The 62412-nt window shown below is 29.7% G+C and overlaps 6 protein-coding genes, 1 long non-coding RNA gene and 1 pseudogene across 12 annotated transcripts; 5 read left to right on the forward strand and 3 right to left on the reverse strand.

Moving 5' to 3' along the window:
• Positions 1 to 2832: 2832 nt before the first annotated feature.
• LOC114402363 (ethylene-responsive transcription factor ERF110-like) lies at positions 2833 to 5106 on the forward strand. 5 transcript variants are annotated; one of them, XM_028364899.1, is made up of 3 exons: positions 2833 to 2922; positions 3017 to 3190; positions 3504 to 5106. In XM_028364899.1, exon 3 carries the CDS (start codon positions 3716 to 3718, stop codon positions 4553 to 4555), a length of 840 nt encoding a protein of 279 aa, XP_028220700.1. In that variant the 5' UTR covers positions 2833 to 2922; positions 3017 to 3190; positions 3504 to 3715; the 3' UTR covers positions 4556 to 5106. The 5 variants fall into 5 exon arrangements, with proteins under 5 accessions (XP_028220700.1, XP_028220701.1, XP_028220703.1 ...); XM_028364900.1 differs by having other exon boundaries at positions 2855 to 3190; positions 3492 to 5106; XM_028364902.1 differs by lacking the exons at positions 2833 to 2922; positions 3017 to 3190 and adding an exon at positions 3227 to 3309.
• Positions 5107 to 14577: 9471 nt separating this feature from the next.
• On the reverse strand, positions 14578 to 15364 carry LOC114401540. Its single transcript, XR_003664294.1, has 2 exons — positions 15020 to 15364; positions 14578 to 14926 (listed from the first exon to the last, which is right to left on the reverse strand). It is a non-coding gene; the product is annotated as an uncharacterized LOC114401540 (long non-coding RNA).
• Positions 15365 to 20003: 4639 nt separating this feature from the next.
• Positions 20004 to 20727, reverse strand: LOC114402228. Its single transcript, XM_028364723.1, has one exon. The coding sequence runs from the start codon at positions 20705 to 20707 to the stop codon at positions 20141 to 20143; it is 567 nt and encodes a 188-aa protein (XP_028220524.1). The 5' UTR covers positions 20708 to 20727; the 3' UTR covers positions 20004 to 20140.
• Positions 20728 to 22050: 1323 nt separating this feature from the next.
• On the reverse strand, positions 22051 to 27404 carry LOC114401592 (protein S-acyltransferase 8-like). Its single transcript, XM_028364143.1, has 5 exons — positions 27069 to 27404; positions 24857 to 25042; positions 24119 to 24430; positions 23763 to 23996; positions 22051 to 22871 (listed from the first exon to the last, which is right to left on the reverse strand). The coding sequence occupies exons 1-5, from the start codon at positions 27108 to 27110 to the stop codon at positions 22368 to 22370; spliced, it is 1278 nt and encodes a 425-aa protein (XP_028219944.1). The 5' UTR covers positions 27111 to 27404; the 3' UTR covers positions 22051 to 22367.
• An 8344-nt stretch (positions 27405 to 35748) lies between these two features.
• On the forward strand, positions 35749 to 43811 carry LOC114403467 (histone-lysine N-methyltransferase ASHH1-like). Its single transcript, XM_028366467.1, has 11 exons — positions 35749 to 35989; positions 36806 to 36833; positions 36981 to 37045; positions 37935 to 38091; positions 38414 to 38500; positions 38667 to 38751; positions 38834 to 38927; positions 39066 to 39264; positions 41330 to 41364; positions 42519 to 42966; positions 43254 to 43811. The coding sequence occupies exons 2-11, from the start codon at positions 36831 to 36833 to the stop codon at positions 43521 to 43523; spliced, it is 1443 nt and encodes a 480-aa protein (XP_028222268.1). The 5' UTR covers positions 35749 to 35989; positions 36806 to 36830; the 3' UTR covers positions 43524 to 43811.
• A 700-nt stretch (positions 43812 to 44511) lies between these two features.
• Positions 44512 to 46812, forward strand: LOC114403372 (putative serine/threonine-protein kinase). Of its 2 annotated transcripts, XM_028366298.1 has the most exons (3): positions 44512 to 44726; positions 44859 to 44942; positions 45262 to 46812. In XM_028366298.1, the coding sequence occupies exon 3, from the start codon at positions 45503 to 45505 to the stop codon at positions 46616 to 46618; it is 1116 nt and encodes a 371-aa protein (XP_028222099.1). In that variant the 5' UTR covers positions 44512 to 44726; positions 44859 to 44942; positions 45262 to 45502; the 3' UTR covers positions 46619 to 46812. The 2 variants fall into 2 exon arrangements, with proteins under 2 accessions (XP_028222099.1, XP_028222098.1); XM_028366297.1 differs by having other exon boundaries at positions 44512 to 44942.
• A 4549-nt stretch (positions 46813 to 51361) lies between these two features.
• LOC114402140 lies at positions 51362 to 54652 on the forward strand (annotated as a pseudogene).
• Positions 54653 to 57483: 2831 nt separating this feature from the next.
• LOC114403659 (peroxidase 12-like) lies at positions 57484 to 59903 on the forward strand. The gene is made up of 3 exons (XM_028366760.1): positions 57484 to 57804; positions 58536 to 58730; positions 59073 to 59903. Exons 1-3 carry the CDS (start codon positions 57550 to 57552, stop codon positions 59691 to 59693), a joined length of 1071 nt encoding a protein of 356 aa, XP_028222561.1. The 5' UTR covers positions 57484 to 57549; the 3' UTR covers positions 59694 to 59903.
• Positions 59904 to 62412: the final 2509 nt, after the last annotated feature.

A 62412-nucleotide genomic window follows, 5' to 3' on the forward strand; every position in this document is an offset into this window, starting at 1 on the left:
GAAATATTTATCACTCATAATTTACATGAATAGCATTATTGTTGGTGAAAAATATATGTGTTCTGGTATAAAAAAAATACTTAATTATAAAAGTTATATTAATTATAATATGAGTGAATGTATAAAAAATTAAATTAGAAAGATTATTTAATATATTGCTTTATTTTTATAAATTATTAAACGTATGGTTGAGACTTGAGATGTGAGTTTTATATTTTTCCTTTTACGTTAACTTCTTATTTAGTTACAACTATCCATAAAAATCATACACTAAAATGAATACCCACCACGAAAATAAAGGTAGAGAAGCTTACTCATGCCTGCTCCCCTGCCATTGTTTTTCATGACCCCTCATATCAATTAGGTAATGGTATTTATCACCTAAATTATTATTGATGCATGCACTTGAGCATAGTTAGTTAAAATAATGTATGTACTAGCTAGGTCTAGCTTAATCAGCCAACCTCCCCTCCCCCCCTTTCAATTTCTATTTTAGTTAACACTTATTATCACTCCTCTTGGTTCTTAATGTAACTCAGAACCTCACTAATAAATTCTAGTTACAGCAACAAAAGAATATTTGATCTCATAATTAAATGAAATGATGTTTAATTAGATATTAGAAAATTTTGGATACATGAATTTGAATACGGTAACATATATAATATTTATCTTTATATACACAATATGAAAAAGAAATACTCGTTTTTATATTCACACATAGTATTACTTTCTGTCCTTTTTATAAGAAACAAAATTTAGTATAATTTTGTTTCTTATAAAAAGGATGGGGGAGTATTATTCTTATATATTATGAATATATCTAGCTAGTAATCTAGATATTCATAACTAAAGTTATTAGTAGCACTTTAATTATAAAAAAAACTTTTTACTATTGTAATTATAAAACATGATAAAGTTAACAAGATATTTAACTGTATTCCAGAATAATATATAAAGTAATTAATTATAAAACGTAGTATATTTTTAGTGTACTTGAAAAGAAAAAAAACAGAATGATTTAATTGCATATTCAACATAATAAACTATTAAAATAACAAAATCATAAATAAACTCGCAAATATAAATTTTGAAAACTTCAAGTGTAACGTTAATTATCTTATTATTATAAATTCAATATATTAAATAGAATATTTTTTATATAAAGACTCTAAGTCAATTTATTTCAATAATATTGTCAAATTGTTTAACTTTAAGATTTGACTAACATAAAATAACGACTGCACTAAAATTACTCATTCAATACCTCCATAAACATTCTTTTACCTGTAAAATCTCATCTAACTCCAGTAAAAGTTCAAAACCCTACTTACGTAAACTTTTTTTTTTCAAAAAAAAAAAAAAACTTGGGAGAAGAATAGGGTGGGGACGGGGAATTGTCTTTTTTTCTTTTTGAGTGATGGGTTCATTATAAGGACAAACCCACCGATCTACATAACTCCAAACAAACACTCTAAAACAATATAATCTACACAATATTTAGTACATCTCATATTTTATATCTGTATAATCTTTATTATCTAATTATAATTAATTTCATTTTATTTTTACACATGCACTTCCCCTGTAATTTCACTATCTTATTATTGTATTTGGATGATGCGCAACATACATTACGTACCTCTCAAAAACCCTTCTGTTAAAGTTCAACAATCTGGTCGTTGAATTCATGCCTAACTTAGATGTTCAGATTTAACCCTCACCCTCCCTTCCTCTTTTATATTCCTAGCTAGCACCTATAATAATATACAGTATTCTACAGTCATGCATGGAATTGCTGTCTAATTAAGTTCCCACAGAGCCGTGTTTTGACCATACAATCAGATTCCTTCAACAAGTTTTATCCTTTGCAAGAACAACTAATCTTAATTATAATTGGACAAAATCAATTTCAAACAATTCATTCGTGAGATTATTATGCACCAGACGTGTGTGTATATATAAAAGATGTATTAAATTATAGATATATTTTATACCAGAGTGGTTAAAATAAATATCAAATCTTATCATAAATAATTAAAATTAAAATACACGAGTTCTATGAGATTTTTTTTAAAAATATACAACTTTAAAAATTTTCTAATCTTGATAATCATTTATATATATATATATATATATATATATATATATATATATAAAGAAATTAAATTGATTAATTATATAAGTGTAACTTATACCAACTATTACATTAATAATAATTTCATGTAAAATGTGAATTTTACCAATTCAACTATTAAATTTTAACTTTATTTAGCTTTGATTATTTGTGTCAATTTTTTTTAAAAATTGAATAATAATATAAAAGGTAATCAAATAATTTATATTTTAGTTTATTTTAAAAATAATATATGAATGAAATATTTAATAATTTTAGTTTTTCTTAAAATTTTGTATATATAACTTATTAAAAAGAACTTTTAGTTTAATGATAAATTTTAAAATAATATTATCCAATTAAAAATTATTGAATAATATAATAGTCGGGGAAAATTATTATATAAAAAACCTATCTGCTATCTAGAAAGGGATTTTTTGAATATGAAAGAAAAATATTAAATATTGATATTAGATCTTTCTATAAATGATTAAGACTAAAATGTATAAGTCCTATGAGTTTTTTAAAAAATGATATGACTATTCACGTATAGTTATAAGTTTCAGATTTACTTTTCTTATACTTATATAAAATATTTTTCTCACTAAATAATTCTTTTTTGTATATATAAACTTCAGCAGTGATTCCCAACCTAATCCACAGTAGTTCGGAGCTTAAGCCTTGTCTGATATTTAAGCAAATCATTAGTGAGTTGTGACTTAATCCTGAATTTAGTTTTCAACCAGACCGTCCTTCGTCAGTTAACTATGGGCTAATCACAATTCAGGAAGCCCAAAACTATTAAAGTATGTATATCTGCTCTCTCTTTTTTGTTTGACTGAGCATAGTATTCAACTCAAAGATGATCACTGTTTCTTTCTTTCTCTATATCTCAAAAAGGAAACCGACAACACAAAGGATTTGCAGAAAGTGCAGCTACTTAGTTCCATTTTCATCCTCTCTCCATTAACTTTCAGTCAAAACAAAACAAAACCTCTTTAGGTGTGAAATTCCACGTGCCAAAATCATCTCCGAGGCACCAACATCGGCAGCCACATATTTCTTTATTTATTGGTACAGTATTGTTTTTTTCTTCTTCTTCTTCTTCATTTTTCATTAACATATATTTCTTTTTCGAAGAATCAAAGGTAGAATCTACAATATTATAAAAAAAACTGTATAAGAAATTAAAGGTAGTGGTAGTGGAGTGTGTGTGTGTGTGTTAATTATGTGTATGCATGGTGGAAGCTAGAGTAATAGAGGCGCAACATGGTCACTGTTTCTGTGGGGGCTATAGCCAGCTTCTCATCATGTTCGATTTCTCTTATTCTTACCCATCTTCTTATATATATATATTTATAATAACGTGTTTCAGTTTCTTTCTCAGAAGGAATCAGTATATAAAACACCTGCTTTCTAACGGTGGCGCACCAGAGGGGTTTAGGTTCAGGTTCGGGGAAGTTCTTCGCGGCGGAGCAAGGCGGCGATGAGGAAGCGGAAGAGAGTACTGAGGTAGGTTCTGTTCCGAGCCATGTGGTGTCAGCCTCTGCAGCTTCGGCCCAAACCAATCAGTGGGTGCCGCGGGGAAGTGGTTTTCCCATGATGTCACGTTTTATGCATGCGCCTTCTCCCGTTCTGTCTTCTTCGCATCCTCATTTGGGAGTTGGCCACAAGAGAGAGCGTGAAGATGACACTGGCGCTGGTGCGAGTGGAGGTGTTGCTATTGCAGCAGCTTCTTCACAAACGCAAACACAAGAGATTGAAAGTGCTGGCGGCGACAGGAGGAGGAGATACAGGGGAGTGAGGCAGAGGCCGTGGGGGAAATGGGCGGCAGAGATTCGCGATCCTCACAAAGCGGCGAGAGTGTGGCTTGGGACATTCGACACTGCCGAGGCTGCGGCCAGAGCCTACGATGAAGCCGCATTGAGGTTCAGAGGTAACAGAGCAAAACTTAATTTCCCCGAAAACGTTGTACCGGTTCCACCTCCTCCTCCGGTTCCCGATTTACCGGCAAGTGCGGTAGCCGGTTCCGATTCCATTTCCGGTTCCGGTTCAGTGGTGGCAGGTTTTTCGCCGACGCTGATGCAGGGAGCGCCGTTTCAGGGCTCCTCTGCTTTTCTGAGAGATTATTGGGGGTATTCTCAGCTGCTGAGGAGTACAGGGGACTTCCATGGACTCGACCAGTGGTTCTTTGATTCTCAAATGGCAGCGTTTCAATCTTCTTCATCGTCGTTGTTGCCATCGCCGCCGCCGCCGTCGTTTTCGCCTTCCTCTGATTCGTATCCTCTGTTTTCTTCCAGCCAGCAAATGGGGATTTTCCGGCCGCCGGGAGAGCAGGGTCATGGCGGAGAAGACGGTGGTAGTGGGTCAGAGTTTTCGGAGCTTCCACCTTCGACGTGGTCAGATACCAGTGGCTATCCTCCTCCACCACCTGGTTGACATGGAATACACATTTTTTTTCTTTATTCTATTTTTTCTCTTTCTTTGGTTAAAGAAAGAACAAGGCTTTCTTCTGTTTATTTATTTTAATTTATCCGTTTTTGCTTTTTTAGATTATTTGGAGTCCAGTTCACTGAATTTTTATGTGGTTTTGGGTTAAACTGTTACTATTTGCTGCTGTTATTTGAATAAATACTATTTGAAGAGTAGGGAGTAGGGAATGGGAGGTTGGAGGATGCATGATAAAGGCTTTAAGCCTTTGAGGTAGATACGAATGGAGTTTAAGTGGTACGAGGCAGCACTTTGAAGAATTGTTTAGAGATAAAGACAAAGCAGTACTTAGGTTGGAAGCTGAGTTTATTCCAGATTATCAACTCAATGGATTTGATGTTAACATTTTGTCAACAATCCACGCAAAGGTGAAGAAACCAATATCTTTTATAAAACCTGTTCCCAATAAACCAACTTTTTTATTATGGAATGAGGATTGAGGGATGTATTTAGAAGATATAATACTAATTTAGTGTGATATGCATAATTTTGGTTTTTAAGTTGGTGTTAATTGTTTGGTAAGTGTATTAAAATGTCTAAATAGTAATATTTGGAAGTTTGAGTATCGATTTTTACATAAATTTTCTTTTATATTTGCGTTGGATAATTTTTAATTTATAAAAAGAAAAAATGAGATGATGTAAAAGATATAATAGAGAATTTCATGAGATGAGAATGTTAGGATCTAGCATGTCTTATTTGTCTAAGATGTATTATTTTATATTTTTCTTTATCAATTAGGTTAATTTATCCTACTCACACCTATTAGAATACTTGTGCCCGATGACTTATGATGACAAGTCTATCTTACTTATTTATCTCCTAAATGTCTTTGTAGAGGCTCAATAGATGAAATGCATGAAGTTCTAATTTTAGATGTTTGCTTTGATGCTATGTCTAACAATGATTTTATTAAGATACCACTTCCTTTTAGTTCTATTAGAAATTATCCTCTATCGAGCGACTAATTCTTAAAATTGATGCATATAAGACCTTCCCTGTATTTCTATTAAGAATTACTCTCTCGAGCACCTAACTCCTAAAGATGATGCAAGGATGAATGATACATGAAATTAAAATAAGAAATGATAATATGAAAAAGAAAATACGTGTTTGCATTAATAGATATGAAACATACAATACATCTTTTGATTTTTTAAGCTTGTCATACCCTAACTAAGGGTTTAGGCTCTCATAATCATAAGGGGTCTTACATTTGAAGGAGGTATAGAGAACTGATGGAGGAGAAGGGATGAAAAAAAGAATAGAAAATAATGGAAGAGAAGAAGGAATTCCCTAAGGAAGAGTTCTTAAGCTTTAGGTGTGTATTAAAGTGCTCTAAGACTTAATGCCCTTTCTCCTTGGCTTGACCTTCTTTTTATAGTTGCTGAAGTGGACTTGGGCTTGCATACTCACGCTAAGTCTACGCTGCTCGCTTAGTGCAGGTGCCTGTATTTGTGCTTAGCGTGACTCTTCTCGCTTAGCGCCAATGCGTATTTTCGTGTTGCGCATTGAGCGCGTCTTGGGCTGGCACACTTAGTCTGTGCTTCTCGATGGAGCAGATTGTGTGTTAAGTGGATAGTTCTCGCTAAACCTAATGCCAAAATCTTCCTTTTTCATATTTTTTCTATCTTTTGCATCTTTTTGGCTTTTAATCCTTCTTTTTTATATTTTCAAGTCATAAATAAGAAAAACATCAATTCTTAACAATTAAACATAAATAACTACAAAATAAATATTTTTAAGGTTATTTTGATTATAAAAAATAGCTTATATTTAATAGTTACCCGTACATGCATAGGAATTTAATTTTTAATTTATGTATATGAAAAAATATTATTAGAATATGTTATTCTAATCTCTTAAATATATCTCATTTTAATTAAAATATACCTTGGATTCACCAAAAAAATTAAAAGATATAACTATTTAGTTATAAGTAATAAGCAAAATTTTCTCTTGTTTTTTCTTTATATGTCTTTAAAAATTTCTATATAAAAATTAAGAAATGTAGTATTTTTAATTATATAAAATAATTACAATTTGTTGATTTTATCTTTTTTTTTCATTTTTACTCCATAATAAATAAGGCCCACGTGTAAATTAATTAAAAATTAAATATAAAATAAGAATATAAGTGAAAAAAATATTAATATGATTTTCAATTTGCAAAGGATATATATGTACAAACTATTTAAAAAAATCAACGATTAAAAGGAACAGATGAAATAGGTAACAACAAGGCTCTTGGTCTAAATTAGTGTAAAATAAGAAATAAAATATTAAAAAAGTGTTAGTAACACATTTTTAATGTTGTAAAAAGGTAACATTTTAAATATATTTATTAATAATTGATTTATTATCAAATTAATTAAAATTAAAAATTTATTAAAAATTATAATATAATTCGTCAAAGCAACTAAATTAGATGTAACATCCATTAAATTTTGTGATCTTAAAAATTAATTAATGATAAAAAGAGTGGATTTAACATAATATATATTAGTAAACTATTAAAGAGGGACCTGGATTGCCTGCTGTCAAGTTTCATGCTATTGAACCAACAGTCATGATCTAAAGGATTTTTTTTAATTTTAAAAGTTTTGAGAAAAAGAAAATAAGACTGTTAATTTTTCTTCTCTAGTTGATTGCAGAGAATCCTCATCCATTAAGAAGTGTGTTAATAACACTTTTTAACAATTATTAAAATAATATCGTTTTAAAACATTTTATCAAAGTGTGATTGTTTTTGTTTTTCGATACTTTGTGATTGTTTTTGTTACGTGATATTAAAATCGTTAAGCCGCATGGCGATTTCTAATATTACATTTTTTTTATAAAAGAAACATAGATTGATTCTCACATCGCATGTCACTTGAGACGCAATTTAATTTTCCTTAAAAAAATATGTCATGTGGATGTTGTTGTTAGTTCACGCACAGAATTTTTTAAAAATTAAAATACATAAATTTAAGTAAAATATTAATTATATTATGTATGAAATATAAAACAAATAAATAAACTCATTTAAAATATTAATGACATAAATGTATTAATTATTTAATATATTGATTATATGTTACATAACTTATTATGGTCGACTCAGGGAAGAGTATGAGTAGATGCGCGACGACTTAGATTTGATTGTTTTTATCGTTATTGTACACACACAAATTATATAATACATTAATGATAAATAAATAAAAATTTAAATAAAAAAATAAACTCAAACAAAATATAAAATTAAAATAATGCCAGCATTCAAAAGACGTACATAATGCATAATAAATACTTACACAAAAAAGTCAATCTTTAAAAGATATAAATTACATTCTAAATAGTATTCTAAAACACCTTCTTAAGTTGCATTAACCCATGAGGCACTATATCCTTATTCAAATGCAATAAATAAATTAAGAATTGAGAATCTATTAGTTACTTGTAGGAAATGCATTAAGGATAGAAGTTGGTGTATAGTGTCAATACAAGATTAAACTCTTTATCATTGGCCCCATTCAATAGTTTTGTGAAAAAAATCTGATGATATGGACAATTATACTAACAATAGTTCTAAATCCTCATTAGTTTTAGATAGCTTCTCTTTAGTGAATGAAATCACAAAAAATAAAAGAGAACAATTTGAATAGAACAACCTTTTCATACCTATCCTGAATAAGTGGTTATTAATTAAAGCCAATAGTAGAGATTGAACATACAGGTATTCTCTGTCATCAAAAAACCTCACCTCCAAAGCCATAGAATTAAACTCATAAAAAAACCATTAAATTAATAGCTGGATAAATCAGCAGTGATTAGTTAACATGAGCGGCATGAATATGCAATTCCTTGTTCCTATTTTATAACTCGAGAACGGCATGAGTTGATGTGGATCAAGACATTCTTATATTTGGTAAGAACAAATAATTAAGGACAAAGATTTGTTGACATCATCAAGGAGTATATATTGTTGAGCGAGAAAAGTAATAATTAATTAATAATGATATATATATATATATATATATATATATATATATATATGAGATAAAAAAATATATTTGCAATTGTTAGTATGAAGATTTTTATTTTGTCAATTAAATAGAATAATTCTAAATAATTTTATAATATTTTATTAATCCTTTACTGTTTTGTATGATAAATATTAAATATTTTATATATTAAATATATTTTTTATTGATATGTTTTATAAAATATTAGGAAGAATTGTAAGACAAAAACAATAAGATATAACATTACTCTTATAAATATAGCTTTAAAACAACCATTACAAAAATATAGTATTTTTACCATACATGACAATAATCAGATAATATAGTAAAAAAATATTTACACACTATCAATACATTATAACTAATTAAATTCAATATAAAAATTAATTAAGCTATACAGAATATTAAGATTGATGGCAATCTGACATACGTATAATTTTTTTATTAGTATTATTTTATATTCATATAATTTAACTGATGTCATCTTACTTTTCTTATTGCTCTATTCAGTCAACTCATCTGATCATGTGGTATAAAAGAATATATTAGTTTCGGATATTTCCGACGATATAGCTACGCTACGCAGAACTTTATGACATGCATACTTTTTGTTTTACCATAATTATTTTATATTCAGAAAAAAAACCATAATTATTTTATATCATATAATTTTTACTGTTACATTCAACTAATCTTATCTTACTTTTCTCATACTATTGAGGTATAAAGGAATATTAGTCTGGAATTTCTGATAGTTGTACAGAATTTTACTAACTAATAATCAACCTGTGGCATAGTTCTGATTGGACTTTGGACTCAGTATAACGTATAGTAACTACATTTCAAGGCGTCCTGTTGAATAGATCAAATTTTGGACCAACTTCATAAGGAGATTATTGTTGGAAAAAATTGTTGAACTATTACGGCAATCAAATTTAAAAGTGGGAATTATTAATCCAATCCCTGCGCTTCTGACTTAATCTCTTCATACAATGAAGCCAACGTATGGCAACATGCATTGGCAAGCTATGGCTTTATGTATGTGTTTATTTTAAAAGATAAAGTGTAAGGTTACAATTTTGTTGTTGAAAATTAATAATTACAATTATAATAAAATTTATATCTATAAAAAAGTTAAAGTAAACTAGTCATATAATTAATTAGGTGAAGAAGTGCTTAAGTGGTCGGTGTCATGAGAAATCTACTCCTAAAAAAATTAAAATTAGACTTCATTAGAAGAGAAAGACAGAGAAAATAAATCTTCACGTAATGCCTTTTAAAAATTTGATGTGAAAATAAAGTATGTTAAAGTGTGTTTCAAAAAAAAAATTAGAAGCTTATAAACTATCAACATTTGATAGTTTGTAAGCGAAAAGTCAGAATTTGAAAAACTGAAAATTTCTTAATAATTGGTTGAAAATTACTAAATATTTAAATCTAAGATTATTTCAGCTTAATCATAATTTTAAATTCATTGAGTATATAACTTACATTAAATGCTTAGAGAAAGTATTTGAAATAGATGCAACTTGGAGGAGGAAACAACTAAGCATTTTCTGTTCACGTGTCCTGTTGCAGTTACCATTTGAAATAGATGTTATGCCTGGTTGGACATCAAGACTGTTCAACATTGCGATCCTTAGAAGCACTTCATTCAGCATGATGTTCTGTCTTTGGCAGTGGAGAAAATATCAAATGGAGGACTATTTGGTGTGCTGTTGTCTTGTTCAGAGGAACAACTTGTTGTTTAGGAATGACGAAATAGATATTGAACAAGTTTGGAAGATGGTCAGAGTTCGCTCATGGGCTTGGCTACATAGCAAAACAAGGATTTTCCACTTCTCTATGTTTGATTGGTGGAGACAACCGAGTTTGGGCTTGAAAGAGACATATGGGTCCTTCTTGTAATGCTTGTGTAGGTGATGAGGAAGAGGGATTGGCTCTCAATTTGGTCTTCCCTGATGTGCTGTTTATTGTTTTCTTTTGGATCTTTTCATACCTGATGGCCGATGGGTAGCAGAAAACATGAACCATGTAGCAGCTGGTGCTTTTGTTCTTCACGTTTTTGTTTAACTGTGTTTTTTCTTGTATCTTTCTCAGGGCCGGGTTACTTCTTATACCCCCCACATATATATATATATATATATATATATATATATATATATATATATATATATATTTATTGGTTGATAATAAAAAAATCTTGAAGAAAGTGTTTAGTTGTTTATAATGATTCTTATCATCTTAAATATGATTGGCTCTCATAAAAAATATTTACGGTTGTAAAAATAAAATAGGTTGAATTAAAAGTATTGATGATATTAATTAATAAATTAATTGATAAATATAAAATGACATAAAAGTAGGAAAAACATGTTTAGTGCTTATATTTTTAGCCAAATTTAGTTTTGTTCTTGTATTTTTAAATTGATCTGGATAGTCTTCTATTTTCATTTTAAAAATATGTAAATTTAGTCAATGATCATAAACCACACAAACAACGAAGTTGATAAGGCAAACTTTCACAATTTGCTGATTAAACTTAGCATTTAGTTTTCACTTCTCAGCCCACAAAAGTGATGCCTTCGGTAAATTCAACATCAGTTTTTCATACCACCAATTCTAGCCACCTTCTTCTTTCGGTTCCCCACCAACAACAAGCTTCATTTAATCGAAAACTCCTCAAGCAATTCTACAAAAGCTCCTCTTCTAATTTTACCAGTCATCAATTTGTCTTTTCTTCTCACCTCACTAGTTAGTTCCATCTACACTCTTGTGCTTAGGGAATGACAGCTAGTGTTCCCTTCCCACGTTGTGGAAAAGTTGCACATGAAGAGGGAGAGGATATGGTGGAGGGTGAAACAGAAGAAGGGTTTGGCTTCCCTTTCGACGATGATATGTAATACGACTTATATGAGAATATAACCATCAAATTTAAATTTAAGATTAAAATATTTAAAAATTTAAATTAAAATCTAATATAACCATCAATAATAAAAGTCATGGTGGTGACAGTGGGGTGGTCATCTATTATTTTTAATTTTGTTTGTTATTTGATTAATATTTTATAGATTTGATAATATATTAGTTTTTAATTTAAAATTTTAAATATTTTAATCTCAATTATCTATTTTTTTTAATCTTAATCCAATGATTATTATTAATTATTCACATGTTCTTACATAAGATAATATTTCACAGGAAAATCATACTCTCCTTATATATATAAATCAGTAGATCTTAAGAAAATGAATATTAATAACTTTGAAATTAATTAATTTTTCATTTTTCTCTTAACATAAAATTATTTATTGTTTTATAACAAAATAAGTTATAATTTTTTTTAAAAATAAAATGGTGACTCTAACATGACTTTCGGATCAAGGTTTAAAACACAATCCATATTAACATTAACATAATAATACATTATGAGGATGAAATTTTATGTAATATAAATATATTTTCATAGTAAAGGTTTGCATCGTCGTACTCTGCCACATGTACGATAACACCTTCGGATGTTTGCTGAAAGCCTGAAACCACGCAGCAGGTGATGTCACATGACACATGGTACCAAAGAGCAAAATTAAAATAGAATAATCAATGGAATATGGACAAAGAAGATGAATTTAAGATATTTTTATTCCCTCTCTCATTTTACGTTGTTGGAGATGGAAAAGCGAAAGTGATGTTTGCCGTTTGGGTTTGGTACTTCTGACGAGACGTAAACCTTAATCTCACGTAATCTCATTGTGATCAGTATTATAGCATTTTTTATAAGCATTTCTTTTGGCCAAGGCATTATAATAATTTCACAATCTTCGAAGAGATAAATATCATAAAGAGATGCACCTAGCAACTAGCTATAACAACATGACGCTTGGTTTTTAGTGTTTATTTTTTTATTTTTTAAAATAATTTTAAGATTTAAAAAATATATATATCTGAAAAGAAAATATTCTAATTTGTCCATCATGTTTTCACTTTTTTAAACAAGATTAAAAATATTAATGTATTATTTTTAGTTTTAAATCTGTTTTTGAAAATATTTTAAATTTTTTTAATGAATATATTTTTATTTTTATTTTCTATTTTTTTAAAAATAAAAATAGAAAACACTCAACACGTTCGCCACCTTAATTTTCAATAATTTTCATTCATTAATTTACTACAACACTATTTTTGTCGTTTCATGTTACATCGAAAGTGGGGTTGCTGTTTCGCAATTGATGCTAGTTGGTTAAATGTTTTTCATGCACTACTAACTACTTATTGCATATTCAGCCTTTAAAATGTGGAATCTGTTATGGAATAATTAAAGTTTAGGTAGGTTCAGTATAATTCCAGATTGAAATAGCTACAATATTGTCATAAATTGAGTTATTAATCTAGGTTAAAATTGATTAAACTTGTATTAGGCACATCTTGTACTTAGTTTAAATTTTTTTGAAATAATAGCCGTTGCTTTAACAAGTTAATGGGAAAATTTAATATGCATAACTAAATGTCTAAATGCTTATCTCTTTTTTTTTTTAATGAACTAAATACATATCTAAAGAATGACTATATACAAGTCCTACTGTACCACCATACATAATATAATAACGTGTGCACCCCTCATGATAATGGGCAAGTTGCCATCCAACAGACTAGGCGTGTATATCTTTTCATATTTAAATTTTTATATAGGTTAATAATTTAAATTAAATTTCAAATCCACTAAAAAAAATGTAATTGTATCTTTGTAGAAACATGAAGGTATTCGGCGACATATTGCAAGTGGTAAGGAAAATTCACCGACAAATCTAAGAGATTAAAATCACTCATTGGTGGAAAGTTATGAAATAGTAGTAATATTTTCTACCACCTAAATCAGTTCAATTTGTATTGTTAGCTAGGATTTTTATTTTATTTTTTATTTATCTAAAAAAAAGGATGATTATTTATTTTTTTTACCAAAAGATTTTTACTTCTATTCATTTAAAAAACACGTGTTTTTTTAAATATGACTTTTCATTTTTGTAAATGTAAATAAAGGCTAATGATGCACAAAATTTATACATTGTTTTGGTCTGAATGAGAGATTAAAACTCTTCATTAGAGCCTCAACAAGTGACATTGACCTTCTCAAACATAACTTATTGCCTTTACACATTTCATCTAAATTTGAGTGGATTACTTTTGGCGCTTTTGAGTTTGGGAGTGGTGATTGTATTGCTAGGTTGCCTACCATTTTGGGTAAACAACACGGCAGGGTTTGGATCTGCTAGTTCCATATGCCAAGTTGGGATATGGCATTTTTTTTTCCTTCTGCTTTCAGAAAAGATGTGGCATATATTTGTGTACTTTTTAATTTTGGATAAGTTACATTAATGAGAGGCCATCATAAAACTTGTGTAAGTTGGTAACTGTTTGACAATTGGCTTCAATGAAATAAAATATGCGTTCGAGTCATCATATAAGCTGCAAAAGGATAAGTATTGAATATGATGTGCATCCATTTTGATGTCACGTGAGAACAATGTTTGAACCTTATGATAATATAATTAGAAAATGATGTAAGATTTGCTATTTCTATCTGGCAATGATCTTTTTTTTTTTGGATAACACTTATCAACTGAGTGGAACTAGCTAGCAAGATAACAAATCTATACACTTTACAAGAAGTTCCAGACTCTTCTCAAAGTTTGCCGTGCCAATAACCCTAATTTTCTTATGTTTTCTTTTGCTTTATGGTATGTTTAGTTAGAAAAAAATATTAATAATGAAGTGTTTCCTTTGTTTGGTTGAAGAGAAAGTGGAAAAAAAGATTATAAAGAAAAAAAAATTAAAATATTAACTGTCTATGTTTTAGTGATTTGTTCCCACTTTTCATCAATTCTATTTTTACAATCATATGTTTTAATGCATTTCCATGCATAATTTAACAATCAATATTTGGCTATCTGAAGTACTCTCACAATATAAATCAACACTATCCCAATTTATTTCATTACAAAAATTCAACAACTGCTTGGCCAAATTCAACAATTCATTTGAAGGAACAGAAAAACTTCAGTACTTTAGATAACTTTCATTATACTTGTGCCGGGAAATCAATTATACAATTTAATAGAGTGGTAATCGTAATTAATTTCACCTTCAGAAAATGAAAAATTAGAACATTTCACCTAGCCAAGATAAATAATACAAGGGGATTGATTGTAACATTGTAATTAAAATGGAACCAAACTAGGGATTACCCTTACCCGGACCCTTTGTCTCAATGCAGGTGAAAACTCTCATTCTTGGCCTTTTTCTCAGTGTTACATTTCTGAAAGGCACAGAGACTCAGAGAAATGATATTTTAAGCAAATTTACATACAACAAATGGATACTGAGGTAAAAATGTTAGTTTGAGACAAACCTTAATTAATTAACAATCTCTTCTCATGATCTCATCCCAGTGCATGTGTGTTCTCTGTCACGTCAAGAATATTCTGCTGAGCCTCTTTGTCATGAAATTGCTTGTGCTCTACAGATCAGACAGTATTTGGCAGTGTTTCACTGTCTCTTGGCTCTTGAGCAAACACCACTTTTGGCAGCAAAGTATAGTAATTATAAGATCACAAGACACACTTAATTAGAGAGAGAACGTTTTGTAAGAATAAGTGAATAACTAATCTTGAGCAAACAACCATGAATAAATGAGAAAGAAAGATTAATTCCTCTCATTACACGTCTGTCATTTTGATATTGACATTTAATTAATTGAGCAGAAGCTTGCCAACATGATCAAGGGCAAGTTGCACTACATTATTACATTTCCTCACAATATTTATTATGAATTAAAATTTATTAAAAATATAAAATTACAGGTGAAACTCATTAAATAAAAAATAAAATTTTGTAATTTATACTTAGTTTTAATCAACAATAGAAACACATTAAAAGTAATGTAAAAAACGTGTTACTAAATGAATATATTATAAGCGCCATCCAAATTAAAATTCGAATAATATACTCTATTAATCTGTTAAATAAGTAATTGGAAATATGTTGGAAACCGGCCAGTTGGGCCCAGAAGCAGCTAAATTTCCATTTAATTTTGAAGTCCGACCAAAATAACTGCTTTGGATGTTTTTGACTTTTTTTCCGATGCAAAAAGACATCTCGACAGACAATAATTTGAGTAAGCACCAATCAACACTTATTACAGGCTTGCAGCAGATCATTGTCAGCAAAAGGTGCAGAGGAAAGGAAACTCTGCTGCAACAGTAGTAGTTTTCATGGTCCTCCAAGTTAGTTATTGTCATATAATAAATGAAAATGGAAAATTGAAAACTGAGGAACGATGAATAAAGTTTTTCTATCTTTCAATTAAAAAAAACAACTGGTTAAACATGTTATGCAATAAATCACATCAAATTCTGAAATAATGCAAAAGCTATAACCAGTTCCATTTATAGAGATGTCAAAAATCACATATATGGAGCGTGACCTAAGACGCTAATAATCCAAAGCACTGATTTCTCTTTGGTTTCCCTGCATCGTTCCTTTAAATTATTTTCTTTCCCACTTCTATTTTTATTTTTTTTTATGAAATCTGGCATGCAAAGACCATGTGCCCAGGATTTATATAAAATCAAATCAAAGAAAACAAAAGCCCTATTCTATATTTCCGCAAAAAAATCCTCACTAATAATCCAAGGAATACTATTTGTCCAAAAAAAAAAAAAAATTCCGGTATCAAAATGGCAAAGGAGACAATTTTGTCAACACACAGAAAGACAATTGCTCCATTTAGTTGAGTTTCCAAAGAACAATATTATCATTACTAAAAGCTAAAATTAAGTTGAGAATCAAATTCGAGCCAAAGATTTGACCACCTCTTAGAAGAGGTAATCTCAATATGTCTAACAAAGCACCAATTAAAGTAAGAAAATTTTATTTTTACTCACTTTCTCTTCATATATTTATTGTAGGACGTATTGAGTTTCACTTTGTTTTTATATTATCACCTATTTTAAGAATAATCACTTTGTAGGGACGTGCAGAAGCTCATTCGCTGCTTGCCACTAGATTAATAGAGCACATTTGTTAGGGGAGAGTAAAAATATAAGAAATAAAATAATAAATAAAATTGTTTTGTTAACGAAAAATAGAGAAAAGATGTACCGAAAAATAGAGAGATGAATAAAAATAAATAAGAAATAATATAAAAAAAATCATGATTTTTACACTTATTTCTTACCTTTATATATCATCCTCACCAAACCAACAACACTCATTTCTATCCTCTCAAAATTGTTTCAATCGTTGGAAACAAACAATCACAACATTAAGGTCACTTACAGCAACCACAACCCGGTGCTTAATTGGCACAACTCTTAACAAAGACTGATTTCTATGTAACTATTCCCATTAGAGTACGAAGAAAAGATAAATACTTCCATTTTGAATATAAATAATAAAAAAAATCAGCAAATCTCATTTATTAATGTTTTATTGAGACTTGATCTCTCCAAAATATTTTTCATTTAATAAGGCCATAGATTTTTTTATGCTTCATATCAAGTTTTAATGAAGAAAAATTTAGGAAAATATATTTTTTAATTGAAAATTATCCAATTTAATTAAATTAATTAATTTTCTTAATAAGTATAAAGTATGTCTTTTTTTTTATAGTCAAGATCGAAGAGACTAAGTATTGATAGCTTTTTTTTTTCTAGGTGAGAGATTATGAATGTCTCTCAAGTCCCAACTTATTAAGTCAAAGACTAATCTCACTTATAATGCATGATTGTCATTGACTCAAATTTTTTTACACACAATAAAAATTAAATATAAATTCTTTCATCAAATCAATCATTCTCACGCATGCATGTGAATGCAAAGATGATTATACTATTGCATCAATCTATTGGGTTATTGGTTGCTTATTTAAGAAATGATGTTTATGCCTTTTAAAAAAAGCTTTTTTCTAATAAAGAAATACTTTCGTTTCATATATGAAACAAACACTACCTAATTCACACGTATTAAAAAATTATTAATTTAGTTATTAGTATTAAATTTTTTTGTAATTGTAATATTTTTCTTAAATAATTAATGTATGGAAAGAAAATAATAACAACAAAACTTTAATTTTTAAAATTAAAATCTTCAATTTTTCAATCCTCACAAGAGAGAAAAATAGATTATTCATAGCAATTATTATTTATTGACTAAAATAATTAAGGATGTTTTGGTAAAAAAATATTAATATAAGAGATAATTAGAATCAAACTTAAACTCTTCAATTTTCCAATCCTTACAAAAGAGAAAAATAGACTATTCATAGCAATTATTATTCATTGACTAAAATAATTAAGGATATTATGATAAAATAAATAATTAATGCAAGAGATAATTAGAGCAAAGTGACAAGAAATTTTCAAAATAATGTATTATATTTAGAGACAGAGGAAATGATTAAATTAATAAATGATAATTAATATTATCATAAATTTAAATTTTATTTAAAAAATAATCATCGAATTAATTAGTTAAAGTTGTGGTTAGATATAATAATACTAATAATCCAGTGAATACTTTTTTCAACCAATGATAATAGTTATATTATTAATACCTCATTAAATACATTCTCTTTTATGAAAAATGATCAATAATATGTCATTAACAGACTTTATAATAAATTAAGGATATAAAAAAATAATCATAATATATTTGAGATTAGTCATATATTTCTTATAATTAGAAAAATAAAACATCATTTATTTCTTATATGAAAAACTAAAAGCAGAACATTGTAATGGTTTTTTATCTTTTTTTTTACAGTAAATATACGTTAATTATTTACTTCCTGTTAAGAAAGAAGTTATTGCACAGTTTCTTAATATCCCTTAGCAACCAACTCTCCCAAGATTGTCATATGAAAAACCATATGTATTTAATAAGCAGATATTATGTTTATTAAATTCAAAATATATAGTATTTAATATTAAATATATTAAATTTAATAAATACTATATTTAATAATATTATTAAATTTAATTATATATATTGTTTGATAAATAGAAGAAATAAATAATAATGTATGCATTGTAAGTGTAATATTTTTACATTGACATCTAATTAATAAATTTTATCATTTGGTTGCATCATCTTAAATTTATTTTAAATTAAAAAAATAATTGACTTTTTTTTTTTGCCACCCTCTTCTGTCATACTCCCTCATCTTAAAATCTCAACATTTAATTTTTTTCATCCTGCACCCCACTCACTCATCTCAAAACCCCAACTCTCCATACGTAAATAGAGAAGAAGAAATTGAAATATAGGTTGCAAAAAGAGGAAGAAATATGGAGTAACTTTCCAAGTGTAAAAATTTTTACATTAATAATACACATATCTCCATTACAGAGATTTATACTAATAATATATATATTTTTTTACATGAATCATAACTCTCCATTACAAAGATATGAAAAGTCCTATATTTAATAAGCATATATCAAATAATTAAATTTAATTAATATAAATATTTCATAAATATTATATTTAGTAATATAATTATATAGTACATTTGACAAATTCAACAAATAATACAATATATTTAACATTTATCATGACATTAATAGCATTAAATACGTACATTATTGCATATACTATATCTCCATTACAAAGATTTACACTAATAGTAACAAAAAATTATAACAGTTTTACACTAATAATTAATGGATAAATTTGTTTAAACTTATTTGTTAAAAAATATTTATTTTAATAAAACAATTAATTTTATTTTTTTAGTATGTTTGTCTAAATTCTATTAAAAAAAGCATATTTATCTAAACTGATTCTGCTTAAAAATAATAACTTTGCTTATTTTTATTTGTTTATTAAATAAGTGTTTCTTTTTAAAATACTTATTTTAAAATTTCTTATTTTAAATTTAAACAAATTGGCCCAATAACTCTCCATTACAAATATATGAAAAGTCCAATATTTAATAAGCATATATTACATTTATTAAATTTAATTAATATAAAATATTTCATAAATATTATATAATTAAATATAATTATTTACTACATTTGACAATTCAACAAATAACACAATATATTTAATTTATTGTGGCATTAATAACATTAAATACATGCATTATTGCATATACTATAATTCATAAAATATTATTATATTTTTTTACAGGAGCGCGATGAGGTTAAAGCCAAAACAAAAGTTATGCAAACTCTATCTACCTACCTACACGTATCACAGGTACTAAGATGGAGTTACTGAGGTTCCAAAATCAAATTTCACATAATTAATAGACAGTTCAAATCTGTAAAAGGGAGACAAGACTTATCTCAATAAATAAAATGTCATACATAAATCAGAAAAAATAATGGTGAAAACTCCAAGAACAAATAGCAGTAAACTACCATTTGATTTTATTAATTACTCTTTCTCCACACCAAAGGAGACACTAAAACATAGTAATAATTGTCACACCTTAGGTTGACCTAGCACATATGCATGCATTCCCTTACTCTTCTGAAAGACAATTTGTGGCTAGGAATGCAATAAAGCTAAGCAACGAAGTTTTGTGGTTAAGAGCAGAAATGGCAGGGTTAACAATATGTGCTTTGGCAATGGCTTCATCACAGTATACAGGTCCATCACCAGCAACTTTTGCATCATAATTAGCAGTATCAGGACTTTCTTTCAACTCACCTAGGGCACTCCCGAACGATCCAACCGTGTAAGGATACCATTGGTTTGCACACAAAGCAATGGCTGCAGAACCGGTTTTATGTGCCAACCCTTTGAGGAAGTGCTGTCCTTCTTTTGCCTTCTTCGTGGCCAACTTTAGGATCGCCTTTGAAATTTCAAAATAGTCTTTTGCTTGCACGATTTTAGGATCTGCTTTTAAAATCTTAAGGCACTCGTTTTCATTCTGTGAGGTTTGGTTGCAAATTTGGTCAATCATCTGCTGACTATTTCCAAGTAGGCAATGATCACCATTGGCTTTAGCATTTGCTAGCAAAAGAGAATAAGAAATTAGGATCAAGCAAAGGGTGAGCATCAGAGAACATAATGCTGAAGCATTCATTCTGTGATAGAAAGTTTTAATCAAGAGTTCCTCAGTTGGTGTGGGATTTAGGCTAATGAGGCATATTTATAGCAATGTACAACAATTGGTCATGATCCATGGAGTGCAAAACATTTTATTTTTTTATGTAAAGTTGGATTTTCAAGATAAAGAATTAGCTAACAATTATTGTCAATTCACCATTAAATAATTCATTTTTTTCGCTTACTATAATTTGAAATTCGAATTCAACGTATAATAAACGCACATTTAAAACTCACTTTGTACTCCCTCTGTTTCACAATATGTGTTGTTTAGGGTTAATTTGCATTAACCAAGGAAATTATTAAATTTGTTGATTCTAAAGCAATTTGCAATTCCATTTCATATTATATCCTGTAATTAGTTCGTTTTTTCTACTGTCCACTCATTCCATGATTCCATTTAATGCTTTACGCTGATTTCTCTCATAATAAATTCACTTGATTTAAGAAAAGGTGGGCTAAAGAAATGAATATGGGAACAATTATAACGTGGGATACGAAGTGTGATTTAACTCATGCGACATTAAATAGATGGGAAGAGAAGGGGAGAACGAGAGATAGATCAGAGCTAGAAAAAGAGAATTCATAGAGAGATGATTCAAAATAATCGCATGTTGTATGTCCTTTAAAAGTATAATTACATAATATATATTTATAGTGTTTGTTTATGTGACCTTATTATTTACATAACTTATTATAAATATTTACGTTAAGTATCTATCTTGAAGGTTAAGTTAGACTTGTTTAAAGTCGATTCACTACTAACTTAGGTCGACTTCTTGATTCAGTATCCGATTCATAATATTTAAATCGGTCTTCTAATGCTTAAACTTTTTGTCACGTGTTTTTGACATCTAAAATTGATATTTATCTCAAAATAAGATTTTTTTTTTCAACATATTCACCCATTAGCGTTTGACTAACAGATAATTAGTTTATTCTTGATTTTTTTTAACTATTTATTATCTAATTTTACAAAAACTATATAAAATAATTAATGGAGACAAGGATATAACGAGAAAAAATAATTAGTATTATCTTGAAATCTGAAAACGACATACATAGAAACAAAAATTTTCAAAAAAATCTGAGTTAAAAAGAGATGGGAGGAGTATTGAATATAAATATCCCTTCATATAAATGCACTTTTTTATTCAAGACCCGAGAAAGTGTTTTAGTAACAACGTACTCTCATTTTATTTTATAAGAACTTATTAAATAAATATTTAATTAATATATTTATCCAATCACATGTAATAGCAATGTAAAGTACTTCCAACAGAGGACGCATTTTTACAGTGCATAAAATGCAGTATTACGTAGAGAAGCTTTTTCAGTATATCATAACGATTATTTACACAAAGAATAAAGCAAGTAAAGATGAGATCCATATATTGGACTGTTAAAAAATAAGGGAAAAAAAAGAAGAAGAAAAAACAGGACACAGTCTCTCAAACAAATTACAAGCACACATTTCTATGCCTTCCGAAAGAACTAGGGTTACCACAAAAAAGTAGGCTAAGTTTTTATAGCAAAAGTTGCAACCAATTCAGCTCCCATTTCCTTTTCCATCTATAGTATCCAAATAATCCCAAATCATATATGGTTGATGCCGTAAGAGACAAAAACCACACCCCTCATTGGCGCATTTCCTTTGAAGTCACATAGTTTCTGCTTTCTGTTGCATTTGAATTGGCAAGGGCATCTTGTGCAAATTCCCAGTTTCCACTCCTTTCCCAACTCGAGTGCCTAGCATCAGATCGAATTGTGGGAGCTCGATGATCTGAGGACAAAATTGAGTCAGGTTCAGATGCATTGTGGGGTGGTCCATTGCTCCCTCTGCTCCGAATGTCCTCATCAAGTTCTTCGATGTTCCTGCGCTGTGATATCTTCAATAGGTCTTCACCAATATCAAGATCGGCTTCAACCTTAGGGCGGTGGTCTCCACCCAAGTCCTCACGATCCCGGGGAATGATCGGAGCCAGAGGTCTCGGTGGTACCTCCTCTCGAGCAAATGCCCTGAAATTGTTCCTTGAGGGCTTTACTTTTGTGCAAAACACTTCCAGAAAATTATTTAAACAACCCCGGTTAAAAACATTGATCCTGCCTTCAGCTCTGTACCGGAAATTTTCATAGGTAGTCTGCGAGACAAAAGGCACTAACCTAAATGATGAACATATTCATGTAACACAAAAACACTCAAGAAACAATAATAGAAGTATTTTAGATTAAACAATTTTGATTGCTAATTTATAAACATGGCCAGATCAAAGCATATTCATGTGGTCATTAATAAACAATTTTTTTTATTATATGTTATCTCAAATTCATTTATTGGTTATGTTAGATGTTCCAAATAGTATGTATTACTTTATGAAAGAGAAAAGGTTCACTGAATTGAACATAACAGACTATGCCGAATGCCGCATTGTTTATAATAACCGGGGAAAGACGGCAAGTTGGATATGGATGGAGAGATTTTTCCAAAGCCCAGAGCTTCTCACCTGGCATGGAAATAGTCTTTGAATTTCGTGATCCCAATGTCAACCATGCTTTGATTTGGTCATGTTTATAAATTTAATGCAATATTGAAGTAACATTTGTAAATTGCACACTTATTTGGTCTTAACCTTTTGCACAAACTATGTCTTTAACATTATGAATTTGTTATTTCCGTTTTGGTATATAATACCTGTTTTTATTTTGTATCATCATCAAATTTAATTTGTACATATCGATGATCTACTTTTTTATTTTATATTACTTTTTAGCTCATTCACTTGCTTTTAAATTTAAAAAATTACAATATTATATAATATTATAACTATATAGTTCACACTTGTATTGTCATTGTCAGTTGTATTTTTCAGCTTATCCGTGGAAATGCACGGGTCACTTACTAATTTTAGATAAAGCAGCGTGGAATTAATACCACGAAGATCATCCCATTTAACTTTTTTTATTGACAGTCTAAAGGTACACTAATCCATGAGAATATTAAAACCAGAAATGTCAAAAACAAATTGACTGACCTGATTTAAGCCTATAAGGTATAAATGAAAACCAGTCAGTCCACCAACAAACCACAAAGAGATGAAACAATAAGCCATTAGTATCACAGATGCAGGGGATTCTTTCATTGCCTTCCAAACTGTGCCATCATAATTATCCATCAGAACCTTGATGTAAAAAGCTGAGAGGGAAAACACATAGATGCACAGAATAGTTGCTGAAGAAATAAACATAAAGAAGTAACGGTAGTTCCTCTGCACATTGGAAAAGGCACAAAAATACGTGAGAACAAAGAAAACAAGTAAATAGCATACACCAATAAAGAAGAAAACGTGTATCATAAAATCAAGTATGTCATGACTGTCAACTATCATACCAGACCAATGCATTGGCCCACCCAAGGGCAATGGTGATCAAAACGCTCAACACAGTTGTTGCAAATGGAGCAATGCGAGCAACGAGGAGGACGATACAACATACAAGTCTCACAATATTTCACCTTTACAGCAATGCCATTGACTACAACTTCTTTTGTTCGAGGGAACTGAAGACTTGGCGTTTGTCGTCCAGCTCCCCCAGCATCAACAGAAACTGAAGAATCATAACGAAACTCTTCTTCTGGGGGATGTGGATTCCTTGGAACAATGCCCGGATCACCTGATGAAGTAAGAAAGAGAACCACCAGGACCTGGAAACATAGGCTGTGAGATTATATTATGACACACAATATGGGATCCAAAAAGAAAATTAAAGAAAATCAATATCTTTATAATGAAATGTTATGATCATTCACAAAAACAGCTCTGAACTTTAATTTAGTAATTAAAAAATTATTAGGGGAAAAACACTAATATGCATGATGAATTGATTAGAATGTCAGTGATTGAGTTAAAAAAGCCACACTTCTGCAGCTCTCCGCATTGGCTCATAACAGGTATACAGGAAGATGGACAGAATATAATGTGAACAGTAGAAAGCATGTTCTCTGTGGCATATGATATCTTGCATTAAATTTGGACTATGGAACTTAGAAACAGACCAAGCCAAAACAAATCATGCATACAAAAAGACAAGAACATTATATAATTAAATAAAAAAAATTAACAGAACTTACATGAACAGTAAAGAGAATAGCCACAGCTAAAATAGCATATCCAGAATTATATGAAGAAAGTTCATGCCGAAGATGCCTTGCTACACATATGCAAAAGATTATAACTGGAACAATAATCAGCAACAAGGTGACAAACAGGGACCTAGCATCGGGCCCGAATACCAACCTCCCTCCACATATGAATTTCTGCAGAAGATCAGGAGAAAAGTATTAATCAACAAAGTAAACTAAGTTTAAAATCTGAAGAAAATACTTCGTGACAAAAACTAAAACACTTTTAAAATTAGACAAAAGAATGCAATATTAACAGGATGCTATATCATTTCAAGAGGACAATAATGTAGATTATAAGGAGAATAATGAATCCTCCTATTTAAAACAGAAAGAAACGTCTATCCTGTCTAAAACAGAAAGAACCCAATGAGCCAAACTGGCTCAAAAATGTAATAAACTATTCCAATATTTTTGCATACAAATGACTGATCCCTTGAAGCAGCCATTAACCAAGCACCATCACTGACATAATCCTATCCTACGACGACTGTAAAGGGAAAGAGATGCTCTTGAAAATACAGGCATTTCATTACAACCAAATACACTACTAGAGAACTACATATACTGCACAATGCCTTAAAATTTCACAAGTGCCCTATCTATTGTATTATCAGCTTATTTTAGCATGTTTATACCTAGATGTCTCTACCTATATGTCTCTATTTCTTTATGAACTTCAATAGTTCAACTACCATTTGATGAATGTGTCCATGATCATATCATAACTTATATCACGCAGGCTTTAGAGATTATTATCTTTTTTTTGTTTCTCATTGTATTCCACACCAATGAGGTAACACGTGATGAAACATAATCATCCATTGTTTGTCACTTGTCAGATCACCTCTTGTAGGCTGCAGATTAGAATAATTGACAAGATTCCAGTAGCAATCAATTGTCTAGCATCAATCTTCCAATCAACAATACCAGCAAATATTACCCGCCATCATCCATCTCCAATAAAAATTACTGTAACCAGTAGCTGTGCAGATTACTACTTCATGAGTATCAATTTACCAAAGATCAACACTAACCTATGCAAGAGCAGGAGATCGAGACATCAATTTCAGCATATCTTCAAGAGTAATTACTTTGACCATGGAAAAATCCTCATGCCCAAATCTGTTAATCACCCGTACACTTAATATCTCTCATCCTTTCAAAGCTTGTTCTACCACAAACCACTTGATATCATACCGAACATAACAGTAGTACACACCTGTCTAGGCTGCTCAAGTGGTCCATCCCATGTTAAGCCAATTTAATGCAATCCATGACCAAACCTACATCATATCTTACTCGTTCAATAATCTATTCATAAACTTTACAATTTATCTTTAGTCAGGAGTCATTTCCCCTAGAGAATTCAAAAATCCTCCATGACAGCTCTATTCAAAGCACAAAATCACCTAAAAATATCTGAAATAAATCCCATCCTTCTTCAACAAACGTCAAAAGCATAAATACGAAAAGAAAAGGAGCTACCCAATTAATTCAAACCAAGTCCTAACCATCTTACATTATTTATTTATTTATTTGTAGAAAAACTATCATATCATCATTGTAAGACACAAATTGAAAAGTGATCAAAAGCCCAAACTCATAATACTCTTCAATTCTACCGTCCTTTTCATCCAAAACTAAAAAACACACCCTGACCTAAAAATTTAGCAAAATTAGGGGTAGGGGAGGTCAAATTCTGCTTCTTCATAAAGTATTTCCCCAAAAGTCAAAGCAAGCCAATTGAACCTAACACTTCCAATTAGTTAACACATGGCACAACATTAAAGTACAGATACCTTGCCCCTAGAATAAACATGAACTACCTGAGTTGAAAACCAACTGTAATCATCATACACAACACAGCTCAGCATTTAAGTTGTAAAATCCCACAAAAATAACACATAAGCCCTCCTCACTACCAGCTCAAGTTTCAAGTTACAGCACACACCCAACTTATACTTTAAAAAAAAAAAAAAAAACACTCCAAGCATAAAATTTTCCCACTCCACTTCCACATTCAAGCAACCAAAACTACCCCAGAAATTCAAAGCCTTCAGCACGAAGCAAATCACAGAGCCACGAGCATACCCAGATGGCGCATCAGGCATAAAAAGCTAAATTTGCAAGGAAGAAGATGGAAAGAAGTGAACTTTACATTACTTCCTTTCCAAACTTGGTACACGCGCTTTGCAGCCATGAAGAGTCCTTCTTGGCTGGCACACTAAGTGGAGAAAGAGTTCAAGAGCCGGAACTGGCAAGTGTTCATCTCCACTGAATCAGAGAGAGAGAGGGTCAAAAATTGTGGGCTATGTCTGTAATGTGATAGAAAAGCTTCACATGAAAGAAAAAGAAGAGAGAGAAAAAGGGAGTGATTGTGATCCCAGAGATGGCGGTTTCTGAGTTTGGAATTTTGGATTTGCACTCGGGAATGTTTCGGGGGAAATGAAAAAGAAGATTTTGTGTGAGTGTGCGCGGCTACAATAATGTATTGTAGCAAAAAAGAAAAAGTGAAAATGAAATGAAAATAAAATTTTCAAGAAGAGGAAGGTGCCTTTGTTTTGAAAGTAAAGAAGGTGTCCTTAACTTTTATTTCTTTTTTATCTTTCACACCCTTTTTATTAGATATAATTTTTAATGGTAGATAATTATTCAATAAAATTTATTAGAAACTACATTAAAGCTTACTATTCTGGGTAATGATGATATTAATTTGGAGGATTCATCAATTTATTATAGGCTAATATTTATCGAAAAATTCGATTAATCATTCTTATTAAAATATTTTTTTAACCATGTTTTTTTTCATTTATAAAATTCAAACATAATACAATACTTAAGAAGAGGGGTGTGCAAAAAAAATTAAATTATAATTGAACTTAAATTCAATTGATTTTTTTCTCAGATTAGTTCAAGAGAAAAAAATACACTATTTTTATAACATCAAATTGGTTATCTGAATTGTTTCTATTGTTGTTCGAATTAATTTTCACTTAAATATTCTTTTATTTGAAAAAATCAATTCCAAACTGTTTTTGTTCTTAGAATCAATTTAAAATTGATTAAAAATAATTTCGATTAAGAATCATATTTTAAAAATCTGATTGATTTTTGAATTAATTTTTAAACCAATTTAATTATTTGACTATAAAATTAAACCAATTAAAATAATTTAAAATTAATTTGATTCAATTTTTTTACCGAAGTAGTTTTTATATATCTATGTTTAAAAAAACCAAATTCATTTTCAATAATACCATAACTTGTTGAGAGAGGTGTACCCGCCTTAGAGGGAGGGAGCTTGGGCCTTATTTCTTTTTCAAATAAAAATTTTAAAAGTGATTATATATTTATTTCAAGGAAATTTGATTTGAAATTAAATATTATATTTTATTAAATTTAATTACTATATAATAAACTATCTCTTAACTTTTTTCAAAATTATAAAATTAATAGTAATGTTATTTGCTTTTATCTTTTAACTCTTTAAAATTTTAAAATAATAGAAATTTTATCTTTTTTAAGAAATTTTATCCAAATATTATTATATTTCATCATGTTTTAGTTATTATATAATTAGTTTTTTTTACTTTGTTAGTATATAACTGTTAAACTCTATTTTTTTAATTAAAAGAATTTTTATTTTCCAAATCTCATATACTCTAAACAAGTTTCATTTAATTGATTGGATTTTGGAATAACTTTTAAACTATAGAAACGCACATTAGCAATTAAAAAAGGTATTTTTTAATTTTTTATATTCAATGTTCTAGTAATAAGAGTATAGTTCCTAATAAAATGAAAAAATAATTTTTATTAATTATTTTAGTATATATTGAAAACTATTATTAAAAAATAATATAAACTCAATTATTAATTATTTTTATGATATGTTAACATATTAAAGCATCAAATTATAAATATTTTATATAAAAAATAATGATATATAGTTATTGAAAGATTTTTTTTTTTGTTAGCCCACATGTTATTTTAGTCTGGTTTGTCCCTGCTTGTTGGTACACTAAAGCTAGCTATTAATGGAGAGAGATCTCTCAAAACACTTATTTAATATTATTATATATGAAAAAGTAAACCAAAACAATGCATTAGGGTGTTTTAAATTTCAATAGCGTTCGTCTTTTGTTTTGTTTTCGTTTCATTTCATTTTCATCATCTCTGTGGGTGTGACCCAGTGAACACGATAGCATCTGGTGGGTCCGGGATTTAATCTGATTTTTATTTTAATTAAAAATATCTATTCAAGATTAATGCATGTTATTTAAGTGAAGTTTTAATTTTAATATAAAACATTAAAACAGGGTTTTAAGTTTTAACTGTTTTCGTCAATTTTTTAATGTCGATTGAAGTAGGTTAAAATACTTTATCAAAAATATAAATCACATTTATAAATTTTTAACTGTCATAATTTTGTGATGATAGTCACTTTCATTCATTGAAATGGAATTATTTTAAAAATAATAATTTTGTTGATTATTAGTATAAATATGTTGTTTAAAAATAAACTATTTCAGCTGCCTTAAAGTTATTTTAGGCAGATCATATGTAGCCTTATCTCAGGTAATATGAGTTTTTTTAATTATAAAGAACATTTATTTATTTATGTTAATTTTTTATTGCATTAATTTATTCTAACAATGTGTCCTCATTTATAAAGAATATATATTTATTTATGCTAAATTCATGTTGTTTAATTGGGCATTAAATAATTTATCATATATAATATATATACAAAATTATTATGAGCAGTAAGTTTAATTTACTATAAATAATAATAAAATTAATAAAATCATTTAGATGTATTGCCAGAGACATATGTTTGAGGTAATAATATAAAGTAAGAAAATGATTCTTATTGATTTGTTTTATTTTTTTTATTTTTATTGATTTATTAACTGGTAATCAATTAGTAGTATATAGAGTAATATATGTTGTTATTAATTGCAATAATATTTTTACAATAATAAAAAATATCATAATTATAAATAATATTGTATAATATTCAACAAAACACATGATATAAGGTAATAGAAGAATATAATGAGTAATATAAAACAAGTAATTAATACATAACATTTTATAAAATTTGAAAAATGATTATCTGCTTATAAACACGAAACTTTCAAAAATATTTGTAAACTTGAATAGATTTAAGGTTAACTATCAAACACATACACGTGTAATCAGGCTAACCAATTCGTAAAATAGAAATTCATCTAACTAATTGATATCTTATTAGATTCATTTTCTATAATCATTATTATAGGAAATAAAAATAGAAATAGAATTTATTATGAGAGAAAAATAAATCTGAATTTATAATTAAAAAAAAATAAACAGAATGTATTAATATCTGATTATTAATTAATTTATTATATGAATTAATCAATCAAATTAAAATTGATTGCATTTTGAAATCGTGAGATTGGTTGCAAGTAATTAACTTACCATACATATAATTAATTCTCATTTAAATCAAATGTAATTAATTGCATTTAATATTCATTGAAATAATTTTATTTAATATTCTTTGAAGAGAAGAGAATAAACATATGATTATTAGGTGATATCATCCTATAAAACAAAACATATATATATATATATATTATACATAAATCTTCATTTACTTATTGATTCTCTATTAAATAAGATTGTGAATTATGGTCCATTTTTATTTAGTTTATGTTTAGTAAAATTAATTAAAAGTTAAAAAAAATTAATTTATTAAATTATAGGTCTTCACTAAAATTAGTTATTGAAGTAGTTAAAAAATCTAAAATAATCTTATACATAAATATTCATTTATTTGTTTTACATTCTTATTCATTCTCAGTTAAATAAGTTTGTGAATTATGATTTGTTTAGGTTATATTTGGTAAAATTAATTGAGTTAACTTATTAAATTATAGGTGTTAAGTAAAGCTAGTTATTGAAATAGCTAAAAAATTTAAAATGCTAAAAAAATAATAAAATCATAATTTAATTAAAAAAAGTAACTAAAAAATTAGATAAATATATTGAGGATAAAAAAAGGTTAAAAACTAGTGTGTTAAAAAATACTACTTTAAATAACATTTTAAAAAATGTTATAAGCTACTAAAAGAGATTTATGTACCGACTAGTTAAACAAGTTTTCTAAAAAGTAACTAAAATGTCTCACCAAACATATTCTTATAAAGAATCTTGGTTAAATTACTTATTTGCTCCTTATAGGTTCACGATGCTTATATTTTTAGTCTTTATAGTTTATATTTTAATTATCTTTTAGTCTTTATAATTTTTTAAAAAAATTTAGTCAATATATAGTTTGTATTTTAATTATTTTTTAATTCCTATAATTTAAAAATGGTTTTTTAGTCCATATAATTTATATTTTAATTATCCTTTAGTCCTTATTACAATATATATATATATATATAATTAGTTATAAATTATCAACTATTTTTTTATTACAAATTATCTTGCGATAAATTAGTTATGAATTACTTATTAATATTTTTGTAATTAATTGTAATTAATAATATTACTCATATTTGATGGTAAGGATTAAAATGAAATTAAAATATAAAATATGAGAATTAAAAAAACCACTTTTAAATTATAGGGACTAAAAGAAAATTAAAATACAAATTGTAAGGATTAAAAAAACTATTTTCAAACTACAAAAATTAAGAGAGAATTAAAATGTAAACTATAAGGACTAAAAAAATCATTTTCAAATTATATGGACTAAAAAGGTAAAAATCGTGAAATTATAAAACCAAATGAATAATTTAACCAAAAATCTTTATTAAATAACTTTATGTTATATAGGATATGTTGACACGGAATATAAGTCTACATCATTAATATAGTTTAATTATATAATTTATAATATGTTAATAAATATGACAACTTTAATATGAATATTAATTAATTATAATCAATCATTTAAATTATTTGGTTATTTTTAACTATTTATAAAATTTATTAACAAAATAATATTTTTACGTAATAAAGTCTATAATTTTTTTTCTACTTATGATATACATTTTTTACCGTCAGTGAAAAAAATATTATAAAATGTTTTAACAATAAAATGAATAAAGAAAACAAAAAAATTACAAATAAGTTTAAATCATAATTAGATTATACATTTATTTTTTTTCTATTGTTTAACAAGTGTATTTTTTTAACGAGACAAAAATAAAGTGTCACGAAAATAATAATTAGAGAAAAATAAATGTGTACTTTATTGCATGAAAAAATTGTAAAAATATATTATTGTTAATTGATAAATAATTGATTTGAAAAATCAAATCAATGATCTAATTTATTAATTAAAGATAACTAACTAATTATCATTAAATATATTGAGTTTTCATATTTATTAAGATATTATCAATTATAGAATTAACACATACGGTATAAATTTAATGTAAATTTTTAGACTTACATGATGTAAATGGATCCTATTTTTATTTTTATTTATAAACAGTCTTTGTTTAGTTATATTAAAGTCTAACTTATAAAGAATCTAGGTTTAATTATGACTTTAACTCCTAAAATTAAGAGCGGAAATGATTTTTCAGTCACTCAAATTTAAAAAATATTATTTTAGTCCCTCATATTTACTATTTAAGTACTAAAAAGGTTTAAAAAAAACATTTTAGTTTCTCAAATTTAGTTTTTAGAGACTAAAATGCTTTTCTTTTCAAATTTAAGTGATTAAAATGATTTTTTTTTTTAAATTTGGGAGATCAAAACTAAATTAACCTCAAATTTTAAGAATTAAACCATAATTAAGCAAAAAAATATTTATGTATGCTAAATTATAATTTATTCTCTATTTCTTTTAGATTAATATCAAAACCGTTTAAATCACCATACAAAAACCGTGTCATGCACTCATGGCACAGGTGTTAATTAAATTTTACCATATACAAATTTTAGATATTTTTACCTGATTGTTTATTGAGGATTCATGAAAGTTTATCATTTTAGGTGTTGTTTGATTTAAGTATTTTTTTCTGTTTTTTGTTTTTAAAGAAAATAGCAAATAAGAAAAAAAATATTTTTAAAATCTTAAAATTTTAAAATAAAAATTATTTTTAAAAAACAAAATAAAAAATAAACATACAAATCAAGCCTCACCTTATAATTTTATCGAATAATCTTTTCCATTTTCTCTTTCCATCAAATCTTACATTATTTTAAAAGAATAGAAAGAACCGTTTCAAATGGCAATGCATGAGTCCTAAAAAAGCATTGCAAGCAAATGGAGAAAAGTGAAGTTCCAACCTGGCTGGCTTTGCTGGTCTTGGCTTGACCATGCCAGATTCAGATGCTTTAATGCTTCTCCCTTACCAAAAAATGTTGCTTTTTCCTAATAATAATAATGATAAATATTCCATGCCCAAGTTGTTCATTAAAGCATTCTCCTTGCAAAGTCAGCTTTTTAAGCATAGCAGGTCTTTGATTCTTAATTGTGCCTTTCTTGCTAGGCAATCTGGACACAACAAACCTACATGTTTTCGATAGAATAAAGAGGCACGCCCCCTTCCTTTAATTTTACACTACACTGTTTTTCATCAATTAAAGTGGATACGAATCCGAATCCAATAGAAAGTGAACACAAATTTGTTATTCTTCTTTTTCTTTAATAACTATATAGTTGTACAATAAAGTGTAAATTTGATTTCTTGTATTTTTAATTTAGAATTTTCCTCATACATTTTATATGCTTTAATCTTTTTTGGGTACTAATGTGGAATTTCTCCTTGCTACTTAGGGTGATGTTTTTTTATGGCAACTTCAGAACGATCATCTGGACATGCTTAATTGCTACACGTTTAATTTTTTTAAGTAAGTTATCAATTTTAAGTCTCATGTATGGAAAAAATACTATTAAAATAACTAATACTACCATATTATAAATATTTATTATTCAAATGAAATAGTCTACGGTAAAATATGTGGTTTAAATTAAAAAAATATTGAAATTTATATAATAATCAGTGACAACCTATAAACGGCATTCACCTCGAATGGATTATTATTTACAAAGGTCACCCGAATGTTTATTTTCATGATAAAGTAATGTTTAAAAATGAACATTGAATTAGTAAATATTTGAAGTCATAATTTAATTAGCTTAAACTTTAATCGATTAGTTATCAAAAGTAAACTAGATAACAAATTAAGCGATTGAACACAAAAAATCGTTTGGTTTTTACACGTTGATATGAGGTAGCTCATAATGCTGAGTTTTGGTAGGCTAGACACAACACAAACACATTCTTGCAGAACTGATTCAATGGGTGCACCAATAAAAAAAACCGTGGGTTAAAACTATTTATTTTTAAAAGAAAATGGTAAACTTATGAGAAAAAAAAAATGATAAACTCAATCTTTATTTTTATCGTAATATGAGATTACAAGGTATTTTTTATTATTTTAATATGATTTTTTGTTTATAGAATGAACAGTTAATTGGGGCATTTGGTTTGGGGTACTTAGAGAAACCCTGATTTCTATATAGGTCGTTGCAAAATACTGAGTATGTTGAAATAATGCAAAATGGTCATTGAATAACTTATTGGAAAAGTCGCGGATTGCAAATAAGCCACCAAAAATTGAAAATGGATCCACCGAAGCTATAGCTTGAATCTAAGAGGAGAGGATATCCAATAAGGAATTTTGTAAGGAGATTTTAATATCAAAATCTGATTTTGGTAAATTTTATTATTGGAGCATAATAAGTTCTTGGAGAAAAATTGTCAACGTTTGCATTTATTTAAAAAAATGATTTTTTTTTCCAAAAATAATCTGCATCTAATTTTTGTAGGACTTAAAAATGATTTAATATGTTAAAATAAGATCTATTATTGAAATAAAAAATAAAAGAAATATTAAAAGTGATATAACATTATTGAGTCCACCAAAAAATAGCTAAAATTTTTAAATGAGATATTGTCTAACTTACTCTTCATATCTTGTTAAGAATGTCCAACATAAAAAAAAAAGGAAATAAAGAGAGATGAATAACCAGAGCTTTATTCCAATAATGTAAATATGAACGTACAATAGTAACAAGGGAAATATATAAAATTAAACTACTCTCAAATAAAACAAAATAAAGAAAATACATAAAATAACTTATTATCCAACAACAATCAACATCTTTTTAGGAGTATATATTGTCCTTAGTAAGAGAAAGGTAACGTAAGTAATAGTAATATTTTTTTATTAGAGCATTTTCATAATGTCATAAGTGGGAAGTTATTCAACTTTTATTTTGTAATTTTGAATCTGCATTTTTTTAACATGAGGAAATGTAGGGGAGAAGCCAAAACTTTATCTTAAAAGGTAAACACAAAATAATATGTTTTTTTAATAATAGTATGCTTTAGTTAAAAAGAAATTCAGATTTTTACTTACCCAATAGCATGCTATTGTTTTTCTATCAAGAAAAATTAGTTCAATTGATCGTAAATTATTATAAATTTCTTAAACTTAATGTAATTTTTTTTTCATTGTTTGAAACTAAGTGAATCTTTCATGGAAGGTTTAGTATATAACTAAATATATTTTTACTGATAAAAAGATACCTAATTACATTGAGAAAAAAATTAATAAATAAGAAAAGAAATTGATTAGATGAATAAAGTAATTTTTTATATATTTTGAGAGAGCTGCGAAATACTTTTTTCAATAATTTAAACAAATAGTTTCATCAAGACAATCTATAATTAAATTATTATGTAATATATTTTATACGCATTCTAGTTAAGTTTTTTTTAAGTAACATTCATTATAGATTTTAATTATGAGAAATTATGAAATATTTTCGTTGGAAAAACGTTTTATGAGTTTGAGTTTCTCTAACTTCTCCGGTCCGCGGGTCCTACGGACCAACTCCACCGCCACTTCGGCGTCACTGTAACTACTTCGACGGCACCGCTTACCGGAAACCGTGCCGTTTCCGGAAAATTTCTCCGCCAGGGCCGCCGGAGGTCTTTCCACCGGGAACCGCTTACTGCATTCGAAGTTCGTTAATCATTGCGCATTTTTGCAGCACAGGTTTCACCCTCACAAACCATTTCTCGCTTCTGCGATGACCTTTGACTTCTCTTTATTGATTATTCTATGCCATATTCTTCTTTTCGGAGGCAAATCTAGCCCTAACATTGTTATCGCTGGCTCAATTTTTCTGATTCCTAGGTTTTAGGGTTTTAGTGTAAGCCATTTGAATTCTTTAGTACCACCAACATTTCAAGATAATTCATGATACCAGCATTAGAGTTGTGAATTTGTGATTCAATAGAGTGAGTATATGACTCTTAGGTTTGAAATTGGATGCAAATTTGTATACTATGTGTCGGTCTACCAAGAGAAACTTGTACTGACAATATGTTATTTTCAGTGGATTCACACTCTTGCGATTTCGTTGTTGTGAATTTTAGCTTTAAACTAGTTTATAAGGAACATATCTTCTGGGGTTTCTTGAATGGAGAAAGAGTTATTTCTAACCCATGTCTTTGATGGTGAAAAAGAGCTAACTGTGCTTGTTCTTACTTCTTATCCTTTTTGAAGGAAATTTTGAACAAAGATTAATTTTTGACAACTTCCTTGAAGAATGTAGGAAAAAAAAAAGAACTTCGTCCTCCCATGGTGATTAGTAAATTGAGAACAAAAAGCCATGTTCTTATTTTTCTACGTCGGCATTTTGCAAGATTATGATGCTTATTTCTATTTTTTATTTTTTATTGAAGTCTGGTTTAATTTGTTAGTTGATTGCTGTGTGTGAGTATAAAGCTATCAGAGATGAGTCCCGAACATATTAATTTATGTGCTTTGCTCTCTCTCTAAAATTATGTATATTTTCTATTTTTACAGGTTACCAATACAACCAGTTGCTCAGATGGTAATTTTTTTTTTCATTTTAGTTTTTGCCACACTTCCTTCATCTATGTCTAGGTTTTTATATTTTTATTATTATTTTATTGAAAAGCAATATTGTTCATGTTAATGTGTGTTTGAGTCAAGTAACAAGGACATTATTACTTTGAAGGATCTTCATACTGAAGAGTTGCCTCAGTACATACATATGAATCAGAATGAGTTTTGCATACGAAGGTTAGTAGTTTCTTTATAGTATTTCCTTAATGGTGCTTTCTTCCATCATTCCCCCTCTTTTTGTTTTCAACTCCAATTCTTTTGTGATCATAGTGTATTTTGATGGAAACTGCTTCTTAGTATGAAATTGAAATCATACCTTGTGTATTGTTGAATTTGATTTGCTATTGATTGCTTAATGGTGTTTCACTGTAATTCTATTAACACGAAGCATGCGTCTTGATTGGTTGTCTTTAAATTCATGAAACTTTCAAACATAAATTGTTTGAACGATTTAGCAATGCTGAATCTTGATTCCATCTGGTAGTAAGATAAAGTCTGGTATAATTTCATTCATTTGAACTATTTATGCTTATTGGTGTTTCTTTTGTTGTCCTTATTATTTGGTCATTTGATTACTTGGACTTTTGAATATTAGTCTCAATATCAAACCTGATCACTAGAAGTCCTTCACAATCTTCCATTTCCTTTGAGCCTATCTTCATGGAAAACAGGAGAGTGGGCATAATGGAGTAGATTACTGGATAAACAAGATTTAGTAAGATTAACCTGCATGTCCAAGGAATAGTAGACATCCTTCCAAGTATCCAAATGCATAGAAAACTTAGTAAGGACTGGATTCCCAAAGAAGTAAACCTCGCAAGGAAAAAAAATGGCACCATTATAATTGGAATAAATCTTTTAAAAACCCAAATAATGGAATGAGATGAATTGGAGTGGAGTGCATCTACTTCCATCCCTCTTTTAACTTTTAAGAAACCCAAATAGTGGTTTACGAGCTCATTACATTCCTTATCATCATCTAATGAATATTTTGCGTCAGAACTCTGGATTAACTACCTTTATAAGTTATATTGATTTGTTTGCCTTTCTTTTTATTTCTTTCCAGGCATAAGAAGCAGAAGGAGGAGGATATTGCTATATGTGAATGCAAATATGATGCTGATGACCCTGACAATGCATGTGGGGATAGCTGCCTGAATGTATTAACCAGCACTGAATGCACCCCTGGTTATTGCCCTTGTGGTGTCTTATGCAAAAATCAGGTGAATTGATGTTTAATATAACCATCCTGCAGGTAGTTAAAGGTTGATCATGAGAAGTTATTACTTATTAGCTCCCAACCTGTGTCTGAGGGAATTTGATATAATTACTGCCTATTTATATATATATGTATATATATATATATATATATATATATATATATATTTTATTTTTCCATTTTACAAACTTCTCAGTAGCATTCAAGAATGCCCTTCTAGAACTTTTTTGTTTCACAGTTTTTGAACTTTTGACCTACTTTATTTTTTATGAAGCTAACATCAATTACTAATTACTATATTCATGTCCTATATGTCATGGTTACAGAAATTTCAGAAATGTGAATATGCAAAAACAAAGTTGTTTAAAACTGAAGGCCGTGGATGGGGTCTTTTGGCTGATGAGGATATTAAGGTAATCATATAATGAATTGCCATGAAAATTGGAAAAAGAAAAGGGAACTTTCTTGCTAAACTTAATGAATGTCATTGTATTTTCTGTTTTGTTATGGGAATGACTAATTATTTAGTCATTCCTTTAGTTTAGCAGTGCCATACTTCAATTTATTTATTTTGTACAGGCAGGACAATTTGTCATTGAATACTGTGGAGAAGTAATATCATGGAAAGAAGCCAAACGTAGATCCCAGGCTTATGAAAATCAAGGTCAAATGTCAATTAATTCAATGTTTATATTTGACTGGTATTTGATTTTGCGGTTCTTGTAAAACTCTTGTTTGTTTTGTAGGTCTTAAAGATGCATTTATTATTTGCCTTAATGCATCTGAATCTATTGATGCAACCAGGAAAGGAAGCCTTGCTAGATTTATAAATCATTCCTGGTAATCACTTCAAACAAAAATATGAAAATTAAGTAAATCGAACCTGCTAGTATGCAAATATAGTAGGTTTGTTTTCTTGTTCTCTTTGTTTCTCATTGCCCAAGGTTTGATATCAAATGAATACTTTTAAGTTTGCAGTCAACCGAACTGTGAGACGAGAAAATGGAATGTGTTGGGGGAAATAAGAGTCGGAATATTTGCAAAACATGATATTCCTATTGGAAATGAATTAGCTTATGATTATAATTTTGAATGGTTTGGTGGTGCCAAGGTTCGTTGCCTCTGTGGTGCACTCAAATGTTCTGGATTCCTTGGAGCAAAATCTCGTGGTTTTCAAGTAAGTTTTAATATTTATCTAAGGTAGCAAAGCCTCAAAAAAGTTAAGTACTTGAGATAAGCCTTTCATAGGCTTACACATGATGTGATTGTTGTAGTCTTGTAGACCATGAGCTTTTAAGTCTTGTCGATAGCTTGAAAGGTGATGCTTAGGTGTTTTTTATTCTTTTGATAGATGATTGAATATTAGATTTAAAAAAATCATTTAATAAAACTTGAAAAAATAGAAGTGGAAGAATGAAGTAGGGAATAGGGATATGTAGTTATCGTAGAAAATAACATCTATTCCCGTGAGAATATAATATACCTGTGAAGCACCGACACGACCCCAAACAACGGTGTCCCCGTTTCCGACACGCCGACGACAAGGACACGTGTCGGACACGCATTTGCCGTGTCCAACTTTTATTTTTAAATCCTTCGACATGGTTCTAGACACGAGAAGCCAACAGACACGACACGACTTTTGTTATTTTTTTCAAAATCATATTTTTTTAAATCTTAAAAGATAAAAGATTATATTTTAAATTATAAAAATAGATTAGATTTTTTATTATTTCCTCTTCACATCGTTTACGCATCCTATTTTTTTTTAAATCTTAAAGATAAAACATTATATTTTAAATTATAATAACATATTAGAATTTAGATTAAACCAAATTAAAATAACAACGTTTTCTTTTCACGTCAGTCATGTCACTCCTTCATTCATGTACGTCTTCACTGGTTCCCTCGTTCATATCTATTCGTTACTGGTGCTCATGGAGGCAAAGTTTTGGTGGCTAGTTCATGGTGCTCATGCACCAACACTTCAAAAGATTGCTCTTAAGTTACTAGGGCAACCTTGTTCATCATCATGCTGTGAAAGAAACTGGAGTACTTACTCGTTCATTCATTCAATCAAAAGAAACAAGGTTGCTCTAATATTTGTTCATAGTAATCTTCGTCTTCTTTCAAGAAATTCCCCATAATATCATCAAGAAGAAACTAAAATGTGGGACATTGCAAGAGATGAGTTTGGATCACTTGATGAGAATGAAATTCTTGAAGTTGCTAATTTATCCCTTGATAAACCAGAATTAGAAGTTGTGTTTTTCAATGATGATGATCAAGAAGGAAGAAGAAGAACTTAGATAGATTAGGATTAATAGTTTTTTATTTATCTTTTCAATTATGATGATTTATCTTGATACTTTTTTAGGTGAGACTCTTTATTAAATATATTAGCAAGTTTGTTTTTAGATTATTTTTTAAAGAGACAAAGTTTTTGCTTTGTGAAATTTTCTTTTGAATGATAATTGTGATACTTAATATAATTTTTTGATGCTTATAAATAATATATATATATATATATACCGTGTTCCTGTGTCTTATGTTTTAGAATTTAGCCGTGTCGCGGTGTCGGAGTTGGAATCCGTGCTTCATAGTAATATATCCACCTTTCACCCTGGGATTAAGAAGCAAGTAAAACATGAACATTTTATATTCCTAAGAATCAACGATTCATAAGAATATTTATTCAAAACTTGTACCAAACACGGGAATGTGATATTCCCAAGTTCACTTTCCTAGGAATCCTTTTTGGTTTATGTAGTTATCGTAGAAAATAACTTCTATTCCCGTGAGAATATAATATACCCGCCTTTCACCATGGGAATAAGAAGCAAGTGAAACATGAACATTTTATATTCCTAAGAATCTACAATTCATAAGAATATTTATTCAAAACTTGTACTAAACATGGGAATGGGATATTCCCAAGTTCACTTTCCTAGGAATCCTTTTTGATACCTTGAAACAAACACAACCTATGGCTTTGTTTGATCCGCGTAAGCAACCTCACTTATGGCTTGATTTTTGTTGGTTGTATCAGTTTTGATCTAGTGGAATGCTTGCTCCAATGATCATTTCATTTTTTTTTTTGGGGGGGGGGGGGGGGGAATTTACACTTGTAATAATCGGAAATAGCTATAGCTACATCCCTTTTTTTTTTTTTTTTCCTTTTCCTTGATTATTATTGATTTTCAATCAACTATATTTCCTAATGTTGGGAAAACTATGAGCAGGAGGATACTTATCTATGGGAAGATGATGATGACAGGTAATTTTAAATTTTCCTGTTTTGTGATGCATTCATCTCTAAACAACAGCTTTCATTTTCTCTGTTAGGAATCTGGCCACCAATGTAATAAGCAACATCAAAGATTTTATGCTAATTATATATAAACATATAAATATACACAACATTTGTAGCTTTGAATGTAATTAGCATCTATAGCTGTATTTTTAGCTTTTACTTAGGTAGCTCTGATCAGATTTCTCTACTTTCTTTAATACATGTGTGTGAAACCTAGAAAATTAAAAAATGACAAATTATATGCATTGCACTTGTATTCTGTTAAGGGCAAACCAGCAAAGGAAAGATTTGTACCTGTTTTTTTCTCCTTGGATAAAATTTTTCTTCTTTCATTTTAAAATTGCCATCATCATTCAATGATATAGTTAGATATTGATGAAAAATGATCAACGCCTCTTTACAAATTTCGTGCATATTTTGTATCTAAAATTCATGTTAACGTATCTAAACTTTATCATATCTTGATTTTTAAGAATTTCCATTGTTCTTGTATCTGTGTGGCAAACCAGCAAAGGAAAAATGTGTACCTGTTTTTTTCTCCTTTCATAAATTCTTCTTCTTTCATTTTAAAATTGTGATCATCATTCAATGATATAGTTAGATATTGATGAGAAATGATCAACGCCTCTTTATAAATTTCGTGCATTTTGTATCTAAAATTCATGTTAACGTATCTAAACTTTATCATAATCTTGATTTTTAAGAATTTCCATTGTTCTTGTATCTGTGTCATCTCATAATGACATGGATACGTAAAGCTGTGGCAAATAGAAGTTGATGCTGGCTGCTGTGGGCCAGTGTTGTAGGCTGGGGCTAAACATGTGAAGAACTGGGACATTCATTCTTCACTGATTTGATTTTCAGGAATGGATTTAACTTGTTATGGATAATGCCAGCCCAGCAGTCCAGCACATGTGATCTACAAACTTATTCAGCATTGCATATTACTTAGTAATTGACCTTGTGCTGAAGACTGAAGGCTTTAACTATAATCATCAAATCTGTAGTCTAATCTATCTATTAATATCTCTTTGACTTGGTCTTTTTTACATTGTTCCTTTGATTCCTTTTTTCTCGTGATGATTTGGTGCATAATTTTTTGATGTTATGGGTTACAGGTATTCAGTTGAGAAAATTCCTGTATATGATTCTGCAGAGGATGAACCGGTGTCAAATTTTAATGGACGAACCGAACCCTCTTTGGATGTTATGGTTAAAGCTGAACAATTATTGGAGTCCACTGCTTTCCATGTTCAGCCCCTTGATTCAGTTCAGATGAAAGATTTAGATGTGAAGAAGATTAAAACTGATGTAGCAGATGAGCATATGAACTTGTACTACCAGGATGGTGAACAGACCCTTTCACAAAAGAATGCAATATCACGTATCCGAAGTAATACTGCAGGCAGAAACTATCTTCTTGGACCTAGGTCCATGTCTACCAAAAGATCAAGGTCATATAATGGCGTTAGGTTTAAAAATCTCACAGAGAAGAAAATCGATGCTAAGTTTGCTGCTGCCCTCCTAGCATTCAAGGAAGCACAAGAGGAGATTTTAAATTGTGAGGTATGACTTGTCGCTGATTGCTGAACATCATAACATGGCTTTGGATTTTGTTATCATTTTAAGCTCAGTTAGCTAGGTAAATATCCTGCAAAGATAGCTTTAATAATTTAGTTGTCATTTTCGTAATTGGATCTGGAGGATCTTGTTTTAAATGGCTAGGTCATAGAGGGTTGGTGCTTTATAGTAAATGCTCTGCTGTCATCGTGCAACTGTAACGTATGATTGCTATTTGTATTTGCTTGTCTAGTTTTGTGTTCATCTCTTATTTAAAGCTCTCCTCCATGCAGAAAATAAAGGACGATGCTACATCTGCTCTTGATTCCTTATACGATGAAATACGGCCTGCCATTGAAGAGCACGAGAGGGATAGCCAAGACAGTGTATCCACCACTGTAGCAGAGAAGTGGATACAGGCTTGCTGCCTGAAATTGAAGGCGGAGTTTGACCTTTACTCATCAATTGTCAAAAATGTTGCTTGCACTGCGCAAAGGGCACCTGGCCAAGGAAAACCTACTGAAGTTGATAACGAAAACGAAATTAAGCTCTTGACAGGTTGAAATTCTTATCACATTTTTTCCCCATATATAATCTGTAATTTACAGTGTCACAAAATATATGGGATTCTTTTTAAAAATTCATAAAATAGATAATCTGTGACTCGATGAAATAATCCTTACTATAATTTTTTTTATTTATTATTTTGCCTTTTTCTGCCTGTCGATTTTTGTTTTTGTTTTTATGGGAATGAAAAAAGAAAAACTTCTGTCTGTATGCAATATTATGGATGTCGCCCTTTAATGTATTTTCTCAGCATAACACAGATGGGATATTCTCATAGAGATCAATGATAGCTTATTCAAATTATTTAATTGCCAGACGTCAGTGTCTGGATGCAATAGAACGATTTGTCAATTTATCGCTTAGGTATGGGTCATGGTATTCCACGAGGTAGGGTATAGACACTTACTTCTGACACGTTCAATAAGATAACATTTGTGACTTTAATTTTCACACTGAGCGTCAATAAGAAATTATTCTTGAAATGATATTTAAGATAACTCTCGTAAAAATTAATCTTTTGTTTCGTTATAGTTATCGGTTAAGAATTTTTTTTTAAAAATAATTATAATTTATATTTTCAATATAATATTAATTATTTTTTTACTTATGTTTTTATAATATTAATGATGGATAATAAAATTTATAAATAAATTAATAAAATATAAGATTAATTTTATAATATTTTATTTATTTATTTATTTATTATTGTGTAAAATAACTTAAGATTATTATTATTTTGGGACGAGAGAAACAATTTTATTGGAATGATTTTGTATGCTTGATAAAAAAGAAAGGTACATTTTTATGAGAAATATTTCTAGTGAAAAAATATATAAGTATTTTGGTCTTTTCAATACACTAAATTAAGAGACTATAAATTAAAATGAATTAAAGTGATTCTAAAATTGTTTGGATTGATGAAATTTAAAAAATAACGAGAGGAAATTATTTTTAGTTGTTTGGTTAGGTTAGGTTAAAAAGTGAAAGGAGAGAAATAAATGTAAACTATTGGAGATCATTGTGTCGTCCACTCAACTACAACTGGAAAAAACTGATAACTTCAAGAGCCCCCATCCCGTGCCTTAGTGGAAGGATTTTTTTTATTTTTATTTTTTTATCTCTCCCTCGATCTGACACTTTGTTTTCCGCGGTTTGTTCCACGAGGAACTTACTAATTTTTAATATGTGATTAGGAAAGGGTAAAAATTAATATATTATTTAAATGAATTTTCATATGTTTTTTCTGAATTAATTTTTTGATCCTATTATTTCTGTTGCTTCTGTTATATCTGCTGGGTTGGCCGCTGGGTTGGCCGCTGGGTTGGCCGTAGGGCTTGCTTCTATGATCTGGGGTTGGTCAAGGCATTGGTACAGGGCAAGCTTTAGAAGGGATTGCAGGACATATGTTATGAAAGGTAAAATATGCTTTTATATCTCTAAATTTTTTAAAGCTTAATTTTAGTTTCTCCAAAATAATTTTATCTATTTTTTGTTTTGTTAAATTTTGAAATGTTCAATTTTTGTTTAAAGCGCAATTTAAAGTTTTATTCTTCTGTAAAGAGTTATATAAAACATTTTGAAATAAAAAATATTTTAAATATGGAAGAAAAAATGGACATTTTAAAATTAGAAAAAAATGAAAAAGAAGCAATTTTTTAATAGGACTAAAATTAAATTTTAAAAGAATTTTGATTTACTCAGAGAAATATTTATTGTGTGAAAGGATTGTTACAGATATGAGTGGGAAGTTCAATTCCAGCATGAAATCAGAATCTGGATGAAGAAACATCCATGCAGTGCAGATGTAGTTACAAAATAGCTGATTTTCCAACTCTGCGTTGACTGGTCTCCCACAAACAGCTTCCAGGAAATGACAATGAGACTTTCCCTTCCATTTTGTTTTCTACTCCACTCTACCCTTCCTTAATCATTCCACTCTCTCTAAATTCAATCAATCAATTATCTCTCTAAACCCATGGAACACGCCTTCCTAGCCATCGTCGCCGCCACCGCCAGCTTCTTCGTGGTTATGCTCCTCCTTGCCGCCGCCATCCTCCTCTGCCAGCACCACCGCAACTCCACCAAAGCCCCAACCCGCAGCACCTCCCAGATCCGAACCCGCTCCGCCCCCCACCGTGACGCCTCCTCCCGCTCCGTCCTGGAAAACTGGTCCTCCGACCCCAACCTGATCAAGATCTCCTGGGAGGAGCTCGCCCGCGCCACCGACAACTTCTCCCCTCACCTCATCGTCGGCGATGGCAGCTTCGGCCTCGTCTACAAGGCCCGTCTCTCCAACGGCGCCACCGTCGCCGTCAAAAAACTCTCCCCCGACGCCTTCCAGGGCTTCCGCGAGTTCACCGCCGAGATGGAGACCCTAAGCCGCCTCCGCCACCCAAACATCGTCAAAATCCTCGGCTACTGGGCCTCAGGCCCGGAACGCCTCCTCGTCTACGAGTTCATCGAAAAGGGAAACCTCGACCAGTGGCTCCACGAACCCGATCTCTCTCGCTCCCCTCTCCCATGGCCCACACGCGTCCACATCATCCGCGGCGTGGCCCATGGGCTTTCCTACCTCCACGGCCTCGACAAGCCCGTCATCCACCGCGACATAAAGGCCAGCAACATCTTACTGGACTCTAACTTCCAGGCCCATATCGCTGACTTTGGGCTGGCCCGTAGGATCGACAACACTCGGACCCACGTGTCCACGCAGTTCGCGGGAACAATGGGCTACATGCCGCCGGAGTACATAGAAGGGTCCAATGTGGCCAACACGAAGGTGGATGTGTATAGTTTTGGGATTTTGATGATTGAGACCGCGTCGAGCCACAGGCCCAATTTGCCCATGAAATTGGGCACGGACGACATTGGGATGGTCCAGTGGGCCAGGAAGATGAAGGAGAATAATGCGGAGATGGAGATGGTGGATGTGAATATTGGGTTGAGGGGGGAGGAGGAGAGTGTTAAGGAGTACGTGCGCATCGCTTGTGAGTGCACCCGTGAGATGCAGAAGGAAAGGCCCGAAATGCCCCAAGTTGTTCAATGGTTGGACTCAATGTCACTTTCAACCAAACCTTTTCATCTCGTGTAAATACCTTTACTTCTATATATATATATATATATGTAAGTCTATAATAACATTAATTAGTTTACATGTTCTTAATAAATGTGATCAAATCATCACATTTTGTTTTTGCTGCCAATTCAGTTGTGTAATGAACTCCGATATAAGGGTTTTACAAGGTTCTAAGCCATGCGAAAGTTCCCCAATTTCTCTCCTTTCTACTTTGTATATATAGTGTTTACAAATTTGATGGGCATACAGAAACAGCCATACAGCCATACAGGCATGCATTTTTATTTTTTTAATAATTTTATTCACTTTCTAGTTTGTAGTGTTGTTATGGACATGACATGACAATACAAATGTGTGGCTTTCAGCAATGATGGATGGGCCTTAATAATTTACCATGCAATAAAAGTTTTCTCAATTTATGACGAGAGTTCATTAAATTATTTGCAGCTTTAGTTATTTTCATTTTAATATTTTGAGACCATGGTGCAAGTTTGGATTAGCTTATGGATATACATATTGTTTTATAGGCACTTTTGATATTGTTCTTCAATCAGAATTAAAGCTTTATCATAGTAAATTATGTTGACATTTAATACAAACCTTTATTAATTGAATTTTCAACGTGAAAAATTAGTTTTAATTGGAGAATAACACGCTCAAAAAGTATACAAGGAAATACATCTAAATTTTGCCCTTACTGTATTTGTTAGAAAAATAATTAGCAACAGAAGAAACAGTGGGGTTGTTTTGGGGGCATGAGATGAGTTGATAAATTGTAGGAGAATTCTCTATTTTTATGATATGATTAATTGCAAATCTATGAGTTGTGCACACGGCAGGACATTTACTCTAATCAGTAGACAAACCATTTAAGATGCTGATTTTTCAGCCCACACCGTTTAACCTGAAGATTAAACAGGTTTGTTGGCAGTCTCCCCAGGCTTGCCCATGTAAGATTTTTGGGTGAGTTTGGTTGTGGGAAAGAAAAATAAAATTGAGAAAAGATATTTAAATAAAATAGAGAGAAAGATGTGTGAGATTCATATTATTTTTTCAAAAATTTTAATCTTGAATAATTAATCCTTCCCCATAACCAAACTAGCACTTAGAGTTGGAATCTACTTTCAAGTAGGGGTGGGAATAGGTCAGGACAAATTAGGCTTTAAAAGGTCCGAGTCTAGCCTACGATGAATTATTTTTAAGGCTTGAGTTTGGTCTATAGCCTATCAAAGACTTTTATTTTGGTTCGGCCTATCTTTTTTAAAAGACTAGCGACCTAATAGCCTTTTTAGAAGCCTTCACATTAAATTTTTAATATCCCTTTTCTTTGGAACTTAAGGAAAGTCAAAGAAAAAAAATATAAAGGGGCACATGACTCACACACCTAAAGTGTAATTAAAGTCTTACTTGGTTATAGGAATAGAAGTTACGGAGCGGTAATGTGTAATTAAAGTCTACTACTTGAGTCTGGTCTATAGCCTATCAAAGACTTTTATTTTGGTTCAGCCTATCTTTTTTAAAAGACTAGCGGCCTAATAGCCTTTTTAGAAGCCTTCACATTAAATTTTTAATATCCCTTTTCTTTGGAACTTAAGGAAAGTCAAAGAAAAAAAAATATAAAGGGGCACATGACTCACACACCTAAATTGTAATTAAAGTCTTACTTGATTATAGGAATAGAAGTTACGGAGCAGTAATGTGTAATTAAAGTCTACTAGTTAAAAAAAAATTAATTGTACCCAAAAAAATAATATAAATATATATTGGTACCCAAAAAATAATATAAGTATATATACATATACATAGACCGACCTATCAGGCTTATAAGATTTTTTTAATAAATCTAAGTCTGGTCTATTTAATTTAATAGACTTTTAAAAATGTCTGAGCCTAACATTTTAATTAAATAGGTCAGTTCAATCTCTGAAGACCGATCTGACCTATTCTTACCCCTACTTTCAAGTACAATATCAGTATATACACGTTAAAAATTTATTCTCTTTGAAATTTGGGAACAAAACATTCAAAATCACAAATTCTATTATATGACCATTTTTATTTTCGGATTTTGAAATTTCGGCCACGTATACAAATACTCACCAACAAGTGTTACTAACAGTTTTTATATGAAGAAAACAACACCGTATTAAAAAAATCTTCATGTTTGTCACCGTATTATTTCAGGCAACGACGTGCCTGTATTATACAATAACACTGAAGGATGGTAAGTTTTCAAATGTTAATTAGAGTTTTCGTTTTTGTATTATAATAGTGAAGGGTTGCAGCCCCGAGAACTACAAGGCACTTAATAAAATGAAAAATGAGCACAAAAAATGTCAAACATAATGAAAAAAAAGCAAGACTTTGTGACTGATATTTGAAGGAGAATTTATTTTATTTCGTTGCTTTTAATTAGACTTTAGAAGCCTAGAAGGTAAGTAGAAAAACAAGACCTGGTCAAATAATCCTGACGAAAAAGAAAAATCAAAATAGGCACCACAAATTTCCAAACTGAAAAAACGGTGAAAAAGAGAAGGAAAACGTAGCCAAAAATAAAATATTAAAAAAAATAGGTACGTAGGTCTCTCAAAAAAAATAAAGTTTTTTTTTTTTTTACTTGCTAAAAGGAGAGATAATTTTGAAACGTGGGAGAACATGAAATTGGAAAAGGACCCGAACTCCATGGAAATTTTGGACTGGGCTGAATTGGGATGGGGAAAGAGCAATTTGGACTGGGCTAAATTTGAATAATGAAGGGGATGATTTCTAAATTTAAAAACATTTATTATTAAATTGAAGGGAAAATATAAGTAAACATAGGAGATTAAAAATAGAAATATTTGTTTTATTTTTTTAAAATTAATTTTCCTTTTTATACTTCATCAAAGAAATAGTAAGTAATTGAAGGTTGAGGGTCGTGTGATTGACTGAAAATTTATAAACAATTTAAATAATTTTAGATAAAAATAGTTTGAAATTAAGTGATTCAAATTCAAACTTTTTATCTTATAAGTAACCTTATAATAATTTTGTAATATAATGTTGAAATTATATTTTCACTTTTAATAAAAACTATTTTTAAGAACAAACTTAATTTACATAAAAAAAATTTTAAACATAATATTTATACAAAAACTACATTTTTTTAGTTTTTAAAATATAGCTAAAAATTTCAAAATTAAATAAGAAACTCATTTAATTCCAATTTGGTCAAACAATTTTTATTTTGAAATTTCTATTTTAAAAAAAAATAAAAAATTACAACCACTCCAATGATACTCCAAAAATTCTGTTTTAATTACCCAAATGAACTTGTTTATACTCTATAAAAGGCAATCCTAATCTCTCCTGTCCACACACCCCAGCGTTCTGCATTTTCATGTAGGATATATCTTCAAATCTTATAAGCTGAACGTATATAATTGATGATTCCCACTTATGCATTTTTTTTTACACATGTTATTATTGATACGTGAAATTTTTTATATCTCTTTATTTCTCATCAAATGAATGACATATTCTTTTGAAAATTCTAGTTATTCTTAGCATGATATTAGAAAAATTCATTGTTATTACCCAAACAAGCATAAATTGTATCATAGATTAAATCAGACATATAATTATTGAAACAATTGTTAAAGATTCAAATAATGAACATGTAAATATAATAACTTATACATTATTCTATATCCCGATGATTCAGAAACTTTTGCTTGTATTGTATTATTTGGTCTAGGTACCAAAATTGATAACATTCAAGATTATGCTGATTATGCATGAAAGATTTTATTCATATGTTGATAATTAATTTTTGTCAAAAAACTTAATTATTTTTTTTTCTCAATTATATTTTTTTCACTTACAAGCTTCAAATCGAGACCTTATTGAATTCAATATCTGAAATCCACAACATATTCATTCCTATTTATGCAATTGATATATACTAGGGGGCGACAAACAAATTATTAGGATGTGTTGATTAAATTTGTCCATGTAAAAAGTAGTACTACTAAAGAAAAACTAGTGCACAATCCCATAAACACACATAATGAAGTAAAAAGTTTTCAAGCAAAGCAAAGTACAAACAATCTTTTGCCGCGCTTGATTAGTTGATTGTGAAATCTGACGTACCACGATGAATAAGCACGTTTCTTTCAGTGTGAATTGGACTTTTTTCCCGTGGAGTGGATGAAAAGCATTTGTAGTGGGGGGGTAGAAGCGCAACAAGTCCCACATGGAGTGGATGAAAAGCATTAGTAGTGTTTATAAGGAAATGAGAAGAGGAGTGTGAGCACTGGGCGTGGTAACTCATGCTTGTAACCCAAGTGGGAGTAATAAAGTGTTGGAAAGGTGGCTTTGGTGGGGGTTGAGGCAGCAAGCAGCCTTGAAGGGAGTGCCCTTGCTCTAATGTTACGGCATTCTGAGATATGAGGAAGGGTCCGTTGCCTTATCAGAGCAACGCTCTCAATAAGTGGAGGTATTTCCAGTTGCTGCCCTCTACGGGAGCCCTCCTTAGCCACCTTCATTTTTTCTGATAATAATAACCTATCTGTTTCTGGATTAACAAAAGGAGCCATGTGCCTGCTGCCATGATGAATATAAAATGAAATGGCATTCTAATTGAAATCTGCAACTTATAAAACTTTACAAACTAAATTGGATGATGGTCCTGGAGTGGAGGAGCGTTTAATTCAGTTTTTTTTTTATAGAAACTACTGCTAGTAGAAGCCAGGAAAAAGATGAGACAATACAATGAATATGAGTAACTAAATATTAAAAGTATACTGATAAAGATTAATTTTGTGATAAAAAATATATTTATATTCTAAAAGAACATGAATTTAATTTTTATTCTTGATATGAGATTTTTGTTTAATAAATAATGTGTAAATGCTTTTTGAAACATGATATTTACTCTGACTTAAATAAGTATGTAGTATTCAACTTAATTAAACTTTGTCAAGAAAAAAGATAAACATAAAAAATTAAAACAACTTAAAAATCATCACTGATGACTTTGTAGGTTTATGAAAAAATAGTGTTAAAAAGAGACTAATATAGACTAGCTTTAGGACTTAATATAAAGATTAGATTAATTAGGAGTAAAATTATAATTTTGCCTTAATATTTGATTATTATTATTATTATTATGTATTTTTATTGTATATTTGAAATGTGAAAACTTTACAAGATTTTTCATAATTAAATTTATTTTGCATTAAAATTAGTTAATTCAATATGGTGTGAACTTTTTTGGGTCCAACTCCTGTGGGCCAGGACCCAGGAGGCTGAGACGTATGCATAACTATTTAGCGAATTGCTTTTCAGTATTTTTCTTGTCCATTATTGTAAATTCTGAGAGTAGTCCTGCTAATAAGTTTACATATTAATATGATATTTTAAGTAATTGAAATAATAAATTAATTATGTTATGAAATAATTAATGTCATTATATATAACACTAAAATTTTTAATATATATTTAATGTATAGGTAAGTTTACATAATAAATTTTATAATAATTAATTTTAATCTAATAATTAATTTGTTTATATATATAAATTTTTGTAAAATTTATGATTTTTATTTAAAATTTATATCTGTAAAAAGTACATTATTAAATCAAAATTAATTGTAATAATGGTAAGAAATTAACTCCCGCCTTGCTCAGGATCTTCTTCCATGCTGCTTTGTTCAGGTAATAAACTATATATATATATATATGGTGATATGATTGCATAACTTTATACCGTAAATACGTATGTGGTATGGGGTTCGATTACATTGAAAAAACATGTTAAGAAATTAGTTTAATTGATTTCTTAAATAAATCCTCCGATCCAACAATTAGTCTTTAATTCCTGGCTAAAGAATATCCTCATTCATCCAAAACATCATATACTTTACTACTATCTTTTGTGGTAACTAATGTTGATGAAGTAATATAGTTCTCTCTCTCTTATTCTGATATCCTAAATGGTTTGACAAAGATATATATATATATATATATATATATATATATATATATATATATATATATATATATATCAAGTGATCTTTGTAACTGTGGTGTACTATGAGTCATGTTAAAAATGAACTTATTTTCATGAAAATATATTCATAGATATTAACACTTCATTAATTTAAGGATATAAGTAGTATAAACATAACTTAAATAATATTTATTTTAATGTTGATGGTGTTGATAAATAAAAGGGTTGCGATGGGTCGATATTGTTGGATGGAAGTCGAAATGAATTGAAAAGGATCAACCAGCAAACATAGGAATAAGGCCAGAGGCCTTGCAGACCATTGAAAACCTTTGATCTCTTGTTCACAAGCAGTGTGTAAGGGTTGTCTCTTGCGCTGACCTCGTTCTTCTAGCCGCACGCGATGCTGTTTCTCTGGTACGTAATTCATTTTATTTATTTCACCCACGCATCGTCTCCTATATTCAGATTCTGTACCAAGAATATTATTGATCATTTATTAGTTTTTGCCCTTTTTTTTCATCTCAAAAGTAAATAGTCAGAAAAATCATCAGATCTATGTATATTTGAAAAAACACATCGTCAACTCCCCTATTAATATAGAAAATGGAATTAGAATGAAGGTACGACCCATTAAAAGTTATGTGTATACATAGAAGATAAGAAAATAAAGAATAAAATTTATAGTATGATATATAACAGCTTCATTATTTGAAACGTGTTGGATGATTGACATTGCATTTAAATAATTATTTCCATTTATTTTTACTTGTTTTTCATCACTTTTGTTACGTACACATTTTAAAAATACTCTAAAAAAAAATCAATTTTGCATCGTTTTAATTGTGAAAAAAATTATAAAAAAAAAACTCTCCTTTCGACGAAGTCATCTTTTAAAGGATCATTTTTGCCATACATCACTTTAAACACAAAAAAGGGGTGGTATAGTTATCATCTAGTAGTACCACTGTCACAACACTTTTTCTTTTTCTATCGTTGGTACAAAAAACCACGACACTTTAACAATAAAATACTATCCATATTAATTATCACTCTCCATATTTCTACGATCACCTTGACCTCACTTTAACTAAAGCCAAGAATATTTAACACACAAAGCAAGTAGGGTATTCTACAAAGAATCATAATTAGCAATTAAAAAATCAATAACTTTTCCCCCATAAAATACACTTTAATGTATAATAAATTAAAAAGTTAAACTAATAGTATTTTTTTTACTAAATTTAATTCTTATAAATAAATTTTGAATTTAAGTCTTATGAACAATAAAAATATAATTAAAAAAATACGTTAAAAATAATTCAACCAAATTTTCCTATAAAAATTAATAATTGACAAAACTAATACATCTATCAATAATGATAAAAAAAAAAAACTTGGACACCCATTCATTAGCATTACCATTCTCTCAACTAATTTTATAATTATTTATTTATTTTTTTGCTTTGAGTAGTCAGGGGGCCAAGAGTTCCCGTGCCACTGGGAAGAAAAGATGGCCTAACCTTCAGCATAAACCTTCCAGGAACGTCTTCCCGAACCGGGCAGCTCCTGGACAGATTCGCCGCCAGAAAGTTCGACGCCACCGACGTGGTGGCGCTCTCCGGCGCGCACACCTTCGGGCGGGCCCACTGCGCCACATTCTTCAACAGAATGAACCAGACGGATCCAACCATCGACCCTTCCTTGAACAACAACCTCATGAAAACATGTCCCTCTTCCCAACACCTGTTCGGTGACTCCAGGACTAAGGGAACCAGAAACTGTTCTTTGACAAGTTTGCAAATGCGGTTGTTAAGTTGAGTCAGTTGGATGTGTTGACCGGGAAACAAGGACAGATTCGCGCCAAATGCTCCGTCCCCGACACGAAGAAGGTGCTCACCTCTATGGTGGAAGAGGGACTGGATTTAAGTGCTCAGATGTGAGATTAATTAACGAATACTAATTTTTGTTTCTTAGTAAATTAATGATGACCATGTTTCGTTGTAGACTAGTAATGTGACTTACTAGCACATAAAATGAGGAGTTTCTCCCTGTGTTACTATCTGCATTCTGCGATCCTTAGTTTTTATGTTGTTGAGTATGCTTTTTCTATGTCATGTTATTGTGTTTAACAGTTTTATGAACCCATTTAATTCAATACAAATAATAAAAACTGAATTCAGAAATACAAAATTAAATAAATTAAACACCATAAAAGCAGTATTTTTCCTATATTGGATTGGATTTCAAAAAGGGATGAATTGAAAGAAAGAAAACTTGTCACCTTTTTTAATTTATATATAGGAAGGAGAGGAAAATTATAAATATTATTTTTATATTCTTATTATAAATTGGAATAAAGAGATGATAGGTAAAATAAAACTTGAATAATTTAATTTATACAATGCCCAATTTGGGCATTTTCCCATCGCTATAGCACAATTTCAAGGCTTTCGGATGGCCAACGAATTGGGCCATTGCAAGGTCATTGTTCTAAAACACTGGCCGAAACTTCCTGTAATTCGGATTGAGCTTTTCAGAATACATGGAACACGGCATGAAACAATAGTAAAAATGCATGAAGCAACGTCCTAAAACATTAGGTGAGTAGATATATGTTGCAGGCTGGTCCAAAATGAGTTAATAGGATCGTATAAAAGCATTCAATGCATGAACCAACGTCCTAAAACATTAGGTGAGTAGATATATGCTTTTTTCTGGCTGAGATTTTCAAAAGTTTGAAAAGTCCAGCTCGTTGGTTTCAGAAGTTCAGTGGATGGAAGGATAACGTGTCGGAAAATTAATATACTTTCTTTTCTTTTATACATAATAATAATAATAATAATAATAAATAAATAAATAAATAAATAATAACCTGATACGACTCGGATCCTCTCCAGCACTCTCTTGCATCATCTCAGCCCTTCACTGATCATTGTACAGAGCATTCATAATGGCCACAAAAGCATTCATAAACAATATGTAGGATTCCATAGTTCAAATAGAGGACATGGATACTAAAATTGTAGCATATGATTTTTTTTTACAAATAATAAATGATGTTACCAATGAATAAAAGCAAAACAATTTTAACTTTCAACAGATCAAACTTTACCTTCATAATCGATTTGTCAATTTTAAAAATATTTCAAAAAATATTTGTGCATATGCACGAGCGATCGGCAATTTTTATGATTTAAGTTGGTAGATAATTCATGTTACTAATAAATATCTAAGATATGAATATATATTATATATACCTCACCTCTGCTTAATAACAAATTAAAATGAATAACTAACAAAATCTAATAAAAGTTCAAGAATGGTTGGAGAGAAATTTACTATTAATGTTGACGATAAAATAAGTTTAATATTGCTTTAAAATAAATAGAACAATAGAATCGGCCTACGATAAAAGGATAGATATTTTTTTTATTGGAAAATTGAAGGATAAACATTAGCAACCACATAAAATAAATTTGATATCACACTTTAACTTAAAACTTTAAAACTTATTATTTTTCACCATCGCAACACCGATAGGACCTGCTACCTAGTCTTCATGCATGAACTTACCCGCTAAGAAGACTTTCGATATAAGTGATTTTCATGTCCATGAATTTGTTGTCACCATTTTACTCGTTTGAGCCGATTATCAAATCAAACCATTGGTTGTGATACTAATTGTGTGTCGGTAAACACCAGAAAGATTTTCACCGATGATATGTGAGCAACCATATAAGTGAGTATGCTCCACACTTTAATAAAAAACTTTAAGGTTCACGTTTATGGATCTTATAATGCTCAATTTTGTCATTCCTACCCGATATGAAACTTCACCTTACACTATGAAGAATCGATGGGGTAAATATTTGAAAGATTTACATTAGTAGGCCATGAGCAACTATATAAGAGACCTGATATCACACTTTCATTCAAAATCTTAAGGTTTAAATTTATAGGTTTTATTCTTCCTTATATGGTGTTCAATCTTCTTATTCTGATCTGACTTAGAATTTCACCCCACACTTATATTTCATCTTTCTTAAAAAAAAAAGATTAAATAATATGGTTAAAGTCGAATTTTAATGTGAGACCACTCTGGAGGAAGGAAGGGGCAAGGAAGCTTGTATAACGTGCGAATTAAACCGATCATTGATGAGTGATTTATCTTTTAAATTTGATACCCACAAGAAAAAGGCCATATCAGTAAAATGTATGTTTCTAAGACATGCGTTGCTAGTAAATAATACTAGTATTGAAAAGTGAAGAGTTTAAACTCTAAAGTAATTTGCATGAATTAAGTCCAAATTTCCCGCATCATGGTCGAATAGAGAAAATTGTTACGTCCTTGGTTGCAAGACATTGGCAAAAAGGGTGAACCGGCCATCAAAATTGAATTGAACTTGTTCCACGTTATTGAAATACAGGAGCCACCTCTGCCCCTCTTAACAGTAGTATTGTTAAAATTAAAGATTCAAACAGGGCAGTAGTACTTTGAAGATGTAGCCGCCCACTTGCCCTAATTAAAATCAGTAACCTAATTACCCTCGTACTCAACACGTGACCTTCTCCTTATCTTGACACACTGGGTTTTATTCAATGACAATGACCCACCTACATCAAATCCAATTAATAAACTTCAATGATCCTTCAACCATTTGCCATTGTCATTTTCTAATATTTTGTTTCCTGCAGCCTGCAGAGACGTCCCTTGAACCTACCACACGGCTGCTTAATTAGAATTTTTTAAAAAAATTGACCACAATATGTTAATTTCCCCAAGTCAATTTATATTATTAACACGCTAAATTCCTAAAAAATTTATGAATATATTCACACAGTGGTCCATAATTCCCATTCACTAGTCCAGGTTCAAAGCCACTCCTTTATCTTTAAATACTAGAGATGCCTTGCTATATCTGAATTCATTACCTTTTCCTCTTTTGATATCATAATGGCTTCTATTTCTTGTATGAGTGCTATTTTAAGCTTTCTTCTCATCTCTATCTTTCTTTCTGTTTACAATATTAAAGTGTGTGAGGCACAAGCCAGGCCTCCTACAGCGAAGGGGCTATCATACACCTTCTACGACAAAAGCTGTCCTAAGCTTAAATCTATCGTTAGATCAGAGCTCAAAAAGGTCTTCAATAAGGACATTGCTCAAGCTGCTGGCTTGCTTCGCCTTCACTTCCATGACTGCTTTGTTCAGGTAATAATTAACTAAATAGCCAAGCTAGGAGAGCTCACTCTTATCAGTTAAGCGGTGTTTTTCCTTTAATTGTTTTCATGTAAATCCATAACATTTATATTCTTCCCACCTTAATTAATTATAACATCTTTTTAATTAATTCATACTTTTTTAAAAAATAATTAATTTAGTATTATTATTTTCTCATCATACAATTTGCCAATTATTTATACTATTATTTTAAAATTATCATTTTCTTATCTTTTTATCTATTTAATTATTTTTATTAATATTTAAAAAAGAATCTTATAAAAAAATAATTTTTTAAAAAGATGTTATAATTAAGAGCGGAGGGACTAATGTTTTACTGAAAGACAATTATTAGAAATTTTTCTACTACCCAAACTTGGTATTATGCTTATAATCCACTTAGGTAGATTACAGAATGAGCAGTAGAAGTGAATCACTAAACTTTTTCTTTAAAGACTTTAACAAACACTCTTAAGACTTCTAGTACTCATGCACAATAGCATCACTAAACTTTTTCTTTAAAGACTTTAACAAACCAATGATTATATAAATGATGATCATGCAAATCAAAGTTAATCTGTCTCTTATCATAAGGCCAAATTAATGCACATTTAGATACTTTTTGAAAACATAAGTACTATTTAATTGGAGATATGCTGACATATGCATTGATGGTTATGGTTGGTTATTAATGTGGTTAGATGAAAAATTTAAACATGTAGGGTTGTGATGGATCAGTATTATTGGATGGATCAGCAAGTGGGCCGGGTGAGAAAGAAGCGCCACCAAACTTGACTTTGAGACCTGAGGCATTTAAGATCATCGAAAACCTTCGTGGTCTTTTAGAAAAGAGTTGTGGAAGAGTCGTCTCCTGCTCCGACATCACTGCTCTCACTGCACGTGATGCTGTTTTCCTTGTAAGTACCATTATTTGGATTATAGCTTATGAGATGTCTGTGTAAGAATATTTGATTTAGGTTGAATTGAGGAACAAAAGTTAAAATTTTAAAGAAAATTCTACCAATTGGCTCGGTTATATATATCAGTAGATAATTAAATGAAAAGACTCAATTTAAATAAAAAAAAAGTTTTAAGTATATCAATTATGAAAAAAAAATTCAAGACCTAATTAAGAATTAGATAAAAATATTAAGGATATGGTTATTTGGGTCAGATCGATGCTAAAGCACTAAGTTAACGGTGGAAAGGATGGGTTACTAATTTAACATGTCCAATTCTTTGTTTATTCTGAATTACAGTCAGGAGGACCAGACTATGAGATTCCTTTGGGAAGAAGAGATGGGCTAACCTTTGCCACAAGACAAGTGACATTGGACAACCTTCCACCACCCTCAAGCAACGCTTCAACCATCCTAAGCTCCCTCGCCACCAAAAACCTCGACCCCACCGACGTCGTAGCGCTCTCAGGCGGCCACACCATAGGCATCAGCCACTGCAGCTCCTTCACCAACAGGCTCTACCCCACACAAGACCCCGTCATGGACAAGACCTTCGGCAACAACCTCAGACGCACGTGCCCCGCCGCCAACACCGACAACACCACTGTGCTTGACATCCGATCCCCCAACACCTTCGACAACAAGTACTACGTTGACCTCCTGAACCGCCAGGGCCTCTTCACCTCCGACCAAGACTTGTACACTGATAAAAGGACTAAGGGCATTGTCACCGACTTTGCCGTCAACCAGAACCTCTTCTTTGAGAAGTTTGTGTTCGCTATGCTCAAGATGGGTCAGCTTAATGTGCTCACCGGGAAACAAGGGGAGATTCGTGCCAATTGCTCCGTTAGAAATGCCAATAACAAGTCCCTCTTGACTTCTGTGGTGGAAGATGTGGTGGAAACTTTGATAGAAATGTAATGTGACTGGGTCGATGCATGCATGATAGTGTATGTTTGTTGTATATATATGTTGTGGTGATGATGAATAATTGATAAGCCCTTGTTTCTTGTTCCCAGCAGAGGGCTTTTTTTTGTGATAAGGAACCATTGTCTAATGGCCCTAGCTAGCTACTTGTACCTCAGTTATAATGGAAAAATCCGAATGAGAGCTTCTCATTTATTGTTTTCATTTTCTTTCTCATTGTTTACTGTTTTTATTTTCATTGAAAATATTTTTAAAAATACAATCAAACATATCCTTATATTGTTTTAGTTTTTATAATATATATCAATAGAAGTTAAAATAAAATAGTCACTCCTTAATCTATTTGAATAGACAGCATCTTAATCAGGATACCTATTTTGGGAATTCGGTTAGTGCCTCTTAAATATTGTTTGCACTATATATAATGCACAATATGTACTTTCTATGTTATAAAAAAATGTGCTTTCTAAATAATTTTCTCAAAGCAGACTTTCTCCAAATAATACGGGGTATTCAAAAGAGTTGACCTGAGCTTATAATGGAAATAGGCCATGACCTTTTTATATATACACTCTTTTAGTTTATTTTAACAAGCTTAAGTTATTAATTAGATTAACCTCTTTAATTTTTCTTTTATTCCAAACAGTCTTACCGTCAAGCTTATATATACATAATTTTTTTATTATTTAATAAGATATTTTTTTATCAGCACACACGTACACTATATATATATATATATATATATATTCACATGTAAAAAATGATTTATCTAAATTTTTTTAAGATTTAAAATTTAAATATCATATGAAAAAATTGAAACAAATTTTTAAATTGAAATTTAGTTTATGTTATTTAATTAAATATGAACCAATTACTTATCCAAGCATTAAATTTGTTTTGATGAAAGAAATAAATGAACATTTACATGAAGAATATTATAAAAATGAATTTAAAACATATTTTTATCATAATAATTTAGATTCTAATTTGACTTCAGGTAAATTGTTCATCCCAATGAATTAAGTGTAAGTTTTGCTACTTGTTTCATAAGAAAATATTTATTTTCATTTTATGTTATAAAGTGATTCACATTTTAATAAATTTACATATACATATTAATGTATAAAAGAAATTTAAATTTTGTCCAATCAAAATAAAATTTTCAATTATTTACTCGTATAAGCGAGAAGATAATAAATAAAAAATGCATATGATTTGCCTAACAAATAATTTACGTAGGTAAAGAAAGAAAAGGCTTCAACATTTTACATAAGCGAGAAGATGATAAATATAAATAATGAATAACGTACGACTTGCCTAAAATTTGATTTAGAAATTAATATTACTCACACTTTTTATGTTAGATAAAACATTTATTCAATAATTTTTTCTTAAATTTATTACAATAAAAATACTAAAACTATAGTAAAGTATAATTTTTCGTAAGTAATTAAAATGTTAACATAATTTAAGTTTAATTATTGATCCTATAAATTAAGTGTTTGTTTTTGTTCTTTCATGAAAATTGTTCATCCCCATTTATTATATTATTTTATAGTTCATATTTTAGAAAGAGTAAAACATTCAATAAATAAATTAAGTTATAGAAAAGTGGGTAGAAAATATATTTATTTAAAATTATAATGATGAATTAAAAAAATATAATATAGATATAGATTATATATGCTGCCACACTGGGCTGGTGTATGTATCCGTTGAGACCAAATCTTCCTTACCATCATACTTAATTAGGCTATTGCTTCCTGCACTGTTTCTGGAATATATTTTAACCTTTTGGAATGGTTATTAAGGAAGTAAAAAAGAGAATACTTTCGGATAATTTTACATCTCGAAATGGACGTTTTAAAAGAAAAAAGAAGTACAAGAAGCAACATGGGGAAGTGGAAGAAGCAGTAGTCTCATTCTTTTTTGCATTAACAGGATCATCACGGCCCAAATGATGAATATGAAACCCATATATGCATGGGTCGGTCCTGACACTTCTTCCTGCAGATGCTAGATAAAACAATGTCTCTCTATATATAATGAATAAAAAAGCTTAAATCACACAAGAATTAGCTACCAAATAAAGAAACTAATCGACCTTGACACATATAATTAGAGAATAAAGTCATGGCCAAATTTGAAAGCAAAAGAAAAGAAAATTTGCCAGACACTTGGTAATAATATCTTTGCTCTCCGTATGCTTCACTATCTTGTATATATAGAAGTAGGTACGTACGTACACTTCTCAATTCCTGAAATCTGTTGTCTTGTCCAAAGGCTAAAAATTGGCCATGATAAATGTAACCCAAAAAGTACTTTGTCCAACTTAACAGAAGTATATATTTTTATATAAAAATAAATTACGGTAAAATAAAAGTTACCATCCTATTCTATAACTTACATATTTTATTAAGGAGATTTACTTCAAGTTACAGTCGATCTGTTCGTATTTGTTTTTAATTCTAACGAATTAAAAGGAATATGTATAAACTAATCAATATAACTCATTAGTTTGATTTCTACTAATAAAAATAAATTGAATGAATTGTAATTTTCATTCTTTTATTTTTCAGTAATTTTAATCTTTTCGTTAATAGTTAAACTCATGATATTTTTATTTAAAGATAAAATAAATAAATCACTACGCTTACTTTCTTTAATTAATTTTGTAAACATATATTACATTTATCATTAATGAAGAGTTATT

This window comes from Glycine soja, chromosome 20 (assembly GCF_004193775.1).
Source record: "Glycine soja cultivar W05 chromosome 20, ASM419377v2, whole genome shotgun sequence".
NCBI lineage: Eukaryota > Viridiplantae > Streptophyta > Magnoliopsida > Fabales > Fabaceae > Glycine > Glycine soja.

Excerpts from the sequence above, each read along its gene's own strand:
- LOC114402363 (XM_028364899.1), top strand. The coding sequence starts at position 3,716 with ATGATGTCACGTTTTATGCATGCGCCTTCTCCCGTTCTGTCTTCTTCG.
- LOC114402228 (XM_028364723.1), bottom strand. The coding sequence starts at position 20,707 with ATGAATGCTTCAGCATTATGTTCTCTGATGCTCACCCTTTGCTTGATC.
- LOC114401592 (XM_028364143.1), bottom strand. The coding sequence starts at position 27,110 with ATGGCTGCAAAGCGCGTGTACCAAGTTTGGAAAGGAAGTAAT. Across the intron at positions 24,431-24,856 it reads CTATTCTCTTTACTGTTCAT|GTCCTGGTGGTTCTCTTTCT; the intron begins GTAAGTTCTGTT and ends CTATGTTTCCAG. Across the intron at positions 23,997-24,118 it reads TGGGCCAATGCATTGGTCTG|AGGAACTACCGTTACTTCTT; the intron begins GTATGATAGTTG and ends TCCAATGTGCAG.
- LOC114403467 (XM_028366467.1), top strand. Across the intron at positions 38,092-38,413 it reads GTGTCTTATGCAAAAATCAG|AAATTTCAGAAATGTGAATA; the intron begins GTGAATTGATGT and ends TCATGGTTACAG. Across the intron at positions 42,967-43,253 it reads AGGAGATTTTAAATTGTGAG|AAAATAAAGGACGATGCTAC; the intron begins GTATGACTTGTC and ends TCCTCCATGCAG.
- LOC114403372 (XM_028366297.1), top strand. The coding sequence starts at position 45,503 with ATGGAACACGCCTTCCTAGCCATCGTCGCCGCCACCGCCAGCTTCTTC.
- LOC114403659 (XM_028366760.1), top strand. The coding sequence starts at position 57,550 with ATGGCTTCTATTTCTTGTATGAGTGCTATTTTAAGCTTTCTTCTCATC. Across the intron at positions 57,805-58,535 it reads TCCATGACTGCTTTGTTCAG|GGTTGTGATGGATCAGTATT; the intron begins GTAATAATTAAC and ends TTAAACATGTAG. Across the intron at positions 58,731-59,072 it reads CACGTGATGCTGTTTTCCTT|TCAGGAGGACCAGACTATGA; the intron begins GTAAGTACCATT and ends TCTGAATTACAG.